This window comes from Lemur catta, chromosome 16, assembly GCF_020740605.2.
Source record: "Lemur catta isolate mLemCat1 chromosome 16, mLemCat1.pri, whole genome shotgun sequence".
Classification (NCBI taxonomy): Eukaryota; Metazoa; Chordata; class Mammalia; order Primates; family Lemuridae; genus Lemur; species Lemur catta.
In genome coordinates this window covers 22,526,167-22,598,255 of record NC_059143.1, presented here as the reverse complement: position 1 = coordinate 22,598,255, position 72,089 = coordinate 22,526,167, and the positions used below count along the sequence as shown (strand labels likewise).

The 72,089-nt window shown below is 35.6% G+C and overlaps 1 protein-coding gene across 2 annotated transcripts; it reads left to right on the top strand.

Moving 5' to 3' along the window:
* Positions 1-39,568: 39,568 nt before the first annotated feature.
* DSC1 (desmocollin 1) lies at positions 39,569-66,437 on the top strand. 2 transcript variants are annotated; one of them, XM_045527377.1, is made up of 16 exons: positions 39,569-39,631; positions 42,571-42,655; positions 43,881-44,083; positions 45,312-45,431; positions 46,278-46,433; positions 48,725-48,869; positions 50,852-51,018; positions 52,189-52,323; positions 53,714-53,899; positions 56,061-56,320; positions 56,473-56,615; positions 62,210-62,422; positions 62,850-63,092; positions 64,353-64,474; positions 65,130-65,357; positions 66,240-66,437. In XM_045527377.1, the coding sequence occupies exons 1-16, from the start codon at positions 39,569-39,571 to the stop codon at positions 66,435-66,437; spliced, it is 2,667 nt and encodes an 888-aa protein (XP_045383333.1). The 2 variants fall into 2 exon arrangements, with proteins under 2 accessions (XP_045383333.1, XP_045383334.1); XM_045527378.1 differs by lacking the exon at positions 66,240-66,437 and adding an exon at positions 66,113-66,148.
* The last annotated feature ends 5,652 nt before the right edge of the window (positions 66,438-72,089 follow it).

The window sequence follows — 72,089 nt, the reverse complement described above, 5'->3', positions numbered from 1 at the left end:
TGCACATCTCTGGAACACAGAAGATGGTATCGGGAATGCGACAAACATAATATCAGGGTGGGACAGAATTATTACCTGAATTAATTATACTGCAAAAATGTGTTGCTCATGATATGTTGTGTATGATACATACATAACTATGTATTTGGGTTTTTTTTGATAAAAGTATGTTTTTATTCAGTATTTTAAATTAAAGCCTATAGCACTACGTCATTGGGATGTAAAAAATAGAAAGGAAGGGGAAAGGGGACCATTGGAACAAAGAGCATGCCTGGTTCTGGTAGGAGCTGGAACTGGGTTCAAATGTGAGCTTTGCCACTTAGCTGTGTGGCTTCAGGCAAGTTACTTAACCTCTTTAGGGCTTATTTTTGTCCCCTGTAGGGAGTGACATGCAATGCCTTTTAAAGGGGTGTTATGAGGATTAAATAAAATATGTAACATAGCAAGTATGTGGTAGGTACTTAATACAGGAAGCAGTTTTTACTTTTTAAGTTTTATATTATGTGCTTTTTCTTATGTGGTTACCTCCCATATCCTTTCAAAGCCTTTGAAGCAGGAGTGTAATTCCACTTTCACAGAGGAAAGGAATGAGGCTACAGTGGCTAAGTTACTTGCTGGGATCATAGAGTTTATAGTTAGAGAACTAACATTAAAGTCCAAGTCTTGACTTCTGAGCCCAGTGTCCTTTCCATACACCACGTAGAGACATAATAAAGTAGGAATCAAAGCCACTGTTCAGCATTTATTGAGCCTAGTGCTTTATTTTACAATGCATGTGAAAAGCAACACGTATTCTACTTCTATGAAATGGTGTGATTGAGGTTGGGTGGGGTGTGGTCATATTGGCTTGGTTTTGTACAGCCTCTCAACCAGGTAGCACTGAACTTCCAGGATAATTCACTGCTTCCCTTGCAAAGAGGAGGATGCCTCAGAAGACAGGTGGACAATGGATATGGCCAAAGATGAGCACATTATGAAACTGATAAACTATGAGGCGGGTAAACTTCCCAGAAGTGACTTTTCTGGTTATAAAACATACTTCTTCTCAAGGTATTCACAATTTTACTTACCTGTAGATAATTTCACTTCAGAAAAGCACATTTTGAAGTGAATGTATCTGAAATATTAAATTCTTGCAATGTTTGAGGCCCATGTGAGTTAAGCAGGTACTTATCATTTCTAATTTACGATTCATTACCCTGAGGCCTTTAGAACGTCAGAAAGAAGGGATGCAAGCATGTTTGATAGAATGACAGTGTCTGAGGTGCTTTCAAACTCATTTAACCTCTTAACACCCCTGCACAGGGTGCTGTGCTTGTTTTCCATTTACAGACAAGAACACCAAGACTCAGAGCAGGTAAGCAGCTTGCTCAAGATCAGAGTGGGTTTGTGGCAGTCCAGTAGGCCTACGCACCTGTGCTCTTTCTAACATACCAAGGACATAGAAATTGCATTTGTGTTAACTGAGCCCCGGTTCCACACAATAGACTGTGTCTGATTTTTTTGGATACGACCCCAAAGCATAGGCAACCAAAGCAAAAAATAAATAAATGGAATTACGTTAAATAAAAACCTCTCTACAGCCAAGGAAGCAATCAACAGAGTGAAGGGATGACCTATGAGATGGGAGAACATATTTGCAAACTATACATCTGATAAGGGATTAATATTCAAAATATGTAAGCAACTAAAAAATTTTATAGTAAGAGAATAAACAATTTAAAAACTGAGCAAAGGATTGAATAGACATTTCTGAAAAGAAGACATGCAAATGGCTAACGGGCACATGAAAAAATGATCAACATCACTAATCATCAGGGAAATGCAAATTAAAACTACAGTGAGATGTCGCCTCACACCTGTTAGAATGGCTATTATCAAAAAGACAAAAAATAAGTATTGGTGAGTGTGTTGGAAAAAGGGAACCCTTGCAGACTGTTGGTGGGAATACAAATTAGTACAGCCATTATGGAAAACAGTGTGGAGGTTCTTCAAACAATTAAAAATAGAACTGTCATATGAGGCTGGGCGCGGTGGCTCACGTCTGTAATCCTAGCACTCTGGGAGGCTGACGAGGGAGGATGGTTTGAGCTCAGGAGTTCAAGACCAGCCTGAGCAAGAGCGAAACCCCGTCTATACTAAAAATAGAAAGAAATTAGTTGGACAACTAAAAATATATATAAAATATTGGCCGGGCATAGTGGTGCATGCCTGTAGTCCCAGCTACTTAGGAGGCTGAGGCAGAAAGATTGCCTAAGTCCAGGAGTTTGAAGTTGCTGTGAGCTAGGCTGACGCCACGGCACTCTAGCCCCAGCAACAGAGCGAGACTCTGTCTCCAAAAAAAAAAAAAGAAGAACTCTCATATGACCTAGCAATCTCACTACTGGGTATATAGCCAAAAGAAATAAAGTCAGTATATCAAAGAGATACCTGTACTTCCATGTTTATTGCATCATTATCCACTATAGCCGAGATATGGAATTAATCTAAATGTCTACAAATGGATGAATGGGATAAAGAAAATGTAGTATATATACCCAATGGAATACTTTCACCCTTTAAAAAGAAGAAAATGCTGTCTTTTGTGACAATGAGGATGAACCTGGTGGACATTATGTTAAATGAAATAAGCCAGAAAGACAAATACTGCATGATCTCACTAATGGGTAGAGTGCAAAAAAATTGAACTCATGAAAGTAGAGAGTAGAACTGTGGTCACCAGGAGCTGTGGGGGAGGGGGATTGGGTCAAAGGATACAACATTTTAGTTAGAGAGGAAGAATAAGTTTAAGATTTCTATTGTATGTCAAGGTGACTACAATTAATAAAGACATATTGTATATACCTGAAAATTGCTAAAAGAGTAGATTTTAAGTGCTCTCACCTCCAAAACATAAGTATGTCAAGTACTGCATACGTTGAATAGCTAGATTTAGTCATTCCATAATGTATTTATATCTATCAAAACCTCATGTGGTATACCACACATATATACAATTTTATCAGTCAATAAAAATAAACAAACAAGTAAATAATTTAATTTCCCTATAATCTTAAAAAAAGAATAAGTGTTGACTCCTGGGTCCCTTTGCTCACCTTTCCATCTGGAGGAATCCTAGCCATTGCTTTCTGGCTCCCACTCTCCCAAGGCTACAAATTAAAACGTGGCTGAACGAAGGCAGCTCAGGTAGACTAAAATTAATTACCATGATACTCATTAACTGGAACAACTCCACAAATTTAAAATGAAAACCACCGCAAGAAACTCACTCAAACACAAATGGTATAAAGGCCTAGTGTTCTTTTTATTTATTTTTATTTTAAACTTAAAAGAAAAGTTTACATATTGTGTATTCCTGTAAGAGGATGTGCACTTCTAAGACACAGAGCGCCCATGGTATAAAGGCACAGAAATTTCGTCAAGTAGTGACAGAGTCACACATGGAGACAGCTTTAACACTAGATTCTCTTGTTGTGTATTTTGCATTTTAATAATATCAAGCATTATCATATGAGGAGGCAATAAAGAAACTTTTTTATGGGTCAGGGTTAATGTAAATAGAGCTAAACTAAATTATGGGTCAGGGTTAATGTAAATAGAGCTGTCAAACTCTCATGATAAGAGACTTCCTGAAGTTGGCAGGGTTTACACTTTCAGGACAAAGCTAGTAGTGTGAAGGTAAATGTGAAGGTTTTTGATTCGGATACCAATCTCTAGGAAGGCATTATGGAATTCCTTCCTCAATTATAATGATTAAACCACCTCCACTGCCCAGCTGAGGAGTTGAATAATGCAATCAAGTTATTCCTGATTATCTCAGCCAGCAATCAAGAATTTCCCCTGGGTTTGGTCCTCTCTTGGTAGACTAATGGGGCAAGTCTGAACAAGGAGGAGCTCTGGGCTTGGGTGCCAGGGTGGAGAATTTTACATAGACGGGTGCACAGAAACCATCACTAGCAGGACACCTGGGAGAGAGACCTCGAGGCCGCTCTGACAGCCTGGTTGCTGTTTCACTCTTCTGAAAATGGGCATTGACCGCAGGCCAGAAATACAACATGCATTCCTGCACATAAATATTCATTGCACACCTAAATCTTGCATTTTATACAACTGTTAGGCATTTTTGCTTTCCTGTGGTCTAGAATTTTTTATTTTAGAAGGGCTTTTGCAATTTAGGGTACATTTAGTAAATGTGAATCTTTACTTTCGCCAAACTGCTAGCTTTACATCTAAAGATGAGTTTGAATATGCCAACAGAATATTTTTTACTAGGTAAGAGAGGTGGCCTATTTCTCTGATATGGAAGCCCTGGCATTATCACCTCTTTGCAAGCTTGAAGTTGATCATATATGAAAGGAGCAGCAGAAGTCAATTGCAGTCTTGGAAGAAAATCAAGTTTGATCTGCTTGTATAAATCTAAAAGTTAGTGCCAGATTTCAGAGCAGGGAGATATTTGGATTTGAAGAATAAAGTCCCAAGAGAAGAAAGGAGGAGGTGGTGATATTGGAGCTACTTTGACATCAGGAGAAGAAATCTTAGATTTGTACAGCAGGATAAATGGGAGGGAGAGAATGTTTCCAATGTGATTGTCTTATTGAAGGCAATTTATTGTCAAGGTCCAAAGTTAACTTTGCAATAAGGAATCTGATTCTTGCTGAATAACTCACAAGGAGGTGAATTCTACTTTCATCAAGTAAATGAAAATTGGAGACAACATAGCAATATCTTGTAGAATTTAGTTAGATGAAGCAATTTATTTTAAATAAAATACATAATTATTTCTCTTCTTTATTCTCCATTGTGGTTTCAATATCTGCATAATAACATTAAGTAGGAGAGAAATGGAAGCATGGTATTGCTGTGGGTCTTTCAGCATATAAAAGAGATTATAGACAAAGATAATATTGAAAGTTTAAGAAATGATTCATAATTTGGCCACCTGAAATTCTAGCAATCACTGGTAAATAATGTACAACCATTCTTCAGTTGTACAAAAAGTGAATATGCCTAAGATACATACAGTTTAAAAATAATAAGAGACCAATGCAAAAATTTAGAGCTTTTTATCACAGATAATATTTTTAGGTTGAAGACAATGTGACCAATGTGTGGTTCTGGTAAGTGAGGATGTTTCTTTTGAGTAATATCGTCATCTACAGCTTTTGAATTTTATCTTTTCCCATGATGATAAGTGAGGGAGAGACCAAAGGGAGAAAAGCAGAAATATGTTTCAGTTGAGAGTGTGCCAACTGCACAGTGATTCACAGCGTCCTAATCAGATAGGCGTGACACCTCAGTAGAAAAAAAGTTCACCCCACCCACCCTGGAAACTGTTCTTTGCCCTAGCTCAGCACACTGAAAACTACTTTCTAGACATGTCACCAGGCATAGTCTGGATTGGCAAGGAAATTATATGAAAATGCTGACCAAGGCAGGGGTTAAACCATTATATGACTAAGGCTGGCCTTTCAGATAGATTCAGCTTATAAGTGTGGTTTCTTTTTTTTAGTTTGAGAACAAAGCTCTTTTATTTATGGTTTTTTGATTTACTTTACATTTTTGTAGCAGTTTCTGTGACCCAGATGCTTTTGATGAAATTTGTAATAGAAATTTCTACTCACATTTCTTTATCACATCTACTTCTATAGGATTACATAGGTTAAATAAATTTATGGCTTCAAGGAACTTTAAAAATCATCTTATCTAAACACTTCATTTGGTAGATGAGAATATAAAGACCTTACATACCATAACTAAGCATTGGGAAAAATCCTGTCTCCTCTACTTATACTCTAATTTTCAAGAACAGAATTATTTTGTGAGTTGTATAAGATGAATACACTTTGCAAATTATTGCTAATGAAATCTGTAGAGAGATTAGACATAAAATCATGGTTTCCCAACACAGCTGTGCATCTTAATCACCTGGGAAATTAAAAAAAGAAAGAAACTAGCAAACTAACAAAATAAACAGTTAAAGAACCCAACACAGACTTAGTGACTTGGAATTTGGTAAGGCTGGACATAAACATTAGCAAATTTAAAAAACCCTCCAGGTTTTTCTGATATAGTGTGTGTGTACCAGTGTTTGAGAAATACTGGGTGTTAAATAGGCACATATTTACATCCCAAGATGGTTGGATAGAAAGTAGGCTAAAATACCCAGCTAAGAGAGCTAAAGCATCTAGCTATTTAAGGTACGTAAACATAAATTTTAGCTTTGGAAAACCCCAATAATTTTCAATTTCAAGCTATGTCTGCATAGGCTCTATGTTATCACTATTTCATTTATGATATATGTTAAGAGAACCTCTGAGCTGCTGATATTATTAAAAGGCATACTTATCTGCTTTTTATGTAGGAATTTACATGATCAAAACGATTGTTGGAGTATTTTAAAATGAGAACTTAGAATATTGATTAAATCCCAAATAAATACCCGATAGGAATTAATGAAGGCTACATTTCTTTTTTATTAGTAGTATGAGATCTCTGTAGTTAGCTGATGTCCACGAATAACATAAAAAGACAGAGACTATAGCATCTTGGACCATGTTATTGATCAAATGATAACCATTGCTTCATTATTGTCAGGCAAAACCATAGGCCAAGCTTGATGTGTAAGGGGTGGATTTCAGGTACATTTTTATAAACCCCAATATTCCAAGACCTTTCTCATTCTTCTAACTGTGCCCCTGCTCATCATTTCAATGAACTACATAATTAAAAGACCAGTAACAGCTGTTTCTGATCATGTCACATTTTGATATTCCAGTTAGGCCAGAGAGCCTGATATCTTGGCCCCAAGGACATTCATTAGCTGTAGCAAACAACTAGAGTGTTCTCTTTTTAACATTCTTTCGTTCTCCTGTTAGCAGCACTTCCCTTACTCTAGAAATCCATCCTTCTTTCCTCTTAACACCATATTTTTAGAGGGAGATCTTAATCATAATACTCCTGTCATTGAGCCACAGGGGTAGACGCATGACTCAAGAATAGCTGCACAAAGTCTCCTTGGGATTAATTCAATTGGCAGTTAAAAGAAAAACAGCCTCACTTCTCTGCTGGTGAAGGCACAAAACAATCTGCTGTAGAAGACAGTGAAGACGAAGGGAGGGACAAAAAAAGGGCGACATAAATCCCTGGTGATGTTGACATCCCCTTCCTAGCATCCAGTGAGCCTCCCCTGCAACTGTAATTCTTTGTTTCTGTAAATGGATGGCTTTTCTTTTTGGCCATAGTTAGTTTAGACTGAGTTTCTGTAACTTGCAACAAAAAGATGTTTAATTCAATAACAATTCAAAATGCCCCAGATTTCACATACCACTTAGGGAAAGTCCACATTTTTTTGCCTTTCTCATATAATGCACTTTTGAGGAAGAAAAGGATGGCAGAAGCAATTTTATTGCTGGCTATTCTCTGGAAAAATAAGAAGTCAACCACAACAACAACAACAACAACAACAACAATCTCTTAGAAAATGTAGGATTAAGCCAAGAGAGGAGCAATAGAAAAGAGAGAAAATCTCAATAGTTATTGCTATATTTTGTAATTAAGGTGTTGTACAAATATAAATACTTGCACACAATTTTTTTATGACTAAATTGAATATTGTATTTTAAGTCCAAAATACCAGTAATTTTGGGAAAAACTTCCCAAGTAAGCTAAATTTATTATTCATGTATTTTTAAGTCTGATAGTGGTTTAGGTAAGTTTTTCTTCAATTTAAAGAGATTTTAAGTGTTAGTTAATTATTATTTTTAACAAAAACTTCTGATTTGAAATGAGCAATGTTCTTTCCAGAATCTGTCCCATTCATTCCATGTTTTCTATCATCTTAGTTGTGGTTTATATTTGATCTGATCATGTTAAACATTTTCAGATTGTTAAGCAACCAGAATGTGCCAAGATGTCTCATGTTCTGAACAACAATTAAAATTGTTTTTAATGTGTTTTTATGTTTTAGAAGTTGATCAGGATTCATGTGTAATAGTTACTGTAATGTTTAGGTATATCATGTTTTTATTTCTCTCAGCCTAGTTGACACAGCCTCTTGTAGTTTCAGTCTCAAAAGTCAAAAGTTTGAGTCATAATTAAATGACCAATGCATTTTTAGAGTTTGCTGAATGTCATGTTTCTGACATCATGTGAAGACATGAATAATATGTTGTATGGCCCCAGGTGATGATACCCTAGTGCCAATTAGTATTGGTGACAGGCAGGAAAAAATCTACTGGAATGTGTCTGCATTTCTAGTCACCAAGTTCTTATTGAGCACCCACTCACTGTATGCTCAGCACTAGAGGTAGGAATTGAGGAATAATCAAAATGAGTATAGGGCATGGTCTCTTTGAATTAACATATATAACACCATCAGAAAACACAAGGACTAAATTCTACGTTTCATTAATTTTCATTAGAAGTTCAGAAAAGGAAAAGTATAGGCTGTTTTCCTGGGAAATATTAGAACTGTACAGTACCAAAATGAGGGACATATCTAGGCAGAAGAAAGGGAGGAGATTCCTGGTGCAGAGCTAACCATCCATCTGAAGCGGAAACCTCCTACACCAGATAATTAATACAGCCACATTTAACTTGACCAATGGCAAAAAACTCAGTACCTTGTGAAACCTCTCATTCCGTCTTAGTTTAACCAGAAGGTTTTCCTTTGTGTTTAACTGAAATTAATCTGAACAGAAAGTTTTGGCCCCATCTGGTAGTTGGACGGCTACCATCTGCAGACCCCAGGACAGTCACACAACCCGACAACTTGTCAGAGCAGCCAAGCTCTTGTCTTGTCATCTAATATCCTCCAAAAAAGGAGCAGTAGGGTTCCTGAGGCTTCTTGGAATTGTATGAAAATCCATATGTCACTGAGGACTCTACAAGGTGAAGAAGATGCTTTTTAACTCTCCTATACTTCTTTGCAACGATCCATGTCAGAATTTTCTTTGAGTGTGATGAAGGAAAAACGGAAACAAAGGGATAGAGATTTGAACTTCTTGAGAGTTTACCATGTTCCAGGCCCTTTCTGGGGAGTGAAAGTTGGAGACCGTACACGCATCACTGCGTTTAATCCTCATCACAACACTGTGCAGTGGATGCCAATATCTGTATTCATTACGAGAAACTTGAGGCTGGGAGAGGATAAGCAGAGCCTTTTCTATTCACCCACTGCGGTTATTTTCTTGCTTTTAAAGAAAGTTCTGTAAGTGTAGAACTCTGCACTGAAGTTGAGGTGAACTTATGACTTCTACTCCAATCCATAACACTTTTGAGAGTGATGGGAGCCAATGTTATATTTATGTTTCAACACAAGGCATAACCTGTGCCTGTCTGGGTGCACCTGGACCTCTGGTCACCATAATCTCAGGTCACTCCTAAGCCACCGGGAGGTTTCAGCTAGGATCACTGCCGCTTAGGAATGTGATCACAGTCACCGCAACTCTCACGGCCTCTGTCTCTATGCACAGTATGAGAAAGTATTGTCTTATGTCAACTTCCAGTCAAGAAGTTTTCTCATTTTTATAAGGGACAAATTTTCACCCAAATTCACTTCGGTTCCTGACAAAATTCCAAGCAAAAGAGGACTTCTGTAACTCTGCCAGGACAGCAGATGAGATGAAATTCAGTCCTAGATGGCGTCGTGCCTGCTCCTCCCGGGGCGGGCTCACTTTCAGCCTCCCATTCACTCTACAGCTGAGCAGGTTGGGACTGTTCTCCAACCCTTCGCCTGCTCCTCTGGAATTACTATCCCTACATACCTCAGGAAGAGGTGAAATTAGTGTTTGCAGAATCCCTTTGAGATCCTTGATGAAAGATGATGTGATAGCGTAAAGTATTATTATAAAAAACAGACCGTGGGATTGTGTCCTTGGGGTTCTAAACTCTACTCTCAGGGTGAACACCATAGGAAGAGATGAACTTGAAACATCCACTTGCTGCCATCTGCTAATGACTTTCATTAGTTTGGATCAGCAACTGTCTTGTCAGTCCACAGTGAGGAGGTCTCTGTGTGATGATTACTTAACAAGAAACTAAAACTTGTTCTACATGTACAGATAGACTGAATCATATCTGAGTTGGGATAAGCACTAATGATAAAGGTAAAAACTTGTTCAATTATATGCCTTGGAAGAGTCAACTACCAAACAGAAGACACTAAATTTGTCAGCATTATCCAAAATGATTCCAGGTTTGATAATGCCAAATCAGTAGAATCCTGACAGTTTTGCTTTATTATCCTGAAATCTTTTTTTTTTTTTTTTTAAGAGGCAGAGTCTTGCTCTGTTGCCCAGGCCAATGTTCAGTGGCATGATCATAGCTCATTGTAACCTTGAATTCCTAGGCTTAAGTGATCCTCCTGCTTCAGCCTCACCAGTAGCTGGGACTACAGGCACACACCACCATTCCTGGCTAATTTTTAAATTTTTTAGAGAGATGGGGTCTCACTGTGTTGCCCAGCCTGATCTCAAACTCCTGGCCTCGAGCTGTCCTCCTGTCTCAGCCTCTGAAAGTACTGTCACTACGGTGTGAGCCACCATGCCCAGTATAACTTGCAAGTCTTAAAAGAATTCTATTTGTCTTTTTATGTTAACTAAAGAACAGGGAAGTTGAAGCTGACTTTACAAAATAAATAAATTTTTATGAAATTAAAAGGTAAAAATTATAAAATTCAATGTGGAAAAATAATTTGATTTGACTATTCAATTTGTTTGTTTTCCTTAATCCCCATTAATTTACAGATATGGGGTATCATTCTTTTGGCTCCATTTTTTGGATAATCTGAAAGGTCCTGTTGCTATGATAAGTAGTAGAATTATAACATATCACTTAACCTAGCAACAAATATTTATGCTATGAATATTTTTATACCATGGCATTGGAAAATGTATTTTAAACCACAAAGCCTACTTCAGAAACAAAATACTTGATTATAAGGATGAACAGTGACATGCTTACACAAATATTTCTTATGTAAATGAAAAAAGATACTTTATAGCACCTAGAAATGCTGGCAGAAGATATTATAAGTGTAGACAAAGAGATTTTTGTTTTGTAATGTTCTTTGCATATAGACTCATTAAGGTTGGGTTAGTTACAACAATCTTTTTGAGGTTCAACTTTTGTTCTCATTAGCAGGAAGGGAAATTTTTGTTTTCCAACCTGTTTGTTTGTCACATCAAAGGAGAAATTGAGCTCTGAGGTAAGCAAGCTCATTTATTTATGTTTGTGTCTCGATACTCAGTCTTTAGAATCTAAATGGAGATGCTTTGCAGTGATTTCACTACTGAATCAAGCTGCATCAGAATATTCACCTGCAGAAAAGTGCTAAAGCAGTAGTTTTCACACTTCAGTGTGCAATAAATGCTTTCTGTAGTGTTTTCTATACGTGCAGTTTCCTCCGTCATTCCCCTTCCCCCATTTCAAGACAGATTCTTCTGGTCTGGAATGAGATCAGGAATTTCAGGTTTCTCATGTACCTGGTGTTTCCAGATGCTTGTCATCCAGATGGAGTTCTGAGAAACACTTGTGCAAATTATCAGGGACGAAAACAAGGACTGGAAGTTTAAGCCAAGTGTAGTAAAGGTAGAAATAGAACGTTTCTTGTAACCGTGTCCAGCCAGAGTGGTAGAAAGGTATGGGTAGAACCAAACTATAATATGATATTTTTTGCCATTTCACTTCCTTTCTTATCAGCTCCTCCCCCAAAACATACTCTCCACCCATATGCCCTTCAGATTAGACCCTGTTTATCCTCTTCTTGCTAAGATGATAACTTATATGAGCTTACAATAAGTCCCTTTCCCGGCGGGTATTTTAATTTTAATAGAATACTCCTGAAGTAAATTTCCCATCAACTGCTCCTCTATTTGTCAGAGAGGAAGTTCAGCCCAGAGGTTAAAGATAGACTACCTGGATTCACATCTTGTTCTGCCATTTACTAGCTCTGTGCCTTTAGACAGTCACTTTGTGCCTTAGGTTGGTTATCTTTAAAAGGGATAATAATCGTATCTATGTCATAGGATTATTATGAGAAATAAAAAATTAATAGATGTAAACCACTTAGAACACCATGAAGTTAAAACTGTATTACTTATTATTTGTTGTGTTTAGCCAGTGGACTAGTTATGTGGGCCTAAACACTTGGTGTGAAACTTGAGTAGGTTTTGAGTCTTGGATTTAGGGAGAAAAGAATATTCTTTTCACTAGTCTTTAGGAACCATTGGCTTCTCTACACAAACATACATAAATACACAAATAGACACAACAATCAATTTAAAGAAAGCATGAGAGAATTGTGACAACAAGAAGTTGGATATTGGTAAAAGAAGCTGAGTTGTTCTTATCAATGTATGTTAATAAAATAGTAATAAAAATATTGTTTCAGAAGATACTCATTGGACACAGTTTGACAGTTATTCCTAATAACAGTATTAGTATTTTTTAAATCTAGGAAGAGAAGTACATTGTTTCAACATTAATAAAGTTCTCCCAGCCTAACAGGCAACCTCATAATTGTCAGGGACCCTCCAGGTGACTGAGAGGTGTAGTGAGGTTATCTTTGCAATTGGCCCCAGAGCTTTGTTTTAGGAGGGAAATGTCATTGTTTAGGGAAATACCTGGTAAGCTTGTTGGTGATATTAGGTGGGGATTTAAGAAGCAAGGACTCGATGGAGATAAGGAAACAAGGAAATGAGTAAACCAGTAACCTCTTTACATTAGAAATACCCACTGAATTTAGAGGCAAATAGAAAAAAGGGCAGAGCCTACGTAGAAGAGTAAAAAGCAAAAAAAGAGAAGGTCTCAAGCATTATTGCATGGGCCTGAGCCTAATGACAGAAGTCACTAAGAAATCCCTGCGGCTGGGTAAATGCTAGGATTTTCGGAAGTATTTCTAATATTATAAGGTTTTGTTTTACTAGACCTAAGACAAAGACATATAATATTGGAAAGGATTGGAAAAGAAGTAGAGAAAAAGTGTTGCTGTTTGCACATAACATTTTGGTCAACACCTTATTGGGCGTGAAATTAGTAGACAGCTAATGGTTGTTTATTAGTGTTTCACAGGTACTTTTGTGAAACATAGCTTTATAATTTATTTTATATAAATATAAAAATATATAATTTATTTTATATAAATATATAAAGTCACTACAGTTTCAATTAGAGAATGTAAGTTTAGTCATTCTTAATGAATCCTTTTACCTTCTTTATAAGGTTTTGAGTATAACCCTTAAGCTATTGTTAACCATAAGTACAAGGTCTTGACAAGTCAAAAGGTTGATACCTAGAAACTAAGCAGCACCAGCTAGTATTTTTGCCTCCAAGTGGACCTTTGTCTCAAGCAAATGTGCTGGGTTTTAGTGGACAAAGAATAATTTAAAATATTATTAAAATGGATGAAAAGGAAGAGAAATATGTAAGAAGCAACATATTTTAAAATATAAACATTACCAGATTAAAACACCCCCATCCCACCCTGCCCCCACACGCAGAGAACATGGTGTCCAGGAGGTGCCTTTGTGTGAAACAGAAAAAGAAGTTCTTCCTTCTGGTAGCCACAGCTTCATGCTGAGGCACACAGCTTAAGGACTGTGGCTAGATTTCATCTCTCACTTACCACTCCCCATGCACCCTCCTTATTTCAGGCATAACCCAAATAAACATATTGTGGAAAGAGAGCTTAGTAACAACAGCAACAATAAAATATAATATAGTTAGAAATAACTCAAATAAGATATATGCAGAATCTATATGAAGAAAATTCCAAATGATTTCGATAAATGTGAAATAATAAATTGAGAGTCATAGCTTGTGCATGAATTGGAAGATTAAATATTTTAAGCACACCGATTATTCAGGCATATATTTGCAGACTTTAGAAACTTCCAACTAATGCTGTGTCCTGCAGTAGAGGATGGGGGGATTCAGAGAGTGTTTCTTAGATCAGAAAACTCATTTATTGATCAGGCCCAGTGACTCATGCCTGTAATCCTGGCACTCCAGGAGGCTGAGATGGGAGGATCGCTTGAGCTCAGGGGTTCAAGACCAGCCTGAGCAAGATCAAGACCCGTCTCTACTAAAAATAGAAAAATTAGCTGGGCGTGGTTGTGCATGCCTGTAGTCCCACCTACTCAGGGAAGCTGAGGCAGGAGGGCCACTTGAGCCCAGGAGCCTGAGGTTGCTGTGAGCTAGTTCTGATGCCACAGTACTCTAGTCTGGGTGACGGAGTGAGACTCAAAAAAAAAGAAAGAAAGAAAACTCATTTATTGATCCTTTATTGACTACAATATAATCCCATAGAAGTATATGTCCTCTTCAACTCTCCAAGGTAGTACAAAACAGTCTCCCAGATGGAGAAAGCTTATAGGCAATAGGGAGAGAAAGCTGAAAGGCTGAGCATGTGTTATAAATAGACTGAGATAACTGAGGACACTGCTTTGGTGATGAGATGGAACTAATATTAGCAGATGGGTCTAAACAGCATTGTTTATTTTCACCACTGCTATTACCACCACCACTCTTCATCCCAGATTTCCCCATTCTTCTAATTTTGTTTCTTTCAGGACCCTGACCAACCAGCCTAGCCATGCATCCCTGCCCAGGGGTTCAGGAATATCTGAATTCAGGCCACTTCTTCTGCCATACAAAGTAGAAAACCACTGTAACTGCTACTGGTTTTACTCACTGGAAGAATTTCCCTTCCCCACTGCATCCAGGGCCACCCTTGAGTGGGGCTGTAATGTGGCAGTGTCCTTTTGCAGCCACCTCGGACATATTGTGTGGACTCATTTGTGAGCCAAGGGCAGGTGTTTGTTTTTTCCCTGCTTCATCAGTTGATCATAATTAATCTCCAAGAGGTTGTGTGTTAGTTGGGGAGGAGACACGAATACAAAAGAAATAAGTGCCATGAGCATCTGTGTTATCTGGTCATGTAATTTCCTTGTGTCTTCTGGGCCTTCTTGGGCTTAAATCCCAAATGTACAATTTCCATCATCTAATGAATTTTTCATGCAATCACTTGGCCCTATGTCTTATGGATTTTACAATACCCAGATCATGATGGAAAGTCTCAGTTACATTATAGGATCTTTCCTCAAGGAGATCCAACTTACCCTTCAATCAATAGACTCTGGGTCATGAACTCACACCTGGAAGCTGGATGAGGAACCATGGAGGCTATAGGCTCTCTGCTCACCACCTCTGCTCACCACCTCTTGATAAAGCAATATCCTGATGGCTGATCATGTATCTCAACCCTCAGAATGCCATAATTTATTATCCATCACCACAAAGACAGATGGGTCCAGACACTTTAATTACTACTCTAGCCTTGATACTCATTATAATGATTATCTCAAACTTATATCTGGCTTCTGCCATTCTGGAATCTCATTATCCCCATTGCCAATAGGGAGATGTGGTAACATCTTTTCTGCCAACTCCAGCCTATCGAGGACAACTATTATCAATGTCAAAGATGCAATGTCCCTGCACCAGTGCAGTCTTCAACCCAGATTATGGGTTTGACCATGTCACATAATAAATTCATTTAAATATTCTCACTTCCCAAACCCTCTGGTCCTCCACCCCCAATATGTCCACTTCAGTTACTGTAGGCCATTTCCATGTCCAAATTTCAAGGAATATTCTCATCAGCATATTAGGACTGGCTCCAAGTATTCTGCTGAGACATTAAATCCTTGGTCACAGAAAAGGGCTTTCAAATCAAAAAATTCTCCTTTATCCAGTTTTACATTCTAGCCTTTCTAGTCCAATGCCAGATCCTGCATGTGATCCCATAGTTCCTGCCAGTACAAACAGATTAGCACTTGCAATTCCTTTCATGTGTAAGTTAGTTCTCTTCAGTGCAGAGATTGCATTTCTCCATATGGCTGGGTTGAGACCTGTGATGGTCAACCTTATATGTCAAATTGGCAAAGTCTATGGTGTTAGCTGTTCAGTCAAACACCAGTCCAGATGTTGCTGTAAAGGTATTTTTTAGATGTGATTAGTCAAGAGGAGAGCAAAGCAGATTACCCTCCACAATGTGGGTGTGCCTCATCTAATCAGTTGAACACCATAAGAGCAAAGCCTGAGTTTCCCTTGATAAGTAGCGGGAATTCTAATAGAAACTCTGCCTAAGTTTCCAGCCTACTGCCCTGGGGAATTCAGACTCAAGAATACAACAACAACTACAAGACTACAACATCAACGTTCCTTGAATTTCCAGCCTTAGCAGCCACTCATATCCAGAAAGAAGCATTTGCATTCTGTCCTGAAAGTTTGTCTTCCAGGGTACTGCCTGGAAGTACGTAGCCTGGATTCTCCTGAAAGCAGAGTTGAGACAAGGTAGAGCCTTGTGTGCAGGTTGTCTATTTGGGAATCAATCCCAGGGAGTGGGACTGAAGAGCAGAGGAGAGAAATATGGGAGAAGGAAAAGGCATTGTTGACTTAGTCACCAATACAGGGGACTGACATTTAATTCTATGTGAACTTCTGAGGAGCCTTATGAAATGTCTCCCAGAACTCCCTGGTCAGGAGACAAAAGGAAGAATCATGTACCTATCAGCTTGCACCCTCCATTGTTTAAGATTGTGCTGTGTTGTGCATACATGGGCACCAAGTGGAGGTACTGATTCCATGATGAACCTTGAAATTTGTCACCCAAAACTATTTGAGGGGCAATACAATAAATTCAAATATTCTGTTCTCTGACCATTACCAACCTCCTGTAATTCAATCCTCTCATTCTTTTATTTTAACTGGTTTCTAACTCCTAATCTTTGATTCTTACATTTTATCCCATTCACAGTGTTCTGGCTGGTATCCAGTAGTTTTAAATCCTGTCTCACCACTTACTGGCTCTCTGACCTTGGGGAATTTTAACTCTCTAGGTCTCAGTTTTCTTGTCTATAAAATGGGATAATAATAGTACCAACTTTGTGGAGTTGTTATGAGCATGATTTGAGGTAATGCATGTAAAGCATTTAACAGTGTGTCCGATGCATAGAAACCAGTCAATAAATGATAGCTATTATAATCATGATGGTGGTTATGCTGATGATGATGATATTTGTTCAGCTCAGGTACTACCATCTATAACATCATCTACTCTTTTACCTTTTGACCCTTGTGTTTGTATTGGACCTGACTGATAAACCTCAAACCTGAAGTTACCATCTCTTCACTTCAATTAGGCTATTGAGTTGAGCTGGATATAATTAACATAGAAGAGAAGACTGGGGCTTATGTCTATTCATGGTCCCTAGCATTAGCTAGATTAACTCTACTGTTTTTCAGTCTTATTTTAAAGACTCACCATTTGCTGCTGACCTCTACTCTTACCTTCCTTCTTTGAAGTGATGCTCTTCCTTATTCTGAGTGATACTGAAATCAAGACCCAAACTATGTCAAAGCCACCCTTCATTTTTAGCTTATATACACATTCTTTGGCATCTCCATTCACCCTCCACTTTTTCCCTCATATGTCAGAAGAGTCTTTGTACTACTATCCTAGTCTAAGAATTCAACAATTGTTCTGGGGCTGGTCTTCTCACCTTCATCAGTTCAACAAACCTATTGTCACCTAGGGGTGCTAGTCATCATGAACTTGCCTTAGAAGGACTACAGAACCCGACTGCCTGGGTTTGAATCTATGCCCTGCTACTTTCTAGCAGTGTAACATTTGGCAGGTTTAGCTCCTCAATGTTTCCACTTAACTTCTATTCAGATGGAAAATAATAATTCTTACCACATAGAGTAGGTGTGAAGATTAAATAAGTTATTGTCTGAAAAGTGTTAAGAACAGGGCCTAGAATATAATAATGATTGTTTAAGAAATAGCTGTTATTATTATTCTTAATGTAGGAGATATTTCTATCAAGAGACTTAGTGGTACGTAGAGCAAAAGGAAGAGCTCCCTTCTCCCAGCCTTCTGGCATCCTGAGCTGGGCCATGAGATAACTTCTCTTAGGGATTTGTTACCTGAGAAAGAGGAACAAAGACTGAGGACAGGTGAGATGATGCTCAAGGCTGTATTAGGCCTGGGCTTTGAGAACCTATGAAGGTGGAAATGCTAAGGATCCTGTGTTGGTGTAGCCAGTGGTAGCATCCTAGATTGATGGACCTTGTGACAGGCCCTTCACTGTGCTTTGTTATGGCAAAGTGTCCCTGGCATCTCCCAGTTTTCTGAGCCAGGTTCATCAGCTTTTCTGTTCATTCCGTGAAGCACCTAAAATTATTTCAATAAATTTATTTTCTGTCATGTTAGCTGGTATCTATTCCTCTTGTTTGAATCCAGGAATCCTGATGACTACATTAGCTACTACTGCTTCTTTAAACTCTTTCTTCTCTTGGGGGATGTCGTTCCTTTATTCTTGCCCAAATGCTCTTCAAATTCAGATTTCTCCAGTTTCTCTGTTAAATGCTTTAACCTCTATATTCTTTCTCTGTTCCCTTCTTAGACTTCTTTTTCCTCTCATTCTAAACACTTCCTTGGATTGAGCTCATCCATGTCAATGTCTCCAACTCCTTCACTTTAATGTTAATGGTTCCCATGTCTCTATTTCCATTTAAGCTTCGGTCCTAAATTCCAGATGCACGTTTTGACTTCTTACATATTGCATAACTTGGATGAACTGATGTTCATCTTGCACAACTGAATCAGCTCACATCGCTGTCCTCTCTCAGGAAGTAATACATAAGCCAGAATCATGCAAGACTCATCTTGACTCTTCCCCTTCCTCGTGCTCTCTTTGCCTGTTGCTTCTCCTTTATTTGTGATCCTTCTTATTTAGACCTAGCAACTCTAAAGCCTTCTAAACTTTTAAACTGAACTACTGCAAGACCTTCTAAACTTTTAAAAATGCAACTCTGATCTTGATCTCCTGTTTAACAATTTCGGATATTTCTATATTTTCCTTGTGTCACACAAAGTAATTCTAGTCAAATTATTTCCATTCAAAATGAATCCACTGAAAGACATTTTTGGAGGTCTTACTTTGAGGTATGAAGTATTAGAGATGCAAAGATACATACAAATGATTCCTTACACTTAGAGACCTCAAAGTCTCCTGGGACAGAAGATCACAGTACATCAGACACACCTTATGTTCCACCTTGGGTCTCTCAGCCTTGCCTTCTTACCTCTCTGTTTCAGATCCGCATGGTTCCTGACACACTTCACATGGGCACAGAGAGTGCATCTTGCCTCTCACAGGAAATCTCTTGCACTTCCCTTCCATACACCAGTCACCACACAGGATTGGAGTGGCAACATGTCCTCAACAAATTATTGTTCAGAAAATACAATTTTAATATTATAGTATTTATTATAAAACATACCAGCATCAACTATAAGCAGAACCTCAATGAGAGCAACTCTATGCCATGCATTGGAGGATAATAGGATTTATACCTCATATCGCTTAGATCATCTTTAATAGACTTCTACATTATAACAGTGGGAGGAGACTTTTTAAAGAAAATTCTCCCAACGAACCCAGAAGCTACTTTGTTAGATTGATACATAAAATAGGTAAGCATTCCAAGAATATTGTTCAAACTCTATTTATTGATGATTCCACTAAGTCATTAAGTTAAAGCTAGAGTTTAACATTTAATACCCTCAATAAAATAAAAAGAAGGCAAACAATTTTTAATAAAATGTTCTCTTTCTCTTACAAATGAAGACATCAAACCAAAACAAAACAAAACTAAACTAACCCTTCTGATCTTACATCAGGAAAGCATTTGCTGTGAAATATATTTACCTTTTTAGGATCACCTATGGATATTTGCTGAAGACATCAAAATTTCTTGACTATTTGGCTTGTGTACTAACAATTAAAAAATGCGGCACATTCGTGTCTATATTTGTTGGCTTTGTTTTTGATTTAAAAAATTTTTTATTGTGAGATAAATTTCAACTTAAAATTGTGCATATAGTACAGTGAATTCTCATATATCCTGCATACAACTTCCCCTTACATTTACACCTTATATAACTACAGAACTATTATCGAAACTAAGAAATTTATCTTCATATAATAATATTAACTGAACTAAAAAATCTTGAGGAATTTCACCAATTTTTCCACTAATTTTTCTGTTCCAGGATCCAATCCAAGATACTATGTTACATTTAATTGCCCTGTCACCTGTCTCCTCCAAATTATACATTTCTTAGTCTTTTTTTCTCTTTCATTGCTTTCGCATTTTGAAGAATACCAGTCAATTATTTTGTGGAATGCTCCTCAATTTGGGTTTGTCTGATGTTTTTTTCATGATTATATTTAGGTTCTGCGTTTTTAGGAAAGATAGCACAGAGGTGATATTTCCTTCTGAGTGCATCATATCAAAGGGTACCTGATGTTGATGTACATTATTGATGCTGTGATTATTATTGATCACCTTAATTATGTGATTCAGATGGTCTCTGAAAGAAATTCTCCATTATAGTCATAGTTTTTCCTTTAATAATTAATATTTTGGAGGAGATACTTAAAGACTATGCAATTATACTGTTTATGCTTAAACTTTTGTATACACATTTTATCACCCATTAGTGGATCTTGCCTGTGGCAATTTATTGCAGTATTCTAAGGTTAATTTTCTATTTTCCTCTTTCTCTCTGTATTTATGAATTGGAGTTCATCTGTTAAGAAGAATTTTTTATTTACTCCCATTTATTTACTTATCTAGTTATTTATATCAGTATGGACCTGTAATGGTTATTTTGTTCTTTGGGTTATAGTCCAATAGCATATAATTATTTTGTTGCTCATGTTACTTTAACTTTGGCCACTAGGAGCTCTTTTAGATTGGCTTTTGTGCCCTTTTGCTATGCTATCTCTTTTTCTTTTTTGAGCATTTCCTTACTTTCTAATATTATGAGATAATCGAGGCTTATCTTGTATTTTTTCCTGTCCCAGACCTACAATCAATCATTTCCTGAGGACTTCCGGATTCTTTGATTGGAGAATAGTATCTAAGAAAAGATCTGGGTACTAGGTGTGCTTCTTGCTTGGTTACAGAAAAATGAGACATACAAAAGAGATAAAAGTAACAAAGAAAAATTTGCATAATGATATTGAAGAAAAATCTCACGATATCAGTTGTGCTGAAGGCCTAGAGCTCCTCAAATCCAGCTTCGGGAGAAGGAAGAAGAACATGAAGAATGCCTGCAAGATATAAATGGAACTGAGCAATTCTTTGATATGTCCAACTTCATTGATAGCTATAATAATGTAGAAATGGAATATTGATTTAACCAAAATTTGTGAAGGAAGTTGGGTGGCAAATGGAGAATTATGAATTGGGAAGAGATTGATTGTAAGAGAGTTAGACACTGCTTTTCTATAGTATCAAGTCAATAAATAATTGTTTAAATTTTCAAAATAACAATGCATGTATAAGAACATTATTTAGTAATATGGTAGCAAGTATAATAGCAGAAGAAATAGTCAAAAGAGTTGAATTTAGTCACTTTGAAGAAGTGAGAATTGGGATTTGGGAGGAGTGAGGCAACAAACTGCTATATGTTTTTACATCATTATATTTGATACATACTATTTTGATAATAGATAAAAATTAAATTTAAGAATGGAAAAAGAATGCAGCCATTAAGCTTACAATAGTTCAAGATTGATGGAGCTGCTTCTGTTTCAGACAAAATAAATACAAATATAAAAGACTCACACCTAGAGATATACTAGCAGAATTTTTCCACTCCAGGATGAAAAAAAAAATCTTAAAAGGGTTCAGGCAGCAATATAAATATTAAAACAAACTAAAGCAAAATGATTTGGAGGAAAAATAAATAAAATCTATGACTCACGAATATTATACCCTAAAAATTGTCTACTTTGTGTGAAGTCAGTAGAAATTCAATTTCAAATATTTTCAAGTTCACAAAAATATTATGTGTCCCAGTCTAAAAAAATGTATTTTCATAGTTACTAAAGTTGACAGTAAATTTGACAGATTAAGTAACTGATTTACAGAGAAGTTTTTTAATGTACTCAAAGTATAATACATAAGGGTAAGAGGCAGAACCAGCATTTAAACTCAGTTCTGTTTGATTTTAGCCATTATGCCAAGTGGGAGCATTATTCCAGAAGCTTGGTAATGTTCTCTCCTCCGTCTCCTTTTTGTTCTCTTTATCTTTATTTCACTTTTTTCTAAAAAAATAAAAAATTCTGTAAGAGATTCCTAAGCAAGGACTTCCAAACTCAGAATACAAAAGTTTTAAAATCTTTCCTAAAAAGAGGAGGAGAGAAGTAATCTATTCATTATTTTTTTTTCCCTAGTGAAACCATAGCAGCAAAAGGAACAAAATCTGTGTGCTGGACACTGCTGGATTCTGGGGGTGCAGCAAGGAACAAGGCTGACATGGCTTTGCCCTAATGGAGGGCACACTCCAATGGGGAAGAGAGACAAAGAGACAATGAAACAAAAATGAATTATTAGGCTGCTAAGAAGGACATAACTAAGGGACTGGCCGAGAAAATGATGAGGACCATGGGAACTACTTTAAATTGCATGATCAGGAGAACATCTCTTAGATTTAAGATGATTCACAGTGGATGAGAATGAGCTAGCCCCGTGCCAGCTTGGGAGGGAGCACTTCAGACAGAGGGGTGGGAGCTGGGCCTGTGAAGACAGGAATGACTACCAAAGTGTCTACTCCAGTGTGGACAAATACCTTCCAATACCTCATCCCATTATTTTTAATTTTCAAATATTTACTTGGTTCCTTCTCTGTAGGAGGCATAATTCCAGCCACTGAGAACATACAGTATCTGAATACAAAGAGTTTATGGTCCAGGAAAGAAAACTCGCAAGTCAACTGGAGATAACAGATGAAAGTGAAGAGGTTTTCAATGAGAAGAACTCCAAACCCCAATCCCGGTGGGAAAAACAGAACCAGGAAGGTTGGCTTAAGCAGATGGTGTCTAAGCAGATGTAACTCATAGAGCAAGAAAACATAGGGCTTGTCATTGTCTTTTTGCATTGGGTAGAAAGATTTGAATAAATTATTTCAAAGTTATGAGTTAAATTGTGTTCCCTACCAAGTTCATATGTTGAAGTCCTAACTGCTTAGTACCTCAACATTTGACCTTATTTCTAAAAAAATTAACAATTCTGTAACAGATTCCTAGGCAAGGATTACCAAACTCAGAATACAAAAGTTGATTAAATTTTTCCTAAAAAGAGGAGGAGAAAGAGGAGAATAAGAGGTGGTTGCAGAGGTAATTAGTTAAGATGATGTCATTAGGGTGGGCCCTAATCTCATGTGATTGGTGTCCTAATAAAAAGGGGAAATTTGGACGCAGAGACAGACACACATAGAGGGAAGGTGATGTGAAGAGACACAGGGAGAAGATGGCCACATGCAAGTCCAGGTGAGAGGACTGGAACAGTCGCCTCACAGTCCTCAGAAGGAACTAACCCTGCTGGCACCCTGATTTTAGACATCGGCCTCCAGAATTGCAAGACAATAAATTTCTGCTGTTTAAGTGACCCAGCTAGTGATATTTTGTTACAGGAAACCTAGCAAACTAATATAAACATACACTCAGAAATACCTACAATATTGTAGTAAATGAAATGAACGTACACAAATGTGTGCATTTGCCTGTAAATTGGCAATGCACCCTAAAAACAAGCAAAAACAAGCAAAAATGCTATACTTGTTTCATAGGGCCTGTAAATTAGAATATACCACAGTGTGTGAAGGCAAAAAAATTCCTTCTAATCCAGTAAGTACAAAGCACAGCATATCTGTTAAACAAAAAAAAAGAATGACAGATAAATATGTCAGCTTTATAAATTGTATTTGATAATTATATTAATTCTATATTTTCTTGAGTAAATAATAATAGTATTTACAATCTAAACTGAAAATAAAATTTTTAAACAGAAATATTTTCCAAAACAGTATTAATCCTAGCCATCTCCTTTTATTTGTTTATTTTAATTTATTCAAATTAAAGAAATACATTTTCTCTATAAGACTGGGTAATGAAAGTTAAAAAATTCTTAAAAAGGAGATTTGGAATGTTCTCCATACACAGAAATGATCAGTATTTGAAGTGGTGAATATCCTAATTACCTGATTCAATCATTGCACATTGTATGCATGTATCAAAATATCATATGTACCCCATAAACACATGCAATTATTACGTTTCAATAACAAATTTTAAATTTTAAAAAGGAAATTCTTAAATAACAAGTAGATGTATACATAGGATAGACTTAAATTTAATTGTTAGGGGAATGGGTAAGATGTCCTTAGAGATTTTAAATACTTAGAGTACGCATGCAACTTCTTCCACTTTATCTTCTCCATTCTTTCTACTTTTCTATCCCAAAATGAATACCTGGAGTGGCAAGCAGAAGGAATAGATTCACCCATTTTTAGTCATGGAAACATCTAGAAATGCCCCAAATTTGCTACTTTTTCTTCTCAATTTCTATAGTTATTCACAGATTTGGCAGTAGGCATGCATTCATTATGACTTCATTGGATCCTATTTTAGAAAAGTATTCTATTATAATACTATTTAGCTAAACCAGTGCCTTTCAATCTTGGTAGCATATTAACATCACCTGGAATAGTTTTTAAATATGTGTGCCTGAAGGCCAAGTCCAAAGCTTCTAACTTAATTGGTACTAATTGGCCCTGATATTGGTGGGTTTTTTTTTTTTCTCTTTTAACTCTACAACTGATTATAGCATGCCAAAATCAAGAACCCCTGACCCAGTGTTTCTCAGCCTTGGCTACTCATCAGGATCACCTATGGTACTTGTTAAATACACAGATTCCTAGACCACTCCCTCAAGAATCTGACTCAGTAAGTCTGTCGCAGACCAAGGGAACAGTACTTTTAACAAGCACCCCGGGTGCTTCTGACAATTAGCCAAGGTTAGGAAACACTGATCTAGGACATTCAATAAAAATGCAAAACAAGCTAGACTGGTCTGTTTTGTGCTTAATGACAAAATTTTCTCAAACTCATGTTAGTGCTACCTGTTATTGAAAAAAAATTTTTTCCTTTAAAATTTTCTACTTTTTCCATATGTGGTTGTGTTTGTGTGTGTATTTGGTTTATCCATTAATCCCTTTCAGAGCATTCAAGAACCAATTTGATATATGTACATATACATAAATACACACAGTTGCACAAGATATAAAAATAAATAGTAGTAAAATATCTGTGCATATTTAATTACTCTAAACACTAAAACAACCTTTCAAATGATATTTTTCTTTGGGGAAGTATACTTTTCTCACAAAATCTGAATCACCATCTTCTATGCAAATGAATTTGGGATTCTTAATTGACATTCTTAGAGTCTGACAGCCCTGGGTATAGAATGCCAGGTAATCAAGCATATTTTGTTTTTTTCATGTCTTCCCAGCCTAAACACATTATCCTCATCCTCATTTAGGAATTAATTGAGATGGGAAGGGAGTTTCATCCCATCTGGCCTTTTCAAGTGAATCCATCCAGTGAGATGCCATGCAAAACGGCTTTTTTAAAGACAGGTGTCTTTCAGCTAGGGATCAAATTGCAACTACCAAGTCCAGATGGGTGGGATAGGGAGGAAGAAATTCATTTTTTATTTTCATAGTTTAAATATCACATGTGGCTTTCTAATTCATAGTATCTGTTACATTTGTACTTCTCAAATCAGCATGGAATTCTAGAAATGCACATTTGTTTGCAATTTATATTAAGAAGGTAAATATCTAGTCACTGCTCCAGACATAGTAGTCTTTCCACATGTAGCAAACAAACAAAACAAACGAAAATGAATAAAACATCATCATCAACACAATAACAAAATAACCTATTTTGGGACACTAACCCCTGGAGTTGACCTTCTTTATTTTCCTTCTTCATTATAGTCTTCCCTTTTTACCTGTGGGTAGTTTTTACTTAGATTTCCAAATCTTCTGCAGATAGATTTTTTTATTTAGGCTCAACATGTTTAGTTTGTTTTAATTCTTCTATAAAAAAGTGAAACATACATAGGTATGTGTGTGTGTGTGTGTGTGTATGTGTGTATTTAAGCTCACAAGTGGAGATAAAATAAGATTATTCAAGTCTAAAAACAAAACAAAACAAAACAGAACAGACAATCAATGCTGATCAGCGTTTAACAACCAACTTTCCAGAAAAAAAATAAAAATTAGAGAAAAATCCTGATTCAGGATATTGATTATTTCTGTGGTATAAATACTACCACCATAGTTGATTTCAAGCTACAGATTCTAAAAGGTATGCACAGTGGCTCTAGTAAACCAGGACAAGCAGCTTCAGCACATCACTCGAGGGCACTTTATAGATATTAGTTCATTTAATATCCACCATAATCCAATGAAGTGCAAAGAAACCCAATAAATTTGAAATCAGAAAAATTGGGTTTGAGTCTTGGCCTAATCTACTTACTAGCCATGTGAACTCAGGCAAATAACTTCATTCCTCTGATCCTGAGTCTTTCTTACTTAATTTTTTCTTTTACCTTCCTTTTTTTAAAAAAATTTCAGGATGTTATGGGGGTACAAACATGTTTTTCTACTTCTTAGTATGTTTCAAAACAAGTGTAAGATGTCATGTTCATAGTACGTACCCTTGATATGATATGATAAAAAAAGCACCTTTCTCCAATCTAAGCATGAGAAAAATATCAGACAAATCCCAGTGAGATATACAATACCTGACCAGTTCTCTTTAAAACTGTCAAGATCATCTAAAACAAGGACAGTTTGCGAGACTGCTACAGCTAAAAGGAACTTGGGGAGAAATGACAATTAAATGTAATACGGTATCTTAGATAGGATGCTGAAACAAAAAAAGAAACATTAGGTAAAAACTAAGGAAATCTGGAAAAAAAATCCTATGGCTTTTAGTTAGTATACTTACACCTTGTGGTTTTTTTTTTTTTTTTTGAGATAGGGTCTTGCTCTGTCACTCAGGCTGGAGTGCAGTGCAGTGGCCTGATCATATTTCACTGCAGCCTGGAACTCCTGGGCTCAAGAGATCCATCCTCCTGCCTCAGCCTGTCAAATAGATGGACTACAGGTGTGCTAATTTTTTTTTTTATTTTTTGTAGAGACCAGAGTCTCATTATGTTGTCCAGGGTGGTCGCCAATTCCTAGCCTCAAGGGATCTTCCTGCCTCAGCCTCCCAAAGTGCTGGGATTACAGGCGTGAGCCACCATGCCCAGCCTCAGTTAATAATACTGTATAAATATTGGTTCATTAATTGTAATACATGGATCATACTAATTATGTAAGATATTAATAACAGAAGAAAGTGGGTACAAAATGTATGGCAACTCCCTGTACTATCTTTGCGATTTTTATGTAAACTTGAAACTATTCTAAAATATAAAAACAAGAACAAAAAAGTAAGTATAAGCTTTCCCCCATGTGATGAATATTTGAAAACAACTATTGTATAATGTCACCATTTAATCTTCTCTAGGATAAAAATTTCTAATAATTTATTTAACCATTGTTTGAATGATACAGTTTCAAGTAATTTCCTGAATAAGCATTACTCTTATATGCTTTATTGATGTTAATGGCACTGATTATATGCTCCTCTGAATATTATCTTTCCTTTGGACACCTTTACCTGATTAACTTCTACTTGTCTTTCAAGAACCACTATAATATCACCTCCTGCTTCATGACAAACAAAATGTATTAGGTCATAAAATATGAAATGTCCGATTTTGAATCAAAAGTTTATTATATCTCAAACAAGAAGCAGTACAATTAATCAAACTATGCACCTAAACTATTGATACAGTTTTGCCATCTTAATGGTAGCTTGTTCATGCCAGCAGTGAAGATGCTTGGAGAGCGAGTGGCCATGAAATTGCAAAAGGCCTTTTCCATAGCTTGTTGGGAATTGAATGTTTTTCCTTGCAAGAAGTGGTCCAAAGCCTTGAAGAAGTGGTGGTCATTTGGTGCTGGTGAATACAGTGGATGACAGAGAGTTTCCAAGTCCAGCCTCTGTAGTTTGAGCAGTGTTGTTTGTGTGACATGTGGTCCAGCATTGTCTTGCAAGAGGATTGGCCCCTCTCTGTTGACCAATTTTGACTGCTTAATTGCAAGCATCCTCATCATTTCATCCAGTTGGTTGCAGTAGACATCCGCTGTAATCGATTGACCAGGTTTCATGAAGCTGTAGTGGATAATACCAGTGCTGGGCCACCAAACAGACACCATTAGCTTTTTTTTGATGAATATTTGCTTTTGGACTGTGTTTCGGCACTTCATCTTTATCCAAACATTGTGCCAAAGTCTTGTGATTGTCAAAAAGAATCCATTTTTCATCACATGTAACAATACAGTGTAGAAATAGTTCATTACAACAAAGAAAGGCAAGTTTTGAGACAATTTCTCTTCTGGTACTCATTTAATTCTTGCAGAGCTCATCTATCCAGCTTCATTACCTTGCCCATTTATTTCCAATGGTCCAATATTGTTGGAATAGTAACGTCCAATCTTGCTGCTAATTCCCACGTAGGTTGAGATGGATTCGCTTTCACTACAGCTTTCAGCTCATTATTATCCACCTTGGTCTCAGGTTGCCCACGTGGCTCATTTTCAAGATTAAAACCACCAGAACAGAACTTCTCAAACCATCGACCTACTGGGCGTTCATTAGCCACATCCTTCCCAAATACTTCTTTGACATTTCGAGCTGTCTGTGCAGCATTGTTTCCAAGACAGAACTCATATTCGAGAATAACACAAATTTTTGACTTATCCATGGTTTCACAAAAATTGCTCTAAAAAATTTTTTTAAAGATAATCATAAGCCAACCATGCATTTGAAAGAATGAGAATGTACCTTTGCAATAAAAATAAAACAAGAAATGTCGGGCAGGGGGGGTGGTAAAAAAAAAAAAAAAAAAGAAATGTCAAAGTGAAATGTCAGAGATACCAACTGTCAAACGGTACTTGAGGAAATCGGACATTTCATACTTCAGAACCTAATACTAACATTGCTTTCCTTATCTACCGTGTTTAGTTACATTCTCTCTTCTCTGTACTCTCATGGCATTTGTACATACCTGTTATTGCATCATGCTGTGTTATAATTTTTTTCTCATCTCTTTCTTCTATTACTCTGTGAGTAGAGGCCATGTCTATATCCTGAAAGCCTAGACACGTGCCCCAGGCACATAGAAGGGGCATGCTAAATATCAATTGAGTAAAGTTGGTCCTACATGGACTAGCTTTCCCCCCCCAATCCATTTTGTTCTTTCCCCTGTTCATGTATATCCCTGTGCCTATCCTATTTCAGGTGTTTTTCATCCTCCCTTCTGCGTATCTAATTTCTATCTACATTTCAAGTCTTCATTTACAGGATATACTCATCTTTTTCTGAACCTCTCTATGTACAGCCAGAAGGACACCATTGATACGTCTATCCTTGTTTTAATGTATTTTTAGTTTGTTTGAGCTCAGGACTCCTATCTTATGCTGTATTAGCCACAGGTCACCTAATATTGGCTCAATAACAGTGCTGATTGTTCAGTTTTCTCAGTATCCCAGAGTTCCCCTTGTCTGAATGCCTGGAAAACCTAAATTCTATACTGATATTTAACAGGCAATATATTTATTGTTTTGTTCTCTTTTTGATGCATATATTAATCATTTTGTGTGCTGAACAGCATTGTACGCATTTTTAGGGTACAATTGTTCTCCTTATTCATTTTGTTTCTCTCACATATCCCAGCAGTGTGCTAGGCACAATAGATTATTTATTAATAAACAGTGGACTTATTCTAGATTAGCACTATCTGAAGGTCTGGCAAAATATTGGGCCCATCCCAATCTGAATCTAGACTCTGAGAATACAATCAGGGAGTTCCTAAACTCAGCATTTTCTAGACTGATTTTCCCTGAATTATCTCACTGCAGGGGAATTGTCTGTTACCAATTGATTGCAGAATCACTATAACGCAACGATAATTTGAGCCCAGTGGCTAATTGAGGCTATTTAATAAAGGGAGTATCCTTTAAAGGGTGTAGTTTCTTTTGTTTAACATTAATCACTCTTAATCCACTCACAGAAAGAAAACCACAGTAAACACAATGTAAAATGGAGAGGTGTATATTAACGTAGTTTAGCCTAAAAAAATTCATGGGTTATTATCTTCCCTTTCTTTCTTCACCCCATATCCATTCTAGATTATACATGATATCTGAAAGTTAAAAGTTCTTACAAATTTATTAATGAATGTAGAAATATAGCTGTCTAAGAAAATATTTCTTTCTAATGTTTGTTTTGTCTATTTGTTGTGTGATACAATTAACAATATTAAAGATTTTCCCAGGGTTTGTCATTTCTTTTAACTGAATTCACTCTTAAGGTTTGCATAATTTAGAAATCTGAATAATATGCTGAGACCGTAAAGCACCCCAGCGTCCAATTCTAAAAATGCTTATCTTATACCTTCGATTTTTTAAAAAAATTTCACCAATTTATTTTCTCAAACCAGTAAGCCAGACCCACAAACTTGCAGGCAAATACCTAAAACCAGGGCATATTCAAGATTAATGGTGTAACCTTGGGCAAATCCTTTTTCTCTCGGATTTTTCTCATTTGGAAAATGGAATATTAATGAGATAATAAATATGAAAGCATTCTATAAACTGTAACATGGTATTTTAATGTTTCTAAGACCATATTTATTCTAAATTATAAAATTTGAAGAAAAAGGAGTAATAGCTGAATAACTAGTAACCTTAGCAGTATCATTGTTTAGGATCTTTAGCTTCAGGAACTTAGAAAATCAATTTAACACAGTTTTCAGACTTTTTAGTTAAAGAAAATTTTATGTTTGTTTAGGTAACATGTAGGCCAGGACATCTGTTAAGTTGCATAGCTCAGACCGAATACTTAAATTTGATTTATGATATTTTCCTTAATCAGCTCTGAAATTAACTTTTCAGTTTTATTGTTTCTCATTTTTTCTAGCCACGTGGAGTGGTTTTAATTACATTGTAAATCTTGTTCTCTGCCTCTTTTGTGCCATTGTTTGTTGCTCTGTTAACACGGAATGCCTCTTTCTCTTTCCTTCTTGCTTGACGAATTCCTGTACATCACTTTAAATGTAAGATTTCTGGTAAGATCTTGCTACCCCTTCTGCTCTGAGCTGTTGAGTTGTCACCCCACTTTGCCCCCATCATACCCTGACTTACTGTAATAATGTCACTTTTCTCCTTTATTAATATTTGAGCAGATCCTGATGCAGTGCATAGAACATAAGCACTCAATAAAACCAGCTGAATTAAATCATTCTTCTTCCATCCTCTTCTCCTCCACTTTTTCTCATGCCTTCTCTCTTTTTTCTCACCATAGTCTTTTCTTCCCTTTTATTCGTTTTTAATATTTTAGCCAAGCATATTAATTAAAATTTATAACCTTGAGTATTTTCCATTAATTTGTTTACCATCACTGCTAATTTTTTGCCACAGAGTTAAAAATCTTGTATGTTGTGGTTTTAACTGTTTTAGTTTATTGAGATGTATATAATTATTTCATTTCAAAAAGACTAGAATAGAATTATAAAATGCTTTACATTTTTTTAGTAGTACAACTCAACTATTCCTTCCAACTATATTCAAACATCTCCATTTTCTAGAACCGATGTTAGTCACGGGCTGCTTTTTTTCTGTGACCTGAGTCCCTCTGTAACTCTCTCTCTAGCCTTGGGTTGGCTATCTCCTCTCTCTCTCTCTCTCTCTCTCTCTCTCTTTTTCTCCCTCTCTTCACACACACACACACACACACACACACACACACACACACACGCACGCACGCACACATATGCACACATACTCTTTCTTTCTACAACATAGAGAAATTAAAAACAATTCAAAGCATGAAAATTGCTCTCAAGCCCAAGCATGATAACATAAAATAAAAAGTCATAAGAAGTCCCTTATAGATCGTTTCTACTTCCTAGCTTAGCCTAATATACCATCTTCAGTTGTTCATAGTGTGAATCTACTTTCTTCTTCCTCTTTAGGAAAACTTTATTTCCTAATCACAAGGATTGAGGACAACCCAGTACCCACTCTTGTCCATCCCCCTAGAACAATCTACAGGACAGAGTGAAATAGCAACACATCCCCTAAAATTCAAATTATTTCATATAAGATAACACCACCAGGGCTTTAGCAAAATGCACTATAATGTACCTTCCAGAATGGCCTCAAAATAGCCAGGAAGTCAGTTTAGCAGTCTAGGCTAAGCTGAGATAAAGCTCAACTTTTTAGTTTACCTGAGACCTTTGATCTGTCTTAGGAGGAAGAGAAGCATCACAAACATCTCCAAAGTACAGGCAAAAATTCTCATTCTATTCCCATTCTCATTCTATTTCAAATTTATATAGAGGAAAGGAAATTAGCAAAAGACAACACAATCTGCCATCTTATCTATCCACATCCACACAGAGGAAAATGTTTTATTTGACTGTGCGAAAGTTTCAGTTTTGCATTTTCATCTTTCTAATTACTTTTCAGCACATAAAAAATAAAGACCATTGGAAAGACTAGCAACCTAACCCTTCATCTTCACCCTTAGATCTGAAAAGTAGCACCCAAGCCTTGAGATTACAGTTTGCTTGCTTTACTAGTCTTGGGTAAGATCAAATTCTTATGGGTATTTCAAGAAACCCCATTCAGAAATTGATCAATCAACATTTATTTTTGTTACATCCAAAACAAGATGCAGAAACCTTGAGAAATGGATTTTATTTTTAGTTCTTAGCAAAGACATTGGAAATGGTTCCTTTAAGTATGCATCATATTTTCTATAGAAATAACACCACTTGTATTTTGTTCTAGCCAACAAATCAATTTATAAAGCTCTGGGTGAGTTTTGTGGTTCTTTCTTCAGAAAATACCACTAGTTTCTCTGGGAAGATTGATGTTTCAATGGACAAAAATATAACACAAAAATACTACTTCACTGTCATCAAATTCAATCACAAAGATATAATATGAGGCTAGAAATTAAAAGGAAGAACAATTTTCTCATCTTAAAAATAAGCTCCATTGAAGGAGCTTTAATTATTAACTTATTTATTTTAAACATTAGTTTTAGATCTACTAATTTCCTCATAGTTCCAAATATGTGCCAATATGGTAAAAATGCATATATAATAGAAGATGAAATGCAGTGGTTTGGCAGTCATGAAAAAGGGCTCAACATCATGACTAAGCAAGTAACTCAAATTATATCTATAATTTCTTGCCTATAAAAATAGAATATTTAAAATAATATGATAATATTCAATCCTTGCTAGGATATTTATTGTCACATTCATTATCAGTAAGAATGTACATTGGTACTCTGCTTTTGATGACACAAGTTAGCCTTATGTAATAAGAGCCATTAAATCCCTTATATTTTGACCTAGAACTTCTACTTGTGAAACTCTACTTCAACATATAGTCCTGAATCCAGGAAAAGGTTTATGTATCACGATGATCATAACAATGAAAAATTGGTAACAACTTAAATGCTCAATTTTAGGAAGTGGTTAAATTATTGTGATATATTTATTTGAAGGAATTTATTACAGTCACTAACATCGTATCGATATAGGGCTTGTTATGACATAGGACAAATACATGACATAGGACAGATTTCATGTTATTACAGGGAAAAAGCATGCTACAAAATTACACTCATAGTGCAAGATAACAATGTAAAAATTCTATATGCAAAAACTAGACTGAAATGATATATACTGAAAAATTACCTTTAGATCATGGGTAACATTTTTTTCTTAATTTTTTATCTTAACAAAGTTTAGGTAGTGTGTATATATTCTCATGTTTAAAAATCAACATTTAATAATGTGATTCTTAATATGTAAGGCAAATAATTGATAGTAAGATTCCATCCACAAAAAACACAAAAATACTTTGCAAATATTTAACTCTGAAAGTCACCAAAGAAAATAATAATTGAAGGAAATAGCAGAAAACAAATAACAAATCTAAAATATTTATTGCATTCATTTCACCAGAATTTTTAATCCTGAGCATCATAGAAACTGTATTATCTGATTTTCAAAACATATAGCAGATTGTAAGCTCCATGAGGGCAGAGGTCATGTCTTCTTCAGCGTGGATGGTAATTAGCATATAGAAGGTGTTAATAAGTAATTGATGGATAACTGGTATTACTGAAATGACAACAAAGAAGTCGGTTTAGTGGACATCTGTTGATTTTCCTGTCTAGTTATTATTTCTCCTTTTTCTGTCTCTAGCTAAGGGTTATCCTTGGGCAGTGACTTCTCTACCACGTTTTGCCCATGCGGTCTGGTCTACCCCCTGACTTTAGGCTTACATATACTTACCTATAAGATTCAGGCCAGAGGGATTGTGTTTTGCTAAAACTATTGGGAACAAGACATGCTCTTTCAACAGTGAATTGCTAAAACAAGAGAATGCAATCTTGGAGTCTCTGGTGGCCATCTTTGCCTCTACACTGGGAAAACCGAACAATAGTGAAACCAAGACAAAGAATAGCAGAGCTAAGAGATCGAGAGAATTTATGCTTGAATCTAGGATTATTCCTAGACTTCCCAGTTACATAACCTGACAAATCTCTTTACCCTGAACAGTTTTGTTTTGTTTCGTTACTCTTAAGCCACTTTGCATTAGATATGTGTGCTGAATAGAGTTCTAAATTAGTCAGAGATGTATGCTGACATTTCTATTCATAGGTCTGCCAATAGTTTTGATAATGATGGGGAGTGGTCATTTGATGTAAAGTTAATCATTATTCTATGCAAACAGCCTTAAGAAATTATTGCTAATAATTAGTAGTGCACATGAGTTACTCCTAATTTTTAATAGCCCTTTACCCAGATAAAAGTGTCTGAGTCAAGTGAAATTGACCACACACAGTACATTGAAGTTGTGGGACCCAAGATGTTGGTATTTTATAGCTAATACCTCTTTTTTCTTTATTCATGTACTTCTTCCATACCAAGATCACACACCCTGTTTTTACTCCTGTAGTTTCTGTTATCTTCAGTCACTCATATTTAATACAAAATGCCTTGTATGACTTCATCAATGTGTACAGTGTTCTTATCAGTTTAGAGTCTGAATGAATTGAGCCACCTGACAGAGATAATAGCTCTATCCCTAAATTGCTGTTTGAGGCCTTGAATTTATTCATAATGAGCCCTTTTTTCAAGTTGGGCATGCATAAACATCACATGAAATTTGTCAATGTATTTCCACAAAACACATTCTTTAAATTCATTAGAAAAGCATATTTTCTTGATGTACCTTGAGCTAAAAAATAAAGAAATGCAAGAGACATGTGGATCTTTATATTTAAATCTTTCCCTGTATGACAATAAATCTGTGGTAGAAAACAGATTATGCAATATTTATATATGTAAAATAAATTCTTTTATAGGAATCTTTCCACTAAGAATTTAATCAGTGTCTATTCTTAATTTACCTCTAAATTTCTAAGGTATTTAATATTTGCTACAGTGCCTCCTTTTATTCTATTTTTTGAACTGGAAAGAGAACCATGTTTGTGTTCTCCACCATAAAGTGTGTCTTTTATTTAAACATTGTAAGATTTCCGTCTTCTTTTTTCTTCCTATATGGTTCTCTTCTCCTAGAAGAGGCCAGAGCCCAGTGTATGGACGGACTCTTAACTGTTCAGTGAATAAACTTGTTTGTATATCTTTAGGTAGCTTCTACGTAAGAAATCCTAGGTTTGCAGTAATTTTGTGTTTGTTTTATTTGAAGCTCGGTCTCTTAACTTTTTATTGCATTCCTAGGCAATTATATGGTATAAAACACTAGTGCTTGCTCTGACCAGACACTGTTGGAAGTGTTTTCTTTGTAATAGCACATTTAATCTTCATAATAACCTATCAATTAGCAGCTATTATTGTCCCCATTTTATAGATAAAGAGACTCAGGCAGAGAAGAGTTAAGTAACTTGCCTATGGTTATACTGCTAATAAGTAGGAAAGTCAGGACTTGAACCCAGGCAGTCTAGCTCCCAAGTCCAATTTCTTAACCACCATACTATACTATGAATCTTTTAATTAAGCCTATTAATTTAGACACAGGTTAAAACAAACAAACACACAGATAAAATAAAAACAGAGCTTGCAACAGTTTGAATGTCCTCGCCAAATAAAAAATAAAAAAAGATAGAGCTGGCAATAGTTTGAATGTCCTCGCCAAAACTCATGTTGAAATTTGGTTGCCATCGTAACGGTGTTGAGACGTGGGACCTTTAAAAGGTGATTAGGCCATGAGGGCTCCACCCTCACGAATGGATTAATGCTGTTATCCCAGGAGTGAGTTAGTTAACATGAGAGTGGGCTCCTGATAACAGGATAAGTTCCGCCCACTTCCCTGTCTGTCTTTTGGACTCACTTCTGCCTTCTGCCTTTCACCATGGGATGATCCTCTCCACATGCTGGCACCATGCTCTTGGACTCCCCAGCTTCCAAAACCATGAGCCGAATAAACTTCTGTTCCTTATAAATTACCCAGTCTGTGGTATTTTGTTATAGCAACAGAAAATAGACCAGGACAGAGCTCTTATTGAATAACCTGATGGTAGGAAATTGGAAGAGAGAAATTTTGTTTTCATTCATCTTAATTTTAAGACAGATCCAATTTTAAGGGAGAGTCATCAATTTATAATTATAATTTCTTTTCCTATAAAGTGTTTAGTTTTTTACGGAAACCTTTGTGTGTAAGTAGCAAATGCAGGGGAAACATTATTGATGTAACAAATTTGCAAACCAATGATTTGAGGTTAGCTTGTACAACTTTTTCTATTACTTTTGAGAAAGAAAGATAATGGCAGAAGAGAGCATGCAGAAGGTAGGCTAAAAGAAGTAGAATCAAGGAGCCAGGAGCAGTGGCTCACATCTGTAGTCCCAGTTACTCGCAAGGCTGAGGCAGGAGGATCCCTTGAGCCCAGGAGTTCAAGGCTGCAGGGGGCCATGATTGCAGGAGTGCACTCTAGCTTGGGTGACAGCAAAGTGGGAGCTTGTCTCTTAGAAAAAAAAAGAGAGAGAGAGAGAAGAGGAAGTAGAATCAAGAATGTCAGTTTTCCAGAATCACTGGAAGTATTCTGTATTCACTTGAACTCAGTAGTGCCGGGCATCTCTTCAAACAATCAATACATGGGAATTTTTCCCAGTACCATAAATTTAATTTTTGTCATTCATTCTTTCCCAGTTCAGTGGAGAATATCACATTATAAAAAGAGGTAATGATAATTTCATTAGCTGAGAAATGTATCTCCACTCCCCCATTCAGGGTTAAAGAACTTGGGTCTTTGAATCCTTTAAGCTACAAGAGTATTTATCTATCTATCCATCTATCTAATTAGATATATATTTAATACTTAGATAATTAGGTTTAAGCATACACAGAATTACACTTGGACCTATACATATTCATCTAGGTTATTTTTTCTATTTCTATATTCCCAATCTTTTTTCTCTCAAAATATCAAATATAAAAATATTTAATTAAAGTAACTATATTTCCCAATTGAATCAAATTCCAATGCAGACACAAAATATGTTTATTAGTGGATATACCCTTGGCAGTAAAATACTACAAAATATCTTTTTGTTTTTTCTTGAAGGTCATTTATTTTCCAAATCATCCCAGCCTCTAACTCTAAAGAAGCAGTTACATTATTATTTCTACCTCTACATACAAGAAGGAATTGGTCCCACTGTCAGATAAGCAGAAGAAAATCTTTCATCCTTCCTTTCTCAGCAGCATGGCTGTTGGGCTGCATCTTTACTTTTCAGTTGAACATGAGGTGGAAACGAAAGCAGCAAGATCAGCAAGAGTAGTTTCATGTATAAAAATTTATAAAGTAAATAGCTTAACCGCCATTTTATTTGACTATATAATGACTCTCACAAAAGAGTCCGGAAAAGTCACAGTATTGCAGGATGATTGGCTATTATTAACAGTTGTAGGTTATAACTGCTTCCAAATACATTTTATTAGTCTCAAACTGGCTTGTTGTTCAACTATCCAGGATACTCATACCTGATCATCATTTTCTTCTCCTTTTCAATATATTGGTATATATTTGTCATAAAGTAGCATGACAGTGAAAAGAGTAGCCCTAGTGGCAGACGGGGTTCAAATGTCCACTTCTTCACTTGTGGGTCCACAGGCAAAGGGCAGTTACTTACTCTCCTGTGATTTCATCATTTCCTAAAAGGAGCCTTCGTTGAGCTGTTGGCAGGATTCACTCAAAGGCCTGTCATGGATCCTGATTTATATCAGTGTCTCAGTAAATATGAATTTTAGTTCTCTCTCTATAACTAAAATTGTGCAATTAAAATTTGAAAATATTTATCTTCCTCCCCCTAACTTCCACTGCTGCCATTGAGTGCAGTTGGTATCCTCGAGCTCCCTAAGTTGGCACAGGAAACATGAAGCTAAAAGCTCTCTTTGCAAGAGTTATTAGTGTTTAAAAAAACCTAAACTTGTTGGCATTATTGTGCCATCAGGCTAGGATACCCTGCATGTCATGTACACTCAGAGTGAATGGAGTGATTTTAAAGGGACTTGTTCTCACAGATCATAGTCGTCCTTGAAAAAAGATAAGGCTAAAAAACAATGGCTTCATGTATAACAAAAGGAAACAATAAGAAAATTATATCCCAGCTATTTCTTTATTTTCTTTTACAAGGTCTACACACTCGGGTAAGCTCCTCGTAACATCTAGAGGACCAAACCACAGCGGACAGGCCATGATAGGGAGTAGACACAACGCTTCTACCAAGTTGCTGCCTTAAACTGGAATGCCAGCTCTCTGGCAGAACTGCCATGTCGTGTGGGACAGACTACACCTAAATGCTCAGATGGGGAGATAACTTCTGATCGGTGTGATTACACACGCTTATGTCTCCTGATTTGCCAATGGTAGCCGAGGAGGCATCACTTCCTTGCGTGGAGTTTGTGCACAGTTCATGTTTGTACCCGGGGGCAAGACAGGTTAATAAGGCCAAGAAGGAGGGGAGGCTGTGGGAGTGGGTAATAACCGGGGAGGACTTCACAGCATCAACCCGGGGGGGAAGGGAGGAGGGCTGAGGATGGAGGGTGTTCCCTCCTGCTTCTGCCTATGTGTTAAGTGGCAGGAGAAATTTTGAAAGCTGCTGTGAGGAGGAGCTAGTGACTAGGTTTTGGGGTGTCTTGTACCCCACCCTCCTCACTTGTAGGAAAACCTCTTTGGATTCAGAGGTAATTGAACTGGAAGGAGGATACGGGCCAGGGAATAGGGGGAAAGCAATTCTCCTGTTGCTCCTCCTCCCATCGTTTATCTCTTGCCTCCTGACTCTCTTCCAAACCAAGCGCAGCTGCGCCAAGGTGGCAGCAGCATATCCTGCCCAAGTGCCAGCATCTGCTTAGCCGCCCTGTGCGTCCCAGGCTGCCCTATTCTCTGGTCACCGTCCCTGGCCACTGGGACTGCTTCTGATGGCTGTGGCCTCCGCTGCCCCAGGGAGCATCTTCTGTAAGCAGCTCCTTTTCTCTCTCCTGGTGAGTAACAACCAAAGGATTAGGGAATTCAAGCATGTTGCTACCTGCTTCCTCCTTGCAGCTTGGGTTCAAAAGAGGCTCTGGGTGGGGATGGGAGGCAGAGGAGACAGACTGGGAAAACCAAAACAGATCGAAGGACAGTTCAGGGAAGAGTTGAGAGATCTGGGATCCAGGATGGGAAGTGTTTGGCTTACTTCTCAAGCACCCACTGCCAGGATGTTAAAGTTTTAGAAGGGGATCCCCGTGTTGGATGCTACTGCAGTGTTTTTCTAAGGAGTGGTGAAATGAATTCATTCCTTAGGCATTCAGCCCAGAAGGTTCTGAGATTTGCTTTTGCTACTAGTCATTACATAAGTGCATGTGCATGTTATTTAGCATAGTTCCACCGAGCTGCAAAAAGAGGAAAAGGATTCTTGGTGAGTTTGCAAATTATCCAGGACTTTTTAAATTTTACCAGGAAGGGCCAAGAGAAAGGACAAAACTCTTAGTTAAGCAAGTATTTTAACTTAAGAAAAATAATAAAAGTGTGACAGTCATTGAAAATACCATTAACTTGGCTTCCGCTTGGGTTTTTAATAACTTTAGAACTGTGTATATGATACTATATTTTCTCTGGTGGAGAGGGGAAAAGAGGGGAATTGTCCCACATCTCCATCTGGCATTTCTGAGCTGTGAATTTCCTCTTTTTTTTTTTTTGTTTAGCAAAATATTTTAGCTTCAAATTGTATGTTCAGAATTTGAAGGTTTTACTGTATGGGAAATGAACACGTTTTCCATGTATATGATGCAGGTCAACTTATCAACCCATAACTGTTTGAGGAGGAGAGAAGTCAGACCATCTTGAGTTGGTATTAGTTAGGTCAAATGTGGTACAAATTTTCCAAGGGATTTCAGCCAGATTTATCTTGCTTTTGATTCCTGCCCTGTCCAGCATCCCTTGATCCATCTTGCCCTGCCCATTCATTACTGCCCCCCATACTGGCTAAAAGGGTGTCTGACCCCAATTCCCTCTAAATCACTTAGCTGCTGATTTCCTCTCAAGACTGGAATAGTAAGTGTTAATGAGTAGAAACCTTCAGTGGCTCTGACTGCACAGGGAGGACCATCCAGGTGGGATCCAGGACGGGGAGAAAAGAAGATGAGCGTAGGAGTGGGAGTGTGGATGTATATCCTGTGAGAATGTCAAGAATGTTGTGTGTGTGTGTGTGTAGTCATGCACTGCATAACAACTTTTCAGTCAATTATGGACTATGTATACAACAGTGATCACATAAGATCATAATGGAACTGCCCTATACAAGTGTACCATTTTTTATCTTTTATGACTGTATTTTTATTCTACCTTTTCTATGTTTAAATATATTTAGATACATACATTCTTACTATTTATTGATACTACTAATTGTGTTACAATTGCCAGCAGTATTCAGTACAGTAACATGCTGTGCAGGTTTGTGGCCTAGGAGTGATAGGCTCTACCATATAGCCTAGGTGTGGTGTAGGCTCTACCATCTAGGTTTGTGTAAGTGCACTCTATGATGTTCACACAATGAGAAATCACCTAACAAGGCAGTTCTCAGAACATATCCCCCTTATTAAGTGATACATGGCTGTATATATACATACATATATAGGTGTATGTACAGGTATATGCATATATAGGTATATATGTATGTATGTATATAAATAAATTCCTAATTACAAAATACTATTTCCACATTACATATTTAGACCACTACTAATGGAATGCTTTATGCTCAGAAAGTTCTTTACATATAATTTAGTGCATTTCCTGGCATTAGGGAAGAACACATTTTAAAAAGTCAAATAAAGGAGAATGTCTCACGTTTTAAAAGGTGGTTATTTAAATTAAAACTGAACACAAGTCTGACTTTTAAAATTCCAGCTCTTCATATTGTCTGCCAGACAGAAATTTATAAAATTACAAACTATTTAAAAAGGCTATTACAATATATCCAATAGACTCGAGTTGGAAAAGAAGTGCATGTCCTTCTCTTTCCTGCTCACAAATATATGGGTCCAATAACTCTAGAAATGTCTTCAGAGAGAAATTGATCATAAAACTGGCTGATGTGTTTCTGGGAAATCTAGCTCTGCTCTACTTTATATTTAAATAATTAAAAGCAGTAATTTTGATAAAGGGAATAAAAAGCAAATTAACAGAAAATGCCAAGAAAAAGAAGTAAGATATGTTTTTCACTTATAGATACCTTTGAAATGCTAGCTTTTTTTTATTTTTTGATAGTATCTTTCTTCTTTGAACTACCTAGCCTTTAAAAACAATAGTTATGTCGTTAATTATAAATCTTTACCCATTTGAAAACTACTATCTATATTTTGAAATATATTTCTTGTTAGACTAGTTATGTAATTTGAGATCATTTCAACTTTGATGATTTTGCCAAGTCAGTCTGAAAAAGTGATTTGAAATCATGAATATTTATATAGGCATTACTCTTATGAATTTAAAAAAGGCTCAAATATTTTTTAGATTTCATCAGCTATACCCTCAAATAGTGAAACTGATGGTTTGAGAATTATTATAGATATGTGATTATTGTATTCTAGAGCTAAGTACTTTCTTCATGCTAAAAAATCAGAATGACATTTATTAATGGTCTTAGAGATATATAGCCTACATATAAAGCCAATGGTTTGTAACACATTTTCTTACAATGATACAATGATTTAAGTCCTAAGAACTACTGTTCACTTAATTTTTTGATACATACTAAATGGTAGTGATGTCCCTTATGCCATTGTCTTTTCTGGTTCCTTTGAAAATGAACATGAAAAAAATAAGGGATTAAAAGATTAATTTGTTTTCAAAATTGACAACATTTTTGTCAATAAGACAAAATTGTATTTTGAGAATTTATGATCCAATGTAATTCCTGATTTTTTTTCTTTCTTTTGAGGTTCTAATACTATTTTGCAATGCTTGTCAGAAAATTTCTCTTCGAGTTCCTTCTCGTCTTCAGGGTGAAACACTTGTAGGCAGAGGTAAGAAACTACATTAAGAATTTTTAGTTGTAACTTGTTACATTTAGCTTTAGGCTGCTCTTGTACAGTTTGGGATAAAAGCCACATAGCAGCTACTTGGCATTAAAATTGGACATACAACAAAAGATAGGCTACTTGTTTTTTGGTAGTAGTTAAAAATAATTAAAATTCCAAAGTTAGTTGTATACTTTTCTTGCCAGAAAAATTAGCAAACATCAGAGGGCTAAATTATCTTAGTTTAGTTCAAACAAAGCAAGACACCAACACCAGAAACATATTTTAACTACTATAAACTAATCTGCTGCCAAAATTCCAAAGCCAAGATTCTTTAATTGATTAAACACAAAATGGATGTATCAAAAGTTAAATATCCCAAATAAAATTTGTACTTGAGATTGATTACAATGAACAATTATTTACCAAGAATGGATGTGATATATTTCACAGAATAGCTTGTGAAAGCAATCAAAATTTCAGTGGGTCTTACTACCACAGGCATTCCTGGAGTATAGGTTGGTTGTTCTGAGTCCAAAGGTAACATTGTTTTCATCAAAGCTTTTCATTGGCTTTGAGTTCACATTTAGAAAAATGCACCTTGAATACAGAAGTAGTATCTTTTCTGAGACAGACACTATTTTGCCCAGTACTCTAAGGTTTTAAATTAATATAAACAGTCTACACTCTAAATGCACATAATAAATACACTAAATATGTTAAATATGAATCTATAAAGTAAATATTTTGACAACCACAATGCATGTTAATCATTGGCTTTTATTAAACCTCCAAAAGGTATTACAGAGGGATTATTTGCAATATTACTGAGAAATATTACTTAAGAATAGACTAGGTTTATTTGTGGCAAGATCATTTTAACTATCAAAAATTATTACAAACAAGTTCAAAATCTACCGACATCATATAGTTATACTACTTAAATGCACACACAAACCCATAAATCAGAGTTAAAAGTAATGAGAATAAATCCAGTGGCACTAGGAAAATATTTTATTTCTTAAATTAATTTATGATAAAAGTGGTGGAAAATGTGATTCCATTAATTTATGTAATTTTCATAAGTGTTCTAAGTTTTAGAATAGCATCACATTCAGAGTATAACTTCCCTCTTCTGTTTCTCATGCACTGATTCTTGGTTGTCATTCCTGTAAAACTTGTTCTATTCCTGTTTCATCTGACAAATTGCTGTGCCTTTTCTCCCCTGCAGTGAATCTGGAGGAGTGTCTCAAGTCGGCCAGCCTAATCCTGTCCAGTGACCCTGCCTTCCGAATTCTAGAAGATGGCTCAATTTACACAACACGTGACCTCATTTTGTCTTCTGAAAGGAAGAGGTTTTCCATTTTTCTCTCGGACAGTCAGAGACAGGAACAAAAAGAGATAGAAGTTGTACTGTCAGCAAGAGACAACAAGGTATAATAGGCAAGGACTTAAGTTGCTGAGTATATTAATCTGCTTACAAAGAGTCTTTCATTTCATATACTTCCTTTCAGGTCGAAATCATTGTTCGTCAATGATCATTTGTTTGTCTTTTCCACTTGTAATTGATATAAATAAAGACTACAGCGTTAAGGAGTGGTAGAGCTATTAACTTAATTGTATAAAATGAACAACTCTGTAGCCAGGGAGCAAAGTAAGAATATCAAAGGCTTCAGAGAGTGTTTTCAGGTGTGGCAATAGGAGCAACCAACCCCAGGAACCAGGACAAGTCAGGGGCGGGTCTAAAACTCAAGAGAAAAGTGATTGCAACTGGAGAAATGGCACACCACCCTGCGTGTGGCTCTCTCCCAACTGACTGTGGGTCTGAGTGTCTCTTTAAAAAGGAGAAGAGATAGTCTAAAGCTTACTCTCATCTTAATCTAAAATCCTATGTGTACCTCTCTTCAAAGAGTGGAGGTGTGACCAGTCCACAGGATTGTTTGAGTTTAGGCTCATTTTCTTGCTGTGAGTGCTGGTGATTGCTTCAGGGAGCAGAAGAGAAAAGGTTGCTGAAATTCACACCTCACTTTAATCGAACTCAGCCCAATGATTCAGTCTTATAAAATAAGTTATTAATAAGCGATTCAATTTATAAGAGGATTTGACAGCTAAGTTCCTTTTGATTACGAGAACTCCACTGAATTTAGAATATGCTTAAGGCTTACAAAATATTTGATATCCAAATTGTAAAGAGTCTCTACATTATATAAAATAAAGTATACTTGAACAAATCTGACCTGTATCTTTATATGGGTATATAAATGGTTGTACTGTAGCGAGTGTTTTAACAGATTTTGGTTACACCATTCCTAGTGGAATAAAATCAATTCTTAAATATTTATTAATGGGTTATCTATTTTAGGGGGGGTCTGTACCTTCTGAAGGTGGCATCTTTCCCAATGCCCTATGCATTTCTTGTTGGTTAATTAAAGCCGGAATTAGGTGGAACTGGGGGATATAATGCAGTCTGAGGTTTTTTTTTTTTGTGTGTGTGTGTGTATGTGTGTGTGTGTGTGTGTGTTATAAATAGAAATGCTTTGGGTATTATCCATGATATTATGTATAAGCCTTACTTATTTTCTCCGTGTTGATGTATGTGTGAAAAATTGCAGTTCCAAGAATGATAAGCTATGCTATGTTTTTTATTTCTCATCAAATATAGGCCCTTAAGAAGAGACATGCCGAAGACACAGCACTCAAGCGCAGCAAGAGACGATGGGCTCCTATTCCATGTTCACTGATGGAGAACTCACTGGGGCCATTTCCACAACACATTCAGCAGGTACATTTCATCTCATTTGATTTTATATGTGTTAGAGATTTTTTCGTTGCTAAAACTTTCCATTTGAATTGCACAGTATATTGAATCAGGGCTTTAAACTATTGGTACATGTAAGGACATCTGTTCACCAGAACTGGAGTCACATAGAAGTGATCCAGCGTATTTTATCATTTTCTTCAATAAGTCATACTTAGGCATTTAGAAAGAAGTTTTATATTTTGAGTTTCTGATGCTCTCAGGTCTACCTTCAAATTCACCTGAATATTATGCTAGACTTTTTAGCACTCATGTACAGAAGGTAGCCTACAGATTTTGCATTATTCAACTCTCACTTAAATTAACATTTATCCTTAAAAAAAATAGCCAATATTTCTGTTTACCAAGCAAGATTGTCTTACTGTCACATTGTTGTAATGCAAACACAGGTCAGTTTTGAAATTATGCGATTCTTGAAGAATTAATTGTGGAAGGAAAGTTGTATTACTTCTATTATTTTTAATCACATGATTTTCAATTCCAAATAATTCAAAGTCACTGAACTATTACTATACTTATGTAAAAGTAAGACTAAATAGGAATTGTAAGGTATATTACTCCACAAATTTTATAAATATGCAAATAACAAAAAAAGTTGGGATGACATAAATGACAGAATGTGTGGCTTTCCACATTGCAAAATACAAATAAGTATTTGGAAATGTGGGAGATGGAGGGTAGATAAGTAGAAGAAAGAAAGAATAGGTAAGTGGGAAAGAGAGAAAGTGATGAAAAATAAACTGTCACAAGAGGTTAAATTGAAGATATTTATCATGATGTATTTGTTCTATTCCTAAATTGTCACTGTAGATCCAATCTGATGCTGCCCAAAACTACACCATCTTTTACTCCTTAAGTGGACCTGGCGTGGACAAGGAGCCCTTCAATTTGTTCTTCATAGAGAAAGACACTGGGGATATCTTTTGTACACGAAGTGTTGACCGTGAGCAATATGATCACTTTTCGGTAGGATTACTGAAATATTAATTCAGAATTATATCTTTATATTGGTTTGTTAATATTTTCAATTCTGCTTGTTTGCATAAGAATCAAATATTTGATACAATATTTAAAATATTATTCATGTGCAATATAAATTTCTAATTTCAATTGGTGCCACTGATAGAGAAAGACAGTATATAAAATAAAGGATGTAAATGTGGACTGAAAGTGTAGAAAATATTACCATGGCATAATTTTAAAGGACAGATTTTGATATGTAGAATCCTGGGGAAACAACAAAGAGTTTTACTGAGTTTTAAGTTTTTTATAATAAAATAGCTCAATTGTTCTCAACCATGGCTGTATATTATAAATCACATGAGAATTTTAAAAAAGTACTGATGCTTAGGTCCATGCCCAGAAATTCTAATTTAATTGTTCTGGGATGGGGCCCAGTCATCCAAAGTCTAAGTATATAAGGGTTGGATCTGCTTTAGACCCTTGATAGCACTGTGCTTCTTTTCTTTCTCTCTCTCTGTTCTTCAGCAATGAGATCCCTGGGTACCATTTTATTTCTTTAGTAATCCAGAACAAATTTACCAGTTTATCTTATTCTAGCTTATCCTACCCAATAGCAATTGTAACTCTTCTATAAAGCAAGTCCATTTTTGTTTATATGTTTCAAATTTTACACATCTCTTTGGTGTTCTGATGTATAATCTGATATGAAAAAGAAATTCACAATGGATTTTGGGGATGATGGTGAATGAAACCAGTTAAGTGCTAATTGTCTTGAATTATAAGAGAGTATAGTAAAGTTCTCTGCTAAAGGAGTGTATAAAAGAAAAACTTGTCTCATAATTGGCCAATACAGAGAGTAATATCTTAGCAGACATAAAAGATGAGTAGGAGTTGTTGTCCACACAAAGGCAGCTGTGGAAGACGTTAAAAATTGGAGGGAAGAAAGGTGGGTAGCTAAGTGTTCCAGGCAGAGACATCCACAACAGAAAGATTTACTTGGTAAAAAGAAATCAACAACAACAACAGCAGCAACAACAAACCCCGGCTGGTGTGTAGCTTGATGCTAAGGAAGAGTGTGAAATTCGAAGCTAGAGAGAGGTAGGTAAAGACCAAAGTGTGAAAGACCTTAAAATTCATACTAAGGAGACTGGACTCTATCCTAAGGTTGTTCACCAAAGCACTCTATAAGGTAGTGAAATTTTTGAAACAATATAAATTTTCTGCTTTAGACATTCCATAATTAAATACAAAATAAATGATGGGTTATAGTGACATGTTTTTATAATTTCATATTCCCCCACAAATTCTCTAGAGTAAATATATTTTACTCCTAATAATATAAAATTGCTACTTAAAAAATAGTGTACACAAACTCTTACAGGAGAGGCAAACTAAGCACTGTTGCAATAATTTGGATCTTTCTATCCATAAACAAAATAAATAATTGATAGAGAGTATATAACTTCTTTGCTGTTTTTACAGCTTCTTCACAGGAAGAAAAGATCTAATACTAGAAGCTACTTTCATAGAGAAATAAAAAGCTGCCTACTCTGTATGTTGCAATACACACTTCATTTTCTATTCTGCTGAGAGATCATTTGAGAGTCCTGTTTGTCAACCTGTTCTCTATCTTTGCTTCTTACTGTGATCATTGCCAGAGGCAATGAGAGAGAAGAGTCTCAAAAATAAGTTACATTGCTATTTTTAAAACAAATTTTTAAAGGAAAATGAGTAAAATCATTTGGAATGTATGCTAAAAGTGAGGCCTTTGCACAATTTTCCCTTCAGAATTACCCCTTTGTCTTCTGATACCATTCATGGTTAAGATGGAATTGGCATTAAAATGAGAACATTCAGATAAATAGAGAAAAGAACCCATAGTTGAATCACCCAGAAATAATTGTGATGTATATTTATACATATATAAATCTATAAATAAATAGTATCGTATTTTTTATGAACTGTTACAAATGCTTGTTATTAACGTAACTAGGAAAGACTACATGCATTCTAACAAGTAGAACAGCATGCTGTTAATCCAGAGGACATCGGGAGTGCATGGTGCTTGGAGTGCTGGGACTTGCTGGGAGAAGAATGAGAACGCTGAGAGGGGATGGAAGCCATATGGCGGGCATAGATGTGCCTGTGTGTTATCTCTCTATTGCATCATTTCTTGGTTACAGATACCTTTCTGGATGATTTTCTAAATGTTACATTTTCCCCCACTGCTAGGCTTCCTTTTGTGCATACTTTGTCATTTGAGAACAAGTTGATGGTGTTTTTCTTACTTTCAGCTATACGGCTATGCAACAACCGCAGATGGTTATGCACCGGAGTATCCACTCCCTTTTTTAATCAAAGTCGAAGATGATAATGATAATGCCCCGTATTTTGAAAACAAACTGACCATTTTTGATGTGCCTGAAAATTGCCGATCTGGTAAGTTCACATTCCATAATGGTATGATAGCTAAGATTATTTGATGATAAGTATTATAATTAAGAAGGTTTAATTTTATCATTGCATTTCATGCTTTTCTTTGGTATTTCTGATAACATATACATTTTTTCCTATTTTATATGACATCACTATGAAGGGTTTTAAATTACCCTGAGCAAATTTTCTTAAATTGAAGCATATTCAAAAGATAAAAATTCACACAGTTTACCTTTTATATCATGACTTTATAATTCTGGCAATAGTTATTTGAGGTTGTTGTTGAAGTTTGTGTTTGGTTTACATGTGCATGCTTAGAAAGTCTGTAGTGGAGGGAGAGTTGCTCAGGTTTTCCATTGGGAGAAACTAGTTGTCCAATATAGAAGGGACTAGCCAGGAATTTGTAGAGAATATAACAAGGGAGTTATAAGTGGGCCAAAAACCATTTTATCTTCCAGCAAAATGACAGATTATTTTTTCATTGATTTATTCATTGTTTTTAAAATTATTTATCTAAGGAGATGAGAAAGGCTACATGTAGAAAAACTTCAACCTTCTCTTCTAAGTAAGGAAAATATTCCAAAGGAGACTGTTATAACAAAAAATGTGAGAATGTCCATTTTATGATGTCAAGGGATATTTTTCTAACAAACATTTAAAATTCAAAAGGTTTTACTTTTCTAGGCTACATATGTGAAGTACTAGTTTTTATTGAAATCTTATATCGGTGTTGCTTTTCTGAATTCTCTTAATTACATGACTGTTGGATATTAACTTCCATTTTAGCCTAAGCTTGTAATCAGTTATCTAGTATGATGGCAATTTTAGGAAAACACTAGATTTTTTTGCTTCAATCGAATTCCTCATTAATGTCTTAAAAACAATCATGTAGAACATTGTAAAATGCTTGATTTTCAAGGATATACTATATAGAACTTTCTAGTCCTATAAGATCATACAATTTTCAAAGGCAAACTTTTTAGTGCTCATCTTGCTATGCACATATAGAAGGTAGCTAACTGATACATAAAGTTACTAACTAGTTAGATTAATCCACAATGAATCTGAATACACAACCGACAAATGCTGTTTATATTCTCTATTTTTACCATGTAAGGATGTGTCACAGGTGCATTTATACAACAACATATAATTTGAATCTTTATAAAGTTTCAATACATTTTCAAGGACCCAGAAATATGTCATGGTGTAGAAACACTGATTTATAACAACATATACTTTTCTTGGCATACCTTCCAAACAAATTGAAAAAAGAATTAAACCGATTTAATGCTATATGCAGCCAAGATTGTGACCTAGGCTTACCAAGGGGCATAACAGCACTGTCTAGTTTATTTTTAAAATTTGCAAGATATGTTGTTAGTTCTTGTGGCCTCCTCCATTCCGTTGCCATGTACGTACATACACATAACATTACTCTCTCACAATAAGTGGATTGTTAAAGCAACATTTCGAATACTCTCATGACTGGGCCCTGAAACTTGTCCAAATGATACTCAGACTATGCATAATGTTTGTGTTTTGCATATACTAATAATGACTTGCATGTATTAATAATCCAGCACATTTATGAATCTATAAAACCATAAAATCTTTGTTATCATATGCAAAGATGTGCTATTTCTCTGATCAATGCTATCAAGTTGGGCTATAAAAGAAACACGGTACATAAAAAAGGTCCCATCCAAAAATAGTCCATGAACTGGGACGGTGGGTTGGGGAAAGAATTTGAAAACTACTATTCCCAACGGTAGGGTGGAAACTCACAGTAGCAATCTAATTTAAGTTCCCAAGTAAGGGGGCCTTGGAGAAGTTTGGGAGAGCATTTACACATTCCTCAACTTATCTGTAAAACTACTTGTGCTTTTTGGGAGAATTTGCCACAGCAATGCCTTGATTTTACTTTTGTTTATAATTAAATTATAAATTTAAAATTTTTGACAATATTGGATTTATCTAAACAGGAACTTCAGTTGGACAAGTGACTGCCATAGACCTCGATGAACCTGACACCCTACATACTCGTCTGAAATATAAAATCTTGCAGCAAATCCCAGATCATCCAAAGCATTTCTCTGTACATCCAGATACAGGTGTCATCACCACAACTACACCTTTCCTGGATAGAGAAGTAATAAATTCATTAATTAATTTTCCAGTCTTTAAACTATATTTAAACTGAGAATGAACTCCCAAGATAAGTTACAAAACGGCCACGGTGGCCTCGTCTCTAAATATGCTTCTGTGTGCTGTGGTTAGGGCTTCCCTGGAGACTTCCTTTGTCCCTACAGAGATGTTGGGAAAGTACAAGGTATTAGACAAGGTCACACTTGAGATCAATGACCTGATTTGATCTGTTGATGCTAAAATTGCTTTATATTTATTTTATTTTTGTTTTATAAAAATACATTTATTTGACTTCAATATGTGTAATTTTTAAAAAATTAATAAATTTTGTTGGAGCAGTTTTGGGTTCATGGCAAAATTGAGTGGAAAGTACAGACAGTTCCTATATACCCCCTGTCCCCCAACACCCACAGCCTCCTTTACTAGCAACATCCTGCATCACAGTGGTACATTTGTTACAATTGATGAACTGACATTGACACTTCATTATCACCCAAAGTCTGTGTTTACGTATTTTATGTTAGGGTTCACTCTTGGTGCTGTACATTCTATGGGTTTGGACAAATGTGTAATGACATGTATCCAGCATTATAGTATCACACAGAGTAGTTTCACTGACCTAAAAATCGTCTGTGCTCTACCTAGTCATCCCTTCCTCCTCCCTAACTCTTGGAAACTACTGATCTTTTTCCTCTCTCCATAGTTTTGCCTTTTCCAGAATGTCATATAGTTGGAATCATACAGTATGTAGCTTTTTCAGATTGGTTTCTTTCACTTAGCAATATGCATTTAAATTCCTTACAGGTCTTTCCATGGCTTGATAGCTCATTTCTTTTTAGCACTGAATAATATTTCATTGTCTGGACTTACCAGTTTATTTATCCATTTGCCTACTGAAGGACATCTTGGTTGCTTTCATGTTTGGGCAATTATAAATAAAGCGGCTTTAAATTGTGAAATGTTGTATTGGACATATCAGCTTCTCACTGTACTGGTTGGCCAATCTCTTGTTCTGTACTTGTATTTATGGTTTTTTTAAAATATATATATATATTTTTATATATATATAAAAGAGTATTTGTAAAATAATCATAGCCTAAACAATGGCTATGAGAATTGCAAGTTATAGGAAATAGAAGTGTTCCTCAAATATATCCTTTCCCTTTTTTTTCAGAAATGTGATACCTACCAGCTAATAATGGAAGTGCGAGACATGGGAGGCCAACCTTTTGGTTTATTTAATACAGGAACAATTACTATTTCACTTGCGGATGAAAATGACAATGCACCATATTTCACAGAAACTTCTGTGAGTACCTGTCTGTATTCATTCATCTAGATTCATTTACCTTTTCAAAAGCCAAATGTAGAGTTTGGTAGTTCTGCGAGATCACACATTTTGATTTAAACAGCTACAAATAACATAGGGAGAAAAATATGCCTTCTGTAAAAATAATTGAAATGTCAGTTATTTCTGGATGCTAGGAAAATAACCATGCTCTTGGTTACTGATGGACTTCTTAGCCCTTGACACAGTTCATGTGCCCAGTGGTTTCTTGGTTGTTAAGCTCTATTCCTTGGATTTAAATTCCTTTTATGGGGTGAAGGAGAAGAGGCCTTCCCCCTGGTGTCCTTTATGTTTCTACTTCTTAAGAGGAAAAAGAGGCTAGCTTAATATTCTCTGCTCAACTGTCCTACCGTGGGGTCAGTAGTACAGACTAGCCCACCACCACCCCATGCAAGCCCTTCTTGTATCATACATGAGAAAACGTTCCCCTAGGCAGTAAACAATATATGTATTTATGATGATACCTCCAGGAGATGGTTCTCCTTTCCTGAACTTTTGATGAATAATCTTCCATTTTTTGATTAATCTACACCAGAGTACAAATCAAAAAAGGAAAAACCTACAAGTATAGTGATAGGCACATTCACGTAATTTTCTGCATTAATCCTTATAATCCTCATCTTTCCTATGAGTTAATGGAAGTTCTGTCAAGTAACTTCCCAAGATCTCACACATATAGACCATGTACAAGGAATAACCAGGATTTGAATCTAGATCTGTTAGGTTCCAGTGTCTATCATCTTTCTAGGAATTCACCTTACATCTGTAGCAAATTCTGATTTACCACTTTTTAGTCTTTTAATATCTTATGCTTTTATAACCATCTTTCTTTTTTGGAGGGGAGGATGTGATTTCATTTCTCAAAAAAGCGACAACTTTTCCCTTAAAGAGTTTGCCCGTGAATCGGAAGTAAATTTCAAACCGTTGGTAGAAAACCAGTCATCCAGAAGTAAGAATTTAATATATGCTATAATTATCTACAAATACTGAGTGTTTAATATACTAATGCAAAGCATTTGTTAAGTGCTTACTATGTCTAAAAATTGGAAATGAAGTATAAATATTGTACAGGTTCAGAGAAGAGACACATCTAAGAGCTGGAATGATTAGGGAAATCACCTCAGAGAAGTACAAGAGTTAAGATATAAGGTAGCCTTTGAAGGATGGAAAAGATATGAAGAAGCAGCTTAGGAAAGAAGAAGCGATGCATTAAATTTGTAAAATCTTTCCCAATGAGTGCCCATTTCCACACCACTTTATTTTCTTTTTCTTTAAATACAAGTTTTAGAGTAAAAAAAAACCACTTTGTGAAAGCTGTAAATTTATAATAATAAGAGGCAATTTTTTTCAGTATGTTACAGAAGTAGAAGAAAACAGAATTGATGTTGAGATTTTACGAATGAAGGTCCATGACCATGACTTGCCAAACACTCCTTACTCAAAGGCTGTGTACAAGATCTTGCAGGGAAATGAAAATGGAAACTTCAAAATTAGCACAGATCCAAATACAAATGAAGCAGTGTTGTGTGTTGTCAAGGTAAACAAAGCAATCAAGCTGCATTTTAAAACATTTTAACTTACTCATTGAATTAAAAAAATAATTCCTGTATGTATATGACTAGAATATTGCAATGCAAAGTTGAAATGATTTGATTGGTTTATGTAACTTTTTGTTTCCTATTATTCTATGCTCATTTTCTCTCTTATAGGAAAGTCATGTCAGATACAAAACTCATTGTTCTATATATAAGGAAAACCGAGGCAGAGAAATATTGACTATTGACTACTAAATCAGATATTAGCTTTAAACAGAGGCTTAGACACTCACTTGTTCAAATCTCTATTTTATAAGAACACACAATAGAGAAAAATGGAAGAATCACTATTTGAAATCAAACCTTGACTTTTCAACTCCTTTCATGTTCATATTATATTTTACTTTTATCTCTCTATAATGTATTTTATAAGGGAGATCATTCTACTAAATATTCAGTAGCTATTCCTATTAATCCCCCTATATTCCAGGTGGCCAGTACTTTTGGATTTTTAAAATTTAATTGCAATTACTGGCTCCAAGGATGATTACTTTAACTGGACCTCATTCCTTTTGAGACCATCTATCCATAATTATCACTGACTTCTTGCATATCTTCCCTCATTAAATTCTTGGAGACAATATATGATCTTAGAAGTTTTATGCAGAAATTGTTTTCCTGATAAGATTTTTAGAAAATGTCCTTTATTTATTGTACTACCTTTCCCTTCTCTTCCCTTATTTATTGCCTCATCCCTCCCCTCCCCTCCCCTCCCCTCCCCTCCCCTGTCCCTTGGCTGTTCTTTGACACACCTCCTGTCAAGGGATGGTACCTCTGTCCCCTACCTTTGGATCTGGCAGGGGGAGAGTAGTGTGCTCTGACCAATAGAATACAGTGGAAGTAAGGTTGAGTCCATTTGTAATCCCAGTTACATTACAGTGGAAGTAAGGTTGAGCCCATTTCTAAGCCCAGAACTTGAGAGACTGGCAGTCCCTTGGCAGGTGTTCGACAAATTTGCTGTCAATGGCTGGGATCTCTGTCCCCTACCTTTGGATCTGGCTGGGGGATTACTTCCACCATACTCTGTCCCCTACTGTTGGATCTGTGGGGAATTCCTTCAACTGTATTCTACTGTTTAGAATTGCTATATTTTCAGAATTGCTATATATGGCTCTGACCAATAGAATACAGTGGAAATAATATTGATTCCATTTCTAAGCCCAGACCTTAAGTAACTGGCAGTCCCTTGGCAGGTGTTTGACAAATTTGCTGTCAATGGCTGGGATCTCTGTCACCTACCTTTGGATCTGGCTTGGGGAGAACGGTATGCTCTGACCAATAGAATACAGTGGAAGTAACGTTCAGCCCATTTGTAATCCCAGTTACATTACAGAGGGAGTAACGCTGAGCCCATATCTAAGACCAGACCTTAGGGGACTGGCAGTCCCTTGGCCATTTTTTGATACCCATCCTGTTGAAAGGTGGGATCTCTGTCCCTTATCTACCTCTTTCCCTTCCCTCCCCTCCCCTCCCCTTCCCTTTCCTTCCCGTCCTTCTTTCTCCCCTCTTCCCCCTCCTTGCTTTCCAGATTTTTTTCCCATGATTTTCTTTCAGCATTTAACTGTTTGTTGTTTTAGATCTTTCTAATTACACAGTTTAGGACCAAGCAGTTTGATCAGGAACTAAACAGACCCTAATCTAACATGCTTTCAAAAGGTGATGGTAAATAATATCATTATATATTTTGACTCAGATACTTAGAGTAACTGCTCTGTTACAGCCACATCTTTATCTAAGTATTTTATATACTTGGAAGAACTTTAATTAACGCTGTTACCCCTTATGATAACTAATAAAATAATTTGAATTTTTTTCAAACACTTATCCTGTATCTCTACTAATATTTAAACTTGTAATGAAAAAAATGAAGTCAGGGTCTTCTGAAGATAAAGTGAGAAGAAAAATTGGCTGAATTTTAAAGTCAACAATTTTGCATTTGACAGTGATGTCATTTTAAGAAGCTAATTAATAGTCTAACTACATTAGATTCAACTTTTGGTTACATTTTTAACACAAAAATTATATTCCCTTTGTATGAAAACTTGAAATCATAAGTCTTCCATATGTTATATATTGACTGATTAAAGTATGCTTATTGAACAGCCATTGAACTATGAAGTCAATCGCCAAGTTGTTTTACAAGTTGGTGTACTTAACGAAGCGCAGTTCTCTAAAGCAGCAAACTCACAAACTCCTACAATGTGCACTACAACTGTCACTGTTAAAGTTAAAGACAGTGACGAAGGCCCTGAATGCAATCCACCAGTAAAAGTTATTCAGAGTAGAGATGGCATCCCGGCTGGCCAACAACTCCTTGGATACAAAGCGCTGGATCCAGAATCGCGCAGTGGGGAAGGCTTAAGGTAACTTACTTTTCAAAAAACTCCTTAATTTTAATTGTGATGTAAGTTGATTTTAAATTTAGGAAAATTTCTATGTATTTTTCAAAATGACAAATTTTAAGATTATGTTCCCTCTTTGGTTTGATCATTTACATTTGATTTCTAAAAATTAGGTATCAGAAGTTCAATGATGTAGATAACTGGTTTGAAATTAACGAACACACTGGCGACTTGAGGACTCTAAAAATATTAGACAGAGAATCAAAATTTGTAAAAAACAACCAATACAATCTTTCAGTCGTTGCAATGGATGCAGGTGAGTGCCATTTTCTAGAAATAAAATATAACTATAGGATACATTTTTAAGAAACCTTGGGGTGAAATCTGTTTATTTTCAGATCAACATTTATTTCAAACAATATTTGCCTTATTATTGCTCTTTTTCTTGGACACCACCCAATTTAGGCTCCAGTGCATCCGTAATGCAAAACTATGAGGTGGTGAATAGCTCAAGTCTAAGGTTTCGAAGACCTTATATGTTATTTAATTTCTGCTGAGGAAAAGGGGGTGTACTGAGGGATCTCCATGTTTTTCAGAATTACAGGTTTAGATTATTATGATTTGAACCTGCTGAAAGGGTTCAACCTACCTAAAGGAGTTGGGTTTAAGACAGGTTTGTTCTCAGCTCCTCTTAATGAAGAACGCATCATTTATCCTACTTAAAGAAATGATCTAATAATGCCTCAAGTCTTTTGCTGTGGTTTGCAGTTTCTCTCCAAGGTTAATACTAGACCTTATTCTGTGAAGAATGTCTTCCAACTATAGTAAAGTCATGACCTTGAAACCCTTTTAAACATATACTCCTATCAGGAAACCATTTTAATACATATTTAAATATGTACTTATCAATATGCTTAAAAACATTTGCTAATATGTTTATATACATGTACTGCTATGCTAATATATTGCATGCATCATAAAAGTACACAAAATAGATATTAAAAGAGGGTGATAAAAAATGAAATTTACACTATTTCATTTTGTCATATCAATTACATAGTTATCCATTTGAGACAAACTGCCAAAAATAATAATGATAAATGAACTTGGGCTCTTATAACACAACGTATTCTTTTGACTTCTGTCTAATCCAAGAAGGTTTCCACTGTTTTTATCCACATTTGCTGAATGTTCAGAACAAACTCGCTGACACAGCAATGCCATAGTTTTCTTCTATAGAATCATTGAATTTCTTTAGAAGGAATGAGTAAGGGTATGAATAAATATATACCAAATTCCATGGAAATTAACACAAATTGAAAGTAAGTAGTGATAATTTTCATGTTTATTCATTTTGTCCCTTGATATTTTATAATAAAGTACAGATGTTTTCTCAGATGCTATACTTCTACATTTTTCTATGTTTTAAAACAGAAGCCACATCTACTAAAAGAGAGACAAAAAGGGTTAAGGTGCCGCTTGCTTACAATTTATATGGAAAGGGCAAGCTGATTCATACATGACTCTACCCCATTTAGGTTTTTTCTTACCTTCTTTCTCAGCCTTGACCCCTTCCTCTTGCCTTTGGAATGAAAATAATGTGTTGCACATCCTAATTAGTGAGGTGACCAGTTTTAAGAACTGTTCCCATGAGCCCAAAACATTTAGATTTTGAAAATCTGAAACTTCCTCCAAAAGAAAACCTACATGTAAATATCGCTACTACTTAACCACCTGCACGTGATCTTTATTTTCTCTTGATAACTCTCACACATACTTTTAATGTAGTTATTTCAATAGCTATGGAAAAAAAAAAACCCTGCTAAACAATGGGGGAAAACATTAGCTGAGAAATGCAGTTAAAACTTGCAACTATTCTATAATCCGGGGTGATTTGCTGTTCTTTTATGAGTAAAAATGAAATCTAAATGATTGAAGAACACAACCGTGATGGCAAACATGCCATTTACATTACTAGCTTATTCCTCAAATGTTGATTTCTGTTAAGTTCCAAGTACTAGGCAAGTTGCTATGGAAACCAGGAATCATAAGATAAGGTCAAGTCTTCACATGATGTGAATTAAAGGATTATTATATTTTCATAAGAAGTTCAATAGTATGAAAACCTTCCTCATAAAAGGTTGTGTGGATATTATCAGAAGTGGAGATCGGTTCAGAGTTGCCCAGATTAAAGGATGAAGAGAGGAGAGTTCACAGAAATGCAGAGACTTGATGAAAGGAAAATGAGATACTATTTGGAGGGGAGGAAATTATGGAGAACACAACATAAAAAATTAGCTTTGCCTTTTGGTGCTAAGAGACGATGTCTGTAAGCACAGTGATCATGGTACAAGGAAATAAAAAACAAAGTTTGACCGTACAAAGCTATGTCCCAGGGTTATAGATAACCTGCATGTACTCAAGAAAAAATAAAAATAAGGATCTTACAAATTTTAATGGAAAGCCATATGGTGATATGAAGATTTTCTTTCTTTGAACTTTAATCCATTTATATATATATATATATATATATATATATATATATATACACATATATATATATGAATATTTTGTTTTGATGCCCATAAGTATTTTGGGATGATGATCTAGGTAGTCTATTTATCTTTCCTAGAATCCAATTTACTGTTTTATGTTTCTTGTGTCAATCCTCTTTGTCGGTAAGGCTGGCTTTCCTGCTGTCAACCTAGAAAGCACTGCTTTATATACCTTCCACCTACAGTAGCATTTCCCCATCTGAAATTCAGGTCCCTTAACTTCTTCAAATGCATGGCAATAACAACTTCTGTGATTATTTCCATTGTTGAGTTCTTCTCTCAATACTTTCAAAGTATTCCTGCACTGGGAATAATACGTTAATTGTCACATTTGATGTGTTTTCTCTTAAAAGGATGCTTTCATTATTTCTCATATATATTCTGTTCCCCTAACTAGATTGCATGCGAGCTCAATTTTCTATGAGGACCCTTTATAAAGCACCTGGCAGAGAATTTGGCATATGTGTGCTTCTTGCAGATCCTGATATTTGTCATTCATCTATTGTATCAGTTCCATGAATCTCTAGATCCATGTTATAAATTTCCCTACAAAGACCTTCACTATTCCGGGGGCATGATTGACACTTGGAACAATTGGTTTTAATATGGAAAATTGAGGTTAAAAGTCTACTAAATGCTTCTTTATTTTTGACTTCTGTAAAAAGAATTGTCTTAAAATAACAAATACATAAGGGTTGCCATGTGGAAGTGGTAAACATTTTGTGTGTACAGCCCACAAAGAACATTTAAAAAATTGTCAGAAATTATTAGGAGGCATATTGTAGCTTAATAAGAAGGAATCTAAAAACATTCTAGCAATTAATTTGAAAACCATATACATGGAGTGGGCTGGTTTATAATGCAGTGAGCTTCCGGTTACTGCAAACTGGGAAGTAGAGAAATAAATTATCTGAGAAATGTAGTTAATTTGCCACTATTCTATAATCTAGAACGTGTATAGCTTTTCAGAGTACCCATTGTTGCAGTGTTATGAGGATTTTAGTTAACCCAACATGTCCTTTCCAGCTCTGTGATTTTGATATTCCTTACTCATCGATCCTTTACATTTGCTTACGTGCTTAAAGTAGGGTTTAGAAGTAGGCCAACGTACCCAAGGACCTTTTCACAATGTTCAATTATTATCAAAAATTACTTATTTTGGGCTCTATTTCTCAGAGGTAAGGTGAAAACTTACCAGCAGCCTCTTGTAGTTTTAGAAATCTTCTAAGACTTTATTTTCAGCTCTGGCTTTGATTGCCATCCACTGAAATAATTTCAAGCATCTTTCATTTTGTTTTTACCAACATGAAAACAGAGACTGTAATACAAAATAGTAAGTTATGTGATAAATGTTGGTTAAATGTAGTATTAAATGAATCTTGATTTGTATTCCTATAGTTGCCATATTTTATTAGATTTTTAAAGTGTGATTTCTTTCTATTTTTCCATAAAGAGAAAGACTGCTGAAATTGTAAAAGGTGAAATCATAGCACACATTTTTATTTTTACTTTTACTTTACATTTTTCTACATTACCCATTTCTTTGTTAGTCTGCTGATTTTAAAGTTGTTACTTCTATTCAAATTTATTTCCTATTTTCTGGCAGTCTCAAAATATTTATATGCTATTGCACATTTCTTCTCCTAGTAGCTATTTTTTTACTTCTAGATATTTTAAAACTTGTTCAGATATAGTTTTAAAATAGGTATCTACAGAAGTTACTTTATATAAATAATTAGTTTAAAAGTGACTTTGAATAAATTAATTTTGTAGTTATTCAACAACAAAAAAAATTTCTTGAAATATAGTGCGTGGTATGGCTTATCTCAAACTAAAAACAAGGATTATATTTGCATAGAATTTATAGTAGTCTTTAGGATAAATTCAACATATGTTTCAAAATTTAGACCAGAATCCAAAGCAAAAAAAAAAAAAAAAAATGAGAAACTGCATCAATTACTTTTCTGTTTCTTTCAATTTTCATTATCTTACCATTTACTATAGTTTATTATCCTTTTACAAATGGTAGAATTTGAACGTGTTTCTAAACTTCATTATCTCTTAAACACAAACAATGGGCACTATTTTAATTAAAAATATTTATTGAGAGTTACTTGTGAAATCTTAGGCTAATAATAGTGGCAATGAACACATGAATAAGAGACAGTTCCTATTGTCAAGAACATATTGCTGGGCGTGGTGGCTCATGCTTATAATCCCAGTGCTTTGGGAGGCTGAGACAGGAGGATCTCTTGGGGCCAGGAGTTCCAAACCAGCCAGGCAACAAAGTGAGACCCCATTTCTAAAAAATAAATTAAAAAAAAAAATAAGTAAATTAGCCAGGCATGGTGGCGTGCACTTGGAGTCCCAGTTACTCAGGAGGATCCCTTGAGTCCAGGAGTTCAAGGTTACAGTGGGCTATGATCATGCCACTGCACTCCAGCCTGGGGGGCAGAAAAAGACCCTGTCTCTTAAAAACAGCAACAACAACAACAACAACAACAACAACATATTAATTGCATTAAGGTGGGGATGAAAACTTTTTTCTGGCTTATTCAATTAAAAATTTTCAAGTATAAAAATAGTAACTGTATTATGTTTAATGTGTTAATATTAATTTATAGTCAGCCAAGAAACACTGGGTGGATCACTAGGCTGTCAAGAGGAATACTTACTGTGTTACTATGTTACTATTGTGTTCATAGTTCAGTATGTGAGCCAAGGTATGAGCAAAAGGTTCTGAGGAAACAGTAGAATATGCTACCGTTGTCTGTAGAAGTTACAACAAGTTTCATGAGGAGATTGTATCTGAGTGGATTCTTGAAGATAATAGGATTTTATCTGGCAAAGAAGAGGAGGAAAGTATTCCTGGCAGCGGCAACAGAATATACCAAAGCAGACGGGCAGGAGTGCACCTAGTGGATTTAATGAGAAGTTTTGTAAGGTTTGAGCAAAAAGTACATGAGGAAAAGGAGAAGAAACTGAGAGAGTGGTTGATGGCCAAATGTAAAAGCTTTGTATTCTGAGGGTGATATATGCTCTTCATAAAGAAAGATGGAAGAAACCAATTTTATTTTCAACAAGTCATTCTGTAGTGACATTCCTAACAATCTCACACCTTTTTGTTTTGGAAAGCACCTGAAGAGATCATTTGATCCTGCCCCCTATCTTCAAGGAAGAATGGCATGTCACTGTTTCGTAGTAATGGTGTCTGAGATCCAGCAAGCATGTATGCAATATGCAAATTCAAGTTCAGACAGCTAGTAGAAAGCAGGTGCCAACTGTGTATTATATAAATTGTTGAATATAAACACATTTTTAAGTGAAGAAATAACCTATTTGTAATTTATCTTAGTTGGCCGATCTTGCACTGGGACATTAGTAGTTCATTTGGAAGATAGTAATGATCACCCGCCACAAATTGAAAAAGAAGTGACCATTTGTCAGCAAGATAAGAATTTTGCTGTTCTGGAACCTGTAGATCCAGATGGGCCTGAAAATGGCCCACCTTTTCAATTCCTTCTGGATAATTCTGCCAGGAAACTATGGACTCTACAAGAAAAGGATGGTATGTAATTATCTTAAATCTTGTCATCAGTAGGGACTCAAGACGGGTGATGATCTTAACTTTCACTTTAGTTTACCATAATAAATACATATTCATTTTAGGAAATTATTTTATTGACCCTAAGAAAAAGATAATCATTTGCTTTTAAAAAAATTAATATAGTTATGTAAAGCTTAGACTCTTGTTCTGAATATCTTTTAAGAAAGCATATGTCCATTTTAAGTTAACCCTTGAGTAACAACTAATATGAGCATAAAACATTATCAATTATTTTTCTAGGTTTTCTGAGAAATCAAAATCATTTTTAAGAAAGAAATATGAACCATTAGAGTATTCTAAATTAATTTTTCCCAGAAGAATACCAAGTAGGAATAATATTGCTGTTGAAAGGTCCTATCAATATATATTCTCTCTTTTTTCCTCTTAGGTAAAACTGCCATTCTTCATCAACGGCAAAATCTTGATTATGACTATTATCATGTGCCTATCCAAATAAAAGACAGACATGGTTTAGCTGCAAAACATGAGTTAATAGTGAGAGTATGTGACTGTACGACTCCATCTGAGTGTAGAATGACTGCTAAAAGGGAGAGAGATGTGAAACTATCCAATGTAATACTTGGAAGATGGGCTATTCTTGCCATGGTGTTGGGTTCTGCATTGTTGTTATGTAAGTATATTAAGTGTAATTATCTAGAATGGGTTAGATGAAGTTTTATCTAATATTTTTTAAATGACAGTTCTTTATAATCAGTGATATTTATAGCCTTTGGCAAATGTGTCCTTTTAAAAATTTTGGATTTACTTTATGACTTGGGATCTTGAATCATAGAAGAAACTTATCAGTAACGGGAGATTAAAGTAAGTTTCAGAGGTGGTAGCCTGAGTTCTTCAATAATTAGCGGTCAGACATTAGGTAAATCATTTCCTCTTCTTTGAACTCATTTTTCCATATGTAAATTGAAGAGGTCAGATAAGATTAAGTTTCCCTTTCATATAAAATACTATAGTTTTTTAACCAGCCAAGTTTATTTACGGAATATATAAATATAAAAATAATTAGTGAAAATAGGTTGTTCTAAAATTTGCTCAGATATTTGTGTTTCATATTATTAATAAAGTGATTTAGCATACAATGTAAAAAAAACTCCTCTGAGTGGAAAATGGCCATATGAGGCACCCAGGAAAAGTAATCCACGCAAAGGATGCTAAGATTTTTCATTCTGCAAACGGTTACTTGGAGGTGCAAAAGTAATGGCAATGTTGTCCACACTTAAGCCAGTCTCTTCCTTCCTTCCTTCCTTTTTCAGTCTTTCTTTTTCTTTTCTTTCTCTCTCCTTCTTTCCCCCTTCGCTCCCCCCATCTTCTCTCTCTCAACTTTTCTGAGACTTCTTGATTGCAAAGATTGCATTTGCATTTACAAACTTTTCCCATAATCTTCACTGTGTCCTAATTCATTGATTTGAGTTTCAGGTTAAACTGGATATTCCTCTTAGCACTTATATTACTTAGTGGAGACTTTCAAAACCAGACATGAATTTTGTGTAATTGCCTTTCTTGAATGAATTTATGCCTAATGTTTGTTGTTCGAAGCCCTTTAAGTGTATATCATATGATTTTAAATACCAATAATGCTATCCTAAATTTCAGTCAAATGAAGTTACCATTTCAATGTAGAAGAAATAAAAAACACATATAAGTTAATTCTGGATGTGGAGCTAGAGCTATTATTTATCTCTTTAAGACAGAGATAGTTTATATACACTTTTTACCGTTCTATTTTAAATTGCATGACCCAAAGACCTCTCAATTTTTGAAATAAATTTTAAAAAGTTTTACAAAGAAACTTTTAAAATATCATTAAAAATAATGTAATGTACACCAGCATAAAAATACTGCTGTATTTACTTCAAACTTTTTTATTTTTTAGGTATTCTGTTTACATGTTTCTGTGTTACTGCTAAGAGAACGGTAAAGAAATGTTTTCCAGAAGATGTAGCCCAGCAAAATTTAATTGTATCAAACACTGAAGGACCTGGAGAAGAAGTGATGGTAAGTCAGATTTCACTTCCCTTTCAATTGGATGGTGAACCAATGATGACAGTTCGATTATTCCATAATAATAGCAATAATATAACAGCTAATGTTTACCGAGCACTTACTATGCTAAGCAGAGTTTCCAATAGCCCTGATGTTTTAAATCATTTAAACATCACAATTCTATTGTAGGGCTAGGGCGGTCATAACCATGTTTCCTCTAAAGGAATTAGGGTAGGATCTGTTCCAGAACTCTCTTCTAGCTTTTGGCGTTGCCTTGGCTTATGGCAGCATAAATCAGATCATCACATGCATTGTCTCTGTGTGCATGTCTGTGTCCAAATTTCCCTTTTTATAAGAACACTGATTATATTAGATTAGAGACCCAGCCTAATCCAGCATGACCTCATCTTGACTGATTACATCTACAATGACCCTAATTCCAAATAAGGTCACATTTTGTGGTCCTAGGGGTTAGGACTTCAACACAGGAGTATTTAGGGGACACAATTGAACCCATAACACCTATGATACTATTGTTCTGATTTTATATATAGGGAACTGAGAGGCACAGCAGGTAAGTGATTTGCCTACAGTGGGAAAAAAAATGAAAGCAAACTGTTAGTTTCAATTTTATTTATTCATTTTGTAATTCTCACTTCACTTTTAGGAAGCAAATATTAGACTCCCCGTGCAGACATCTAACATTTGTGATACAAGCATGTCTGTCGGGACTCTTGGTGGCCAGGGAATCAAAACACAGCAAAGTTTTGAGATGGTCAAAGGAGGTGGACATCAGACCTTGGAGTCCGTCAAGGGAGCAGGGCAGGGAGTAACGGATACCGGCAGATTCACATACACGGACTGGCAGAGTTTCACTCAGCCTCGGCTTGGCGAAGTAAGTTCCACCGTCTTCAAGCTCACATTACATGAAAGTTAAATGCTAGTTATAAATCAGGATTTCCCACAAGTTTTACTCTTCATACACCTAGAACTCATATTTTTAACGTTGAATCATCATAGATATGGATGTCAGGTCTAAATTCAAAGAGGAAAATGATCTTTTAAAGTTTACTTTTAAAATATGGTTTACAAAACTTTATCTAGGAGTGGCATATGTAGATGTATTTAGAAAAGTTAAAAGACTGATAGATTCTTAGCTTCTTCCCTAAAAAGTATCAGGAAAACCATCTGGAGTGAAATATTTATTATAAAGGAATGAATGGATCATAACTTATAAATATTTTTTTGGTGTACTTGAGTTCTCTGTGTGGTTATGAAGTCCTGGCTACCAAAATCAACTAGATAGCAATTGTTAAGCTTTTATTTTGTATGTTAGTCACTAGTTTTGTTTTATGTTCAGATTAATCAGTATAGGTTGATACTAACCAGTTTAATATATTATGCTATCATAGTTATTAATATATAATAATGCATAAATATAAGAATCACAGTCTATAGGTTTTCCTCAAATATGTGAGGAAAATTTCAACTCTACATACCTTATGGTCAAATGGGAAACCACAAGTTAGGTTTGTGCTATATGTGTAGCCTTAATTTTCATAAATGGTGTTCACTAGGAGCATTTGTTTATTTGCTATACTTTAAGAATGACTATAATACAGACCAATCATGTGCATTTTTTATATGTAGGAATCCATTAGAGGACACACTCTGGTTAAAAATTAAACAGTAAAAGGTAAATCAAAGACATCATTTTTATGCTAATATGTTTAGGTGTTTTTAAAAAAATAATAAAATGTGCTCTCTTTTGCTACAGAAGGTGTATCTGTGTGGACAAGATGAGGAGCATAAACATTCTGAAGACTACGTTCGTTCCTATAACTACGAAGGCAAAGGGTCTGCGGCCGGCTCGGTGGGCTGTTGCAGCGATCGGCAGGAAGAAGAGGGGCTGGAGTTTCTAGATCATCTGGAACCCAAATTTAGGACATTGGCAAAGACATGCGTAAAGAAATAAATGTGGCTTTTGATAGAGTAACATTACCAGGTGCATACTTAGAAGTGTATGGCATGTACAAGGACAGCAGCATCTGCTACTGTTTTTGTTGATTGCAGGTATAGATGAGAGTACTACGAGGCTCCCCTAAATTCTCCTTGTCTGATATAACTTCCATGTTCTCTAGAAATAAAGGTTTTGTTTGTTAATTTTCTTTCAAATGCATGTATACATTGCCCTTTTCAGGATTGTGCTGTATGCTTTGTCGCATCTTCTAATTGAAAGCTAATTTTTTTTTTGTGCTGTGGAAGAACATGTGGGAGATGGGTATTGTGGAGGCTAATGAAAGATGAATTTGCATTTCAGATGTACAAATTAAATGTTTTCTTCAAAACTGTGGGGAGAATTATGCTCTCAGAAACATTTTCTTTGGTGCCAGAGAATTGCATCCTCTCTACCAGAGTGGGCTTAAAAAGGATTTTTAAGTATTCTTAGGTGCAGTCTTCGGTTTTGGTGAATAAGCTCATTTCTCACTTTCACTCCTCCAAGGAGGGTCCCCAGCACTCTTTTCTCTCAGGAGCCTTCAGAGCTTGGTCCTTGGCTCTCTGCCCACGTGGGTGTGTTATCAGGTTTCTACAGCTTCTAGGATTGTTGGAAAGACAAGGACCAGAACAAGCTCACAGCAACCTGAGCTGCAGAGATTATATGAGAGTATTTCCATGAAAGAATTGCAAACCTGAGGCCCATGGGCTGATTTAGGCTCACAGATATGTTTTGTTTGCTCAACATGATGTATTATTGTTTTTGAAATATAAACACCATGCCAAGAACATTCAGGCCCATTATCTCTGTGGCTGTTGCCTGGCATCTCCAAGCATTTGGACAACTAGCCCTGAAGGCGTTAGGCTGCAACCCTGACACACAGAGATTAGCACTTTGAATATGCTAAAAAATGAGTTGCCATCCATACTGGAACTTAATACTCAATCTACATTTGTAATTACTTTAAGAAAGTGGGACATCAGAAATAGCGACGGGCATGTATATGTTAAAACAATTACAACCTATTAAACCAACACTGACCAAACATCTGTTGAATGATGAATAAATTATTAGAAGGTATAATATTTTAGTAGGATATTATATTTTACTAATCTAAAAAGAAACTATATTTAAATAGTATTTTAATAGTCATTTGTGGCAAAGTCTATAAATATATAAACAATAGTATATGTCACAAGGAAATTTCTCATCTAGATAAAAATTTTTTCAAAAAATCTATTAACTAGTTAACTTGAAAACAATGGGTGCTTTCTTTTAAATTTTGTCATGTCTTATTCTCAGTTATGTTTTCTAATTAAAGGTGCTTCTTGATATGAAGTGGGATATTGGAGCAAAAGAAAAAAGTTTTAATAAGTCAGATTTTATTTTATAAGGTGTCCATAATGTATGATGTTTATAGCTATTATAAGATAATTTGGGGGGGATAATGCAATTTCTGTCGTCTGATGTACATGCTACTCTGACAATGATCCTAGTTCTAAAATTTTTAAAATGTAAGATTATAAATTTGGAAATATATTAAAATATCATAAGTTATATTCTTGAATGTAGGTAAAGAGTGTTCCTGGAGCAATTAAAAATCATTAGCCAAACTTTAACGTATATGTGTTTGTCTGTCTTCATATTTCTCTTATATTTGTTTAGGTATGGAAGAGAAAATTTATATCTGAACATAAAAGTACAATTAATGTCCAAAGGTAGATTTCTCAATCAGCAAGAAAAGACACTCTAAAAGTGTTAGAAGAATTATTAGAAAGTGTGGGAAATGAATTTGTATTAAGCAGTTTGGGTTATTTAAAATGTTTTTAAAGTATCAACATTTATCTCACAGAGAAACTTTGACTGTATTTTATTTAGACAATTTAAAGTCATTCTCTATTTATATCCCAAATTAAATGTTAATTGTATGGTTGATGAAATTTATGAAACTCTACTGGACGGTTTACAAATTTAGTTTGTTAATAAAAGATATTTTGTGGATTTAAGTTAATTGTCAGTAAGTTAATAGTTATGAATTATTTTTCTATAATTAAATTTATAGTGAGAAAAATATACAATTCAATTTAACTTTTCTTAATTCAAATCTCAAATATTAATATTTCATGTGAAAATAATTTTATGGGAATACCAATAGATGAAAATCTATGTAATTTTATAACTGAGCTTCATTAAACACTTTGTAACCTTACTGAACTTCTAATTCTCCCTGAGTTTATTAAAAGTATTTCATAAAATTTGATATCTATGCATATGTTAACTTGTAGAAAATGTCATGTGACATGTTATTTGGAAAGTGCTCAAAATAGATGTTTTAGAGTTGAGGATTTTTATTTTCACAGAAAAGCTAACTCCTCTTTTACAGTATATTAGTTATAAAAGTCCTCTTATAATTGCAAATCCTAAATACAATTAGGGTAATGAAACAGTGTATACTGCTGCATTTTTCTGATCTCTTTTATCTTCTTTTTTAATAAATCTGAAGAAACATTGTATTTGGCCAGACACTGCATTTGTCTACTATGTAAGGAAAAAAAAAAATAGTATACTAGGAGAAAACATTACTAAGAACATGTGATAGACTCTTACATATTTTGTAGAGCCCAATAAAATTAACTGAGCATATTTTTTAAAAACTCTTCAAATGGATAGTGTTTGCATAAAAAAAAAACAAACTACACTTATATTACCTCAAATTCTTACTACCAACAGTAAAATAACCATTTTAAAATATATAAACAGTCTAATTTAAGCCTATAAGAAGCATTATGAAAACAAATGGGTAAGACCCATTTATAATATACATTTTATGAAGATAAATGGAGATATTTTAAAATCTTCACATCTTAAAGTTTTTTTGATTGATGAAAATAAAATATTCTTTGATAAACTAACCTACAGAGTTAGAAGTTGGTTATTATTTTTAGAGGAAAAAGAAACAACTAAAAACAAGTGTGGCCTTCTTCTGGTCTACATTTTGCGTGAGAATATGTAGGATTTCAAAATTTTTTGTCACTGTGCAACAATTAATCTCTTAATTGTGGAGTATTATTTGCCCGTGTTTAGGGACTTATAAATGATATAACATGGAACTATTAATACTAAAAAGAAATTTCAAGGCTCTATTTGATATGTGTGAGATTTTTCTTAGAATTTATACCTGAAATTTCATGTACAGTTATTTTCTACCAGAAAAACTAAAAGGAACCCTCTAATTCAAAGTGGAAATGAAGGATTTACTTACTCAGTTTTGCCTCTCTTAAAATCTGTAGAAAATTAGGAATTAAATGGTAGATGACATTTGTATAATTCAAAGACTCCCTTAAAATCCAAGTTCATAAGACATTCTACCCATAGGAAGTATCCTGCAAGAGGAATGTGCTACTGTCTATGCCCACCATATTTCTCACCTCTTTGAGATCCATACAACATTCTAAATCCCTGGTTCTCCAGGTGTAATTCCTGCACCAGCAGGATCACATCACCTGGAAACTTGCCAGCAATGCAAATTCTTGGGTCTCTAGTCCAGTTCTATGGAATAGGAAACTCTGAGGGTGAGAGCCAGTGATGGAGCTGTTTAAACAAGCCCTTCAGGTGTTTCTGATGTACTATCAAATTTGAGATTGTTTGTCCTTATTATATTCTCCACCTCAGCACTAGCTTTCTGATATTCAGTGCTGTCTGAAGGCCAACAGCATTGGCATCACCTGAGAGCTTGTGAGGACAGCTTTGCAAGAACAATTTTGGTGAAGAGGTAGAGGAGAAAACCTGATTAGAAGGTGTTCAGGAGGTAATGAGAGGAAAGAAATCAAAGGCAGTAAACACAGAACAGCTTTTCCCGGAATTTTTTCTGTAAAGGAGGGAAGAGAAATGGGATGTGATAGCTACAGGGAGACATGGGATATAGAGGGGTAGGTATTTCTGCTGGCTTGGTTCACATACTGTTGGGAAAACAGAAATGAGTTAAACTGATAATGTAGGACAAAAGGAGCAGATTGCTAGATCAATGTCCTTGAGCAGGTGGGAGCAGATGGGAATGCATACACAGGTGGAGAGATTGACCTTAGCCAAGAAGAGGGCAATTAATTCTTCCACTGTACAGAAGGAAATGCCATAGAGACAGCACAGCTGCAGGCAAGTGGGTAGATGTGGAAAAGCTTGTAGAAGTTATTGATCATTTCCATTTTTTCTGTGAAATAGAAAGCAAAGTCAGTAATGGGAAGTGAGAATGAAAGATGTATAGGTGGTTTGAGGAGAGAGAAGGGGGCATGAAAATATTGTCAAGGAGAATGGGGAAGTGAATGAACAGATAGAATAAGACTGCAGGGCAGTATTAAGGCCCACCTGAGATACTGATCGCCTCACATTGAAACTCCTGAGGCTGGACGTGAGTTGACGTGAGTTTATCTCTAGCCACATTAACCGTGGGAGTAACTTTGACAATGGAGAACATTGAAGCTACTAGGGACAATAATAGAGTAGAAGTATAAGCAAAAGGTGATTATAATTACTATAACGATTATCAGGAAACTTAAGCTGAATGAGGAGGACACAAAAGTCAAAAAAAGGGGTGAGAAAAAGCAAAAATGAGATAGAAACCACAGACGTAGATACTGGTGCTGTCTAATACTTGTTGGAGTTGAGATAATAGAGGGAGGGACCTGTGAAAGTAGAAGATGGTGGTCATGGGGTGGAATCCCTGAGACTGAGGTTTGTGGAGTAGCTACAGGGCTTAGTAATGGTAAGGTCTAGGGTAGGACCCTGCAATGAATAGCTAAGGTGGTGGTGGGGGATAAGACATTGAATGGGAGGAACTCAAAGAACCAGGGGAGTAGAGTTTTTAGAATGATCATGTATGTGTGTGTTAGTTTTCTATTGCTGCTGTAACAAGTTATGACACATGTAGTGGCCTAAAACAACACAAATTTACTATCTTATTATTTGACAGGTCAGAAGTCTGACGAGGATCTCGTGAGGCTAAAATTGAGGTGTTGTCAGGGTTTGTTCCTTTCTGGAGGCTCTAGGAGAGAATCCTTTTTCTTTCCTTTATCAGCTTCTAGAAGCTTCCCATGTTCCTTGGCTCATGGGGTCTCTCCATCTTTAAAGCCAGCAAAGTGGTCCAGGTCTTTCTTATGTCCTGTCACTGTGACATTGCTTCCATCATCACATTTTCTCTGGCTCTGATTCTTCTGCCTCCCTCTTCCACATTTAAGGACTCTTGTGATTACATTGGGCCTCTCAGATAATCTGGAATCATTTCCTTTTTAGAAGGCCAGCTGATAAGCAACCTTAATCCATCTGCTTACCTTTGTCATAGAATGTAATATGCCTTTCTCTGATTTCTTAAAATATATTTTGTTGGTTTTTATATTCCTCTGTTGTAAAATGCCTGGTCATACTCTCTGCCTATTTTTTTCTATTGAGGTTCTGTCATGTTCTTGTTAACATGTAGGAGTTTCTTATATGTTCTGGATATTATTCCCTTGTCTGTTTTAGTCATATCAAAAACCTTCTCCCAATTCTATCATCTGTATATTGACTTTATTCATGGTGTCTTTTGTTAAATAGAAAGACTGAACTTTAATGTAATCAAACATATCTTCTTTTTTATTC

Excerpts from the sequence above, each read along its gene's own strand:
- DSC1 (XM_045527377.1), top strand. The coding sequence starts at position 39,569 with ATGGCTGTGGCCTCCGCTGCCCCAGGGAGCATCTTCTGTAAGCAGCTC. Across the intron at positions 48,870-50,851 it reads GCCTGAAAATTGCCGATCTG|GAACTTCAGTTGGACAAGTG; the intron begins GTAAGTTCACAT and ends TTATCTAAACAG. Across the intron at positions 65,358-66,239 it reads CTCAGCCTCGGCTTGGCGAA|AAGGTGTATCTGTGTGGACA; the intron begins GTAAGTTCCACC and ends CTTTTGCTACAG.